This window comes from Tenrec ecaudatus, chromosome 8 (genome assembly GCF_050624435.1).
Source record: "Tenrec ecaudatus isolate mTenEca1 chromosome 8, mTenEca1.hap1, whole genome shotgun sequence".
NCBI lineage: Eukaryota > Metazoa > Chordata > Mammalia > Afrosoricida > Tenrecidae > Tenrec > Tenrec ecaudatus.
This window is the reverse complement of record NC_134537.1, coordinates 152964666-153036754: the sequence shown is the minus strand read 5'-3', so window position 1 is coordinate 153036754 and position 72089 is coordinate 152964666. Positions and strand designations below refer to the sequence as shown.

The 72089-nt window shown below is 42.2% G+C and overlaps 2 protein-coding genes across 2 annotated transcripts; both read right to left on the bottom strand.

The window, feature by feature from the left end:
• Positions 1-21172: 21172 nt before the first annotated feature.
• On the bottom strand, positions 21173-27607 carry RDH14 (retinol dehydrogenase 14). The gene is made up of 2 exons (XM_075557077.1): positions 27112-27607; positions 21173-22193 (listed from the first exon to the last, which is right to left on the bottom strand). The coding sequence occupies exons 1-2, from the start codon at positions 27496-27498 to the stop codon at positions 21576-21578; spliced, it is 1005 nt and encodes a 334-aa protein (XP_075413192.1). The 5' UTR covers positions 27499-27607; the 3' UTR covers positions 21173-21575.
• A 2298-nt stretch (positions 27608-29905) lies between these two features.
• NT5C1B (5'-nucleotidase, cytosolic IB) lies at positions 29906-49022 on the bottom strand. Its single transcript, XM_075557076.1, has 11 exons — positions 48990-49022; positions 43781-43873; positions 42875-43114; positions 42029-42160; positions 40155-40402; positions 39794-39995; positions 39413-39580; positions 38305-38434; positions 33975-34097; positions 33269-33453; positions 29906-30232 (listed from the first exon to the last, which is right to left on the bottom strand). The coding sequence occupies exons 1-11, from the start codon at positions 49020-49022 to the stop codon at positions 29909-29911; spliced, it is 1878 nt and encodes a 625-aa protein (XP_075413191.1). The 3' UTR covers positions 29906-29908.
• Between the last annotated feature and the right edge of the window lie 23067 nt (positions 49023-72089).

Below are 72089 nucleotides of genomic sequence, written 5' to 3'. Positions count from 1 at the left end.
AATATGGTGAGAGGATATAGTCAAACTGATCAAAGAAAGGAACTGTCACCCAATTTACCAAGATGCAAAATAAACCCCCCCACCCAAATTTCAATATATGAGCAATCTCAAAAGGAAACTAGAAAACAATGCGTCTTCAGTTGTATTGTAAAAGAATGATATTTAACAATAAATTTAACCAGTGAGGACAAAGAGATATACACTGAAAAGTGCAAAATATTGTTGAAAAATATAAAAGGCCTTCATCAATAGAAAGGCAACCCATGCCCACTGACTGAAAGGTTTCATGTTAAGATGAAAACGCTATCCAAAGTGATATGGAAATTCAATGCAATCTATCAGAATCTCTACTGTATTTTCCACAAAACTATAAAAATATATCCTAAAATTCATAGGCCAATTCAGGGATCTCTAAACAGGCAAAAGTAACTGTAAACATCAAGAACACAGCTGAAAGGAACAAAATTCCAGATTGTAAACAGCATGTTTCTACAGTCATGTAAACTGTGACACTGCACAAGAACACCAATATCAACCACCGGAACAGAATAGAGAGCCCCCAGAGAAATACTTCCACTTACTGATTGATTCTCAAAAGTTTTCCAAAGCAATTCTATGGGAAAAGACCAATATTTCTACCAACAGATTCTGGGTAAACAGAATATCTATGTGCAAAAGAATAAAGTTGAATCTAAGCCACACTTAAAAATAATCTATATACACTCCCATTCTCCCTCTTCAACCTATTCAGCCTGTATGTTGGAGTAGTGAAAGCATATTGAGGGCATTGTATGGATGAGCTGAAACAATATGTGGGAGGCAAAGCAATTATCTGCTCTATAAAACACTCCAATTCACAATTTAAAAATTGTTGAGTTATCATGGCTCTCATTTATTTTTCTTGTACTAACATGAGTTTTGTAGTGTACTATTTTGATTCCACTCTTTGGTTTTCTGTATATATTTTCAGTAGTCTTCTTACTCGTTACCTCAATGATTATAATCAACATCCTAAATATGTAACAACATATTCAGGATAGCACAAAGTTAGTTACAATAGTATGCATTTACTCTGCTATATAAATTTCTCTACCTTTATAGAGTTATTGTGACCAATTATGTTTTTATATATTAAATTCCTATGAACATAGTTTTAAAATCATTCCTTTAAATACATGAAAAAGAGAAAATAAAAACAATGCTATTTTTTTCTAATTACCATTGTGAATCCAGTGTAGTCACCTTTGCCAGTGTTTTTATTTTTCCCTTAGGGTTTTGGTTTGCCATCATGTTGGTGTAGTTGAGCTTAAATGCTTCCCTTTCCTGTTTGTTGTGGGGCTGACCTACTGGTCATGAACTCACTCGGCTTTGACTCTTCCTGGATGGCTTACTGTGTTCATTCTTCAAAACGAGCTCTCCATGACGGGGAATAGTTTACGGCAGTTGAGGAAACAACTCAGACAAATTTATAAGATTTAGAAGAGGTGAAAAGTAATATATTGGACATATTATATGAAACTGTTACTACCTCATTTAAGAAAGAAGCATAAACTACTAAGGTACAGATATACCTCAAGGACAGTGTTGAATGAAACCCTTGTAGTGAGCAGAACTTTGAACACCTGGTTATAGGACTTGAACAGAAATTATCTTCAAGGCAATACTATACACATATTATTGCATGAACTCAATGGCAGTAATAAATAGCTTGCTGTTTAGTCAGGGGCATGAAAGAAAAGACTATAATACAAAAAACAAGGACTGGGGAAGTTAACATGTAGATGAACCAGTTAAAGTGAGCAAAAGTATAAAGTTCTTTAAATGATATGTGAAATGATCAGTCATGGAAGGGCACTATACAATCAAGTACCTACAATGATGTAAGTTCATCTCTCATGGGACACCAGAGGGTAGGCTCAAGGGTTGGGACAGGATTGAAGTGGCCAGGATGACGATGATGGCGCTTATGGAGAGGGGTCTCTCTTATCAAGGCTGATGTGGCCCGCACTTGTCTGTCAGTCTGTCATACTGTGGTGGCGTCTTGTTAATTGTGATGCTGGCAACCGTGTCACTAGTATTTCAAATACTAGATGGCTCTCTAGCAGAAAAGGTTTTGGTGGGGCTTCCAGACTAAGAACCGACTTTGGAGAGGAACGCTTGGGCTTCTACTTCTAGAAGAGTAGCCAGTGAAAGCCTATGCGTAGTGGCAGAACATTGCAGATAGCGAGCCAGAAGAGGAGCTCCTCGGGTTGACAGGCACTCAAAATAAGTCAAGTGGACCATCATGACATAGATGACACAGTAAGGCTTTTAGGACCTTGGTTTGCGGAGGGGACCCAACTCAAAATGAGCAGAGTTTCAGACATCTATTAATTATCAGAATGTGAAACGTACAATGCATGAGGCTAGGTAAATTGGAAGACATGAAAAATTTAATAAAATGCATAAAAATCTATTAAATCTAGAAGTACTGTGTAATCTCACTTGGGGAAGTTACATAATCTCCTGTCAACTTGCAAAGGAGTGGAGTCTAGCCTTTCAATCAGGTTGCAGCTTGATGACCTCATTTGGAGGCTCAACGGAGATAAATAGTTCACTGGAGGCCAAACACACTCTCTCTGCTTGTCTCCCTGGGAGACATTCCTGTTGATAAGCCATATGGAGCTACACTGAAAGATTCAGAGCCCTGGAACTGGAAGAGCCACATGGAGACCCCTGCCAGTGCTGAGATCCACAAGACTTTCCAACCATTGGCCTGTGCTCTTCCATTGCATGTGTTTTGTGAGTCTGAAGAGGAATTTATAGATTGGTATCAACATGTGGGCTAATATCAGACTTATGGACTTGATCTGGATGGGGCTAGGATGTTTTCTTAATGTGAAATTACCCTTTTACAAAACTCTTCTACACATATGAGTTTCTATGGATTTGTTTCTCTAGTTTACCCAGACTAACACACCAGGAATACACAGAATTACTGTACCAAAAGGGACCGCTCCACATTCAACCATTCCAAGAGGTAATATGCCATCAATTGCCAATGACACTGAAGGAAGATGTTCAAAGAGCTCTCAATCATCTATGTCAAGGAATTTGAAAGGGAACTATCTGGTCAACTGATTGGAAGAAATCCATATTTGTACCCATTCAAAGACACGTGTTTTATTAACTATGCCAGGGCATTCAGCTGCATGGATCATTATAAACTATAGATAGCTTTGAGAGCAATGGAATTTCCAGAACACTTGTTTGTGCGCATGCTGAACCCGTAGGTGGGATCCAGAGGAAACTGTGTGAATAGAACTCAGGAATTCTGTATGATTTAAAACAAGGAAAGGTGTGAGTCAGGGGTGTATCCTCTCACCATACTTATTACCAACTCTGCGTGGTGAGAGAATAATATGAGAAATTGCATATATGAGGGAGAATGTGGTATCGGGATTGGAGGAAAGTTTATTGACAACCTGTGATCTGCAGATGATACAACCTTGCTTACTGAATAAGAGGATGACTTCAAGAACTTGCTGATGAAGATCAAAGATTGCAGTACAGATCATAGCTTAATATCAAGAAGACACATTTCCTCACAACTAGACCAACCGGTAACATCATGATACATGGATTAAAGATTGAAGTCCTCAGGGATTTTGTCTTGCTTGGATCCCCAATCAATACTCATGGAAGCAACAGTCAAGAGGTTAAGCAATGCATTGCATTGGGTGAATCTGCTGCACAAGATCTCTTTCAAGTGTTGAAAAACAGGAGTATTACTGTGAGCACTCAGGTGTGCCTTCCCCAAGCCTTGATACTTTCAATGACCTCCAGTGCATGTGAACGTTGGACGTGGAATAAGAAGGACTGAAGAATGGATGCATTTGAAACGTGAGGCTGGAGATACCGAAAGTACCACGGACTGCCTAAGGAACACACAAATCTGCCTTGGAAGAAGTACACCGGGATGTTCCTTGGAGACAAGGGTGGTCAGTCTTCATCTCGCATAGTTTGGACATGTGATCAAGGGAGCCCAGTTGCTGGAGAAGGTAAGCAAGTAGAGGGGCAACAAAAGAAAGGAAGGCCCTTGGCAAGATGGATTGCCACGATGGCTGCAACAATGGGCTCACACATACGAACACTTGTGTTGATGAGGCAGCACTGGGCAGTGGTTAACTCTGTTGCACATAGGGTCACCAGGACTCGGAAACAACTTGGACTTGATGGCACCTAACAACCAGCACCACCAGTACCACAAAGATGAGCAAACAGAATGTGGATATCATCAAACAATATCATTTAAAAACCCATGCAAATAAAACCTTTGTTGGAAATAATTTTAAAACAATGTCAGCAGCACATAGATAGAGAACAAATAGAAGTGGAAGCTGGGTTCAGAAGAGGAAATTGCATGAAGGATATCATTGCTGAAGTCGGATGATCATTGGCTGAAAGCAGAGAATACCAGAAAGATGTTTACTTGTGTTTTATTGAGCATAGAAAGACATTTGACTGTGTAGGTCATAACAGATGATGGATAACTTTAAGAATGGGAATGTCAGAGCACTGCACTGTGCTCTTACCGAATCCGTGCCCTGATGAAGAAGCCGATTTCATAAACAACAAGGGGCCACTGAGTGGTTAAAATGAGGTGGTGTTTGGTAGGGTTGCATGCATCCACACTTATTCAAACTGTATGCTGAGCAAATAATCTGAGAAGCCGGACCAGATGAAGAAGAATGTGGCATCAGGATTGGAGGAAGGCTTACTAACAACTTGTGATGTGCAGGTGACACCACCTTGCTGGCTGAAAGTGAGGACGTCCAGTACTTGCTGATGAAGATCGAGGATTGCAGCCTCCAGTCTGGCTTGGAACTTAAGAGAAATAAAACTAGAGGTCTCACACTGGACCACTAAGTAGCATCGCTATAAATGGAGAAAAGACCGAAATTGTCAGGGATTTCATCTTGTTTGGATCCATCATCAGTGCTCATGGAGGCAATAATTAAGAGATGTTGATACAAAAGACATATTTCGTTGGGAAATTTTGTGGTAGGAGACCTCTTTAAAGTTTTGAAGACCAAAAAGGTTGCTTTGAGGATTAAAGCGAGTCCAGTTCAAGCCATGGTATTTTCAGTGGCCGCATGTGCATGTACATGTGAAAGTTGGACTGAATAGGGAACACACACACAAATCAATGCATTTGAAATATAGTGTTGACAATGACGGTTGAGAGTACAAAGAAATCTGTCTTAGAAGAAGTGAAACCAGAATGTTCCTTGCTTGTGAGAAACTTTGTCACCCATAGTCTGGGCATAGTCTTAGGAGACTTGTCATTTGAAAAGGACAACAAACGAGAATGACGAGGGCAATGTGTGTACAAATGTGCTTTACACAATTGATGTATGTATGGATTGTGATAAGAGTTGTATGAGCCCCAAAGAAAATGATTTTTAAAAAAGAAAAGGAAGCACAAGTTTAAAAAAAAGAAAAATTCCATTGTTTTCAATTTTTCTACAAATATTTCGAGGCCCCTTATTAATCTGTCACATTAGCAACTACTCATCATCTATTTTTGCAATTCTGAAATAAATCTTTGACCTTTCATAAAAAGAGAAAAGGACAACATACTTGGTAAAGGGATCAGCAGGTCTGAGGGAAGATGCTTAACTACATTGTTTTACACGGTGGCTCCCACAGTGGACCCCAACATCACACCCATGAGGCTGGCACAGGGCTGGGCAGTGCTGCATTATGAGGTACATAAGATCCCTGAGTCAGAACCAGTTAGATAGTACCTAGCCTTAAACTAACAACACTGAAGAATTTTCAAATTAAAATAAAAAGCCGTGATCCTAAATATTGCACCATCAGTGTACTACCCAACCTCTTGATCTCTTGGTTGCAAGTTGTTAATATTGGAATCCTTCCACCCTAGAAGGGAATGATTCAACCTTACTAGAATTTACCAATATTAGCCTTCAGTACCATCCGAGAGATTCCAGAGTATCCACAGACATGAAAACATAACACATCTTGATACTACTTTAAAATAAAAAAATGCAGCAATGGACCCCATGTGTCTTATTACATACAGTATCCATAAGCTGCTGCTCTGACAGAGCAATAAAACAGCTTAAGGGGAAACTGAGGCACTTTCTTAGAGCTAATGCAGTATAAATCTTAAATCCACTGCTATTATATAAGTCTATATTTTAATAAGATCTGGGAAATGTGTACAAATAACAGTGAACTTATTTGGTTACTTAACAGAATTTGTAATGATTTTGCTAACAAAAATCCATTGTTACTGTTAGGGTGTACGAAGTCAGTTTTTGCATGTACAGAGCCGATGTCAATCCATGTGTCAATGTGTCAATCCAGCACATTGAGAAAGCCTTTTCTTCTTCACTGACTCCATTTAACGTTTGTTCTTCAGAAGAACAAACAAAATTCTTGGAAGTAGTACAGACAGGTGTTACGTAAAAGCGAGTAAGGAGACACCGTCTCACGTACTTTGGACATGTTGTCAGGGGAGACCGGTTCTTGGAAGAGGGCATCATGCTTGGTAAAGCAGAAGGTCAGTATAAAAGGAGCTGTACTGGCACAGTGGCCAAAAATGGACTCACACTTACCATTTGTGAGGGTTGTACAGGACTAGGCAGTCGCTCCCTCCGTTGTACACAGACAGCGTCACCATGATTTGGAAGCGAAGGACCAGGATCTAATCACATCTCACTTCTATCCTCCTTCTCGTGATCACCAAACTCAAACCCACTGCCATCAGGTCGATTATGATCCTAAAAGACCCTACAGGGCAGAGGTTAACAGTCTCTTTGGGTTTCTGAGACTGTACATGTCGAAGCAAACACTTCCCCCCACAGAGTGACTGGTGAGTTGGAACCACTGACCTTGTGGTGAGCAACTCAAAACCAAACTGTGTTCATGGTTGTTTCTTCGAGGTAGACACCTAGAAGTGGTTAGAAGTGGTCATGCATTCTCATTGACTCTGTAGTCTTTATCTTCATGTGGTCCTGATGTCAACCTAGGAACTCCTCACTGTCTTATCAGCACCTGGATGTTTGTTTGTTTGTTTTCAGACAATGCTTCATTTTAAATTTCCATGCAGAATTTTAGTTGTTTTTGTTGTTAGCTGCCTCTTAACAACTGACGTGCTGTGGTGGGAATGCTGACTGCTTATGAGATATAGTGACTGGGAATCAAACCCAAGTCTCCCACATAAAGAACAAGAATTTTACTACTATAGAGCATCCGTGCCCCATAGAATTTTAGTGGTTTCTCAGTAAGGATATGTCTAAGCAATCCAGTCTGTCCTTTATCAGAGCCAACGTTCTTTCAAAAAGATTTTTTTTTGAAGACAACCTCCACACCCACAAATTCTCTGTTACTTCTCACTTTCTTCAAAAATATTCCATGAAAAAAATATTGATATGTCAAGTCATGTTATTAGTTTCATAGTGGGGAAACTATTCTAAATATTTAGAGTCTTTAATTAGCAGGCTTTCACAAGTAGGTATGTCTAATTTCTTCCAATTCTTAGCAGATGTTGGAGAGTTAAAACTTGCACTTAAAAGAAATGGATGGATTTACAATGAAGTACTGTAATCCGCTTCTTTTGATCATTGTATTATGATTTAACTCAGGCATTTTCATTGTTTGTGCTATTTCTCCAAAGCCATGAAAGATAATATATAGCCCTCTGTCAGAGAACCAACACTCTAGTTTTGATCCTGTGTTATTTGACTACCCTAATAAATGATTCACTACTGAAGATATTATGCAGAAACCTTTTCAATGAACTTGTACTGATGTTTGTTTACTGTTGTTAGGGGCTGTGCAGTTGAACTTTGAATCATAGTGACCCTACGTACAAGAGAACAAAACCCTGCCAGTCCTAGGGCCCCCCTCGCAATTGTGAAATGTGAGCTCATGGTTGCAGCCACTGTGTCAGTCTGTCGCCCCCGCTGGAGGTCTTGCTGTTCTGCTGACCCTTTGCTTTACCCAGCATGCTGCCCTCCTTGGGCACACACCCAAGCACGTAACACACCCAAAGCACGTGCAGACAAAGTCGTGCAATCCTTGTTCCGAAGGACTATTCTTACTGTAATTTTTCCCAGACAAATTTGTTTGTTCTTGTTGTCCATGACATGTTGGATATTCTTCACCAGTACCATAATTCAAATGTATCAATTTTCCCATCTTCCTTATGAATTTTCCAGCTTTCACATGTGTGAGAGACCACTGAAAATACCATGGACTGAATCAGACATGACTCAGTTCTCAAAAGAACATGCTTGCGCTTTTACATTTTGTAGAGGATTTTTGTAGCGCATTTGTTCAAGCTTTTGTGTAGCCCATTTCTTTTCTTGACTCTTGCTTCTATGAGTCTTGATTGTGGATCCAAACAAAATGAAATCCTTGACAACTGTAGTCTCATTCATTTATCAGAATGACTATTACTTCATTTGTGAGGATATATGTTCTCTTTACATTTGAGTTGCAATTCATAATGAAAGGTGGCAGTCTTTTATCTTCATCAGCAAGTACCTCAAGTCATCCTCAATTTCAGCTTTTACTGATAAAGAAACAAAACATAGTTATTAGTAGGAATCTATTATTTCTAACATATTCTTTAGTAACATATTCATTTAATATATAGCATTCAGAAATAATTTTATTTCACTATCATCTATTCTAGAAAATAAATATGTCAAGGGCAATATTGGGAGTAATAATAATCATAAATACAATAATTTAAATGTTTTAATTATTGTGGATTTTATTTTTTAATAGCTTTTTCTGTGTAAATTATTTTTGTTAAATATATATATATGTTGGGAGGAGCCCAAAGCTTACAGCCTGAACAATTTTGGGAGTTCATTAGGTTAAAATCCTGGGAGAAGTAACTTAAACCTTCAGAAGTCTTGGGTTTCTTTTTTTAGATTAGGAATAACCTGGTAGCTGTTTACTAGATTCCATAAGTCTTGGAAGGAAGAAGAAACACTAGTCATTAATTTGAATTATACAGAAACTTCCAGTTTAATTGTGGAAGCATTTGATGTCTTCACTCTGTGAATTACCATTGTTAACATTCTAGATTCCCTCATATTATGTTCACATGAAGGTAGCTAGAATATTAATATTGCTTGTCGTTGTAAAAAATGACAACATGCTTATTCACACTCTTTCATATATATCTCACCATCCTTGCCTCTAAGGAGGATTCTGACTGTATTTCTCCCAACACAAATGTGCTTGTTCTTTTGGCAGCCATGGTGCTATCTGTATTCTCGGCTAACACCATCTTTCAAGCGCATCAATTCTTTTTCAGTCTTTTGAATTCAATGTCCAACTTTCAAATGCGTGTGAGGCAATTGAAAATACCCTGGTCTGGGCCAGGCACACCTTAGCCCTCAGAGTAAATCTTGCTTTGCAGCGTTTCAAAGAGTCTTGTGCAGTGGATTTACCCAATGCAAGGTGTCTTTTGATCATATTGCTTGTGTATTCAAGCAAGACAAAATCCTTGGCAACTTCAATCTTTTCTCTGTTTATCATTATGTTACCTACTAGATCAAAGCCAGAGCTTTGGACTCATTATTTAACTAGTATGTATATATTTTGCATAATTAACATATAATAGTTCGATGTCGGATGTAACTCAAGCCACCCAACTTCCATCAGATCCCATTCTGACACATAGCAAGCCCATACGAGAGAGTAGAACTGCTCCTGAGTGTTTCCAAGGCTGTCCATCTTTGTGGGAGCAGACAGCCTCATCTTTCCCCCACAGAATAGCTGGGGACTTTGAACTGCTGACCTTGCAGTTAGCAACTCAATGCATCACCCAGTACATCATCAGAACTCCCCAGATGTTGGCAGGATGCAAAAAAGAAACACCTTTTTTTGCTTTTAATGAGCTCATAGTCTGATTTTTGACAAGCACCTATGCCTTAGTTTTACTTTTATTTCTACTTCTCTGGTTTTATTTATGGCAGAAAAAATAGAAATAACTATTCTTAGAACAGCCATGATTCTGTTATGACTATCTTTCTAATCTAGTCAGCCTACAGAAAACACTTCTCTAGGATTATTTATCACAAGTCACCCTACAATTGTAACCACATTGTCTACTGAAGGATGCATAGTATTTATAACATTTCTCCTAAATGAACAACAGCTGTGGTAAAGTAACCCACTTATTGGGAAAGATGATCATATATATATATTCTACCATTCGTCTCAACCCACTAGGAATATTTCCTCTACCCTTACCTGTTTCTTTGAGTGAGGCTAGTTGAGTTGGCTCTATCTATGTCCATAAGTCACTTTAGAACAGTGGTTCTCAACCTGTGCGTCACAGCCCTTTTGGGGGTCAAACTACCCTTTCACAGGGGTCACCCGATTCTTAACAGCAGCAAAATTATAGTTATGAAGTAGCAACAAAACAATTTTATGGTTTGGGGGTCAGCACAACATGAGGAACTGTATTAAAAGGTTGAGGCATTAGGAAGGTTGAGAACCTGATTTAGATGGTCAACATTCTTTTTAAAGAATATGTCATTCATAACACAGCACAGTCAGCAGCTACGTAACACTGAATCACAAGGGCCATTTTATGAGCCATCGGTAAAGTGCACGTCTCCAGCTCATGGAACTAGCTCATGTAGACACCAATGCATGCCATCACATGTTCAATCAGAATTACCTTCCTCTGCTCTGCCTCCGTGATAACTAAGCAAGATTCTGACTGTAGTTTGGTTCTCCAAATAATGTTTTTCTTATTTGGATAGACTACAATGGAGCCCAAAGGAGAGGTGCTTCCAGTTCCTTTGGTGGTTTCTCGCTTTCATCTGGAGCGAATTCCATTGCTCCAGACTGCTTAGCTAGGGAACTGCTTAGCTTACACTGCTATGACTTCAACAAGAATTGAAAAAGATTATAGTGGTGGCCGGGTGGCTCACCCAACACTGCACCATCCCCACCCCCTTCCAGCCATAATAACCAGACATCTTTGTCTGATATCCTCTATGTCCATGGCTTGGTCATTTGTAATGTGGCTTATATTTGGCAATTTATGTTGTCAGTAATTATTATGGTCTATTTTCTGCATCGGAAAGAGAAAGCACACAGATATTCTAAGGAGTGACGAGTATATACAAAAAGCTAAGTGTCTAAAAAAAAAATCACAGGAAAAGCTAGAAGATTGGGACAAGTAACAGCAATGCCCCCCAATTGTACAAACCTGACCTGTGAGGGGAAGCTCCTGTCACAAGCAGCAAAGTGAGAAACCGGGAGATCGTTGGGGCAAATGTTGAGCTAAGACTCTTCCTGCATCGCAACTATGATCCGGGGACCCAAAAATGCCACCACTACTGCCGTCTCCCTCCAACTTTCTGTCAGAGGGACGTTCACATGGGGAACACGGTGCTGCTCCAACTGCCCACTGTGAGTCAAGAAATAAACCAAACCACACAAACATGCGGAGTAAGCTGTTTCCATGCTTGGTTTTCTTTCTAGAACACAATAGAAGAAGGCCTACTATTCATTTCTGCCTTCAAAACTTCACTCTAGAGATCACATGTTTGGTAGAAACTGTCATCAGATCATAGGCAATGTCGTCTTTTTGTTCACTTGTTTGTAACATTCCCACCTGTAGAAGATTTAAAAAGGCATTATCGAGATAGATGAAGTGTACCACATCCAACACGTCTCCCTACAAACTTAGCAGTAGTTGTATACACTGTATGCAATGGTGTACACATCCTACTGTGCAGGCACCCTCTTACTGCATGTCCATGGTGCCTGGATATGATCCAAACTGTGTGCTGGAATAGGTGAAAGCTAGTTTATTTAGTAGAACATACTGTATCAGACCCTGTAGAGACCATACCCTCGTATGTTACCAATAATGAGTCTTTAAAGAGGCGCAGCTGATGGAAAAGCCTTCATGTTATGGAGAGAGCTGAGAAATGGCAGGGCAAGTCCCAAGGCAAACAGTCTCCTCCGCCCTTGGTGCCATGCAAAAAGAGTCATTTGACTTCTGACCTCCCCACCTTCACTTAACTGAGACGTCAATCGTTGCAATCTGCTGTTCCTTCCCTTCTAACCCCCACATACTTTTCTCATTTGAGTTTAGTCACATTTATGGAGGAACAGTTCTTCCCAAATATCTAAATTCAGTTATCTGCCTGTTTTCCAGGTCACATGCAGAACCAGAGAGTAAAAAATGTGCATTCTTAGAAGAATGAAAACATACAGCCAAGCTTTCTCCACCTTCCTCTAAAAGGCTTCAATGCCTTGTGCTCACCACTGACTTCATTTGTCTATAGGATGCTCTTGATAGCTTTGGGTGAGCTTTGGAAAGTTCAGCCAAGCCAGCTGCAGGCTCACCACAGAGACAATAGCTCCCACACACGGGGTTACATGGATTAAAGGACCCGATCCATCAGTAAATATGCCAGATGGCAGTGGAAGAAAGCTTGTAACCCTCTAACTTTCATTTCAACAGCAGCAAACAATGTTCAATGTTTAAAATAAACTCTTCCAGATGAGCTGAAGATAAACTCTGAGGTGGGTGCGCTTGAGTTTGCAAGGCTGTGGCTCTGAAGTGTTTGATTACATTAACACAAACCCCCAGGGTAGAACCAGCTTCTGTCAACAAAATGCTTAGACTTGAACACCTACTACAGGAGGCCATTTCCTGTGCTTTCATGTACCGCAGAAACTTGCTTTTCACAAACGAATACTGATATATGTGAGGGTCCGTCAAAAAGTATTGCTACAAAATTGATGGCACCCTACCCCCATCCCTTTAATCAATCAAAATGTGAAGCTATTGTTTTCTGGCATATTCTCTAAGTCCACACCCTTCTGAAGGCAGGATTTCCATCTCTCTAACTCTTCTCCAAGGAATTCAGCACTCTTAGATTTCAGACCACCTCAAAATGGCAGTTTGCACAGCTGAGTCAAGGAACTCAGATCATGTTGCTCTTAAATGTTCTGAGGCTTTTGAGGATGGAAACATGTCTAAGGGGGAAGATGTGGGCTGGAGGTTGGATGGGGGTATGTTTCCCCATAAAATGCTCTAGTACAGTTCATGCCACTCTCAAAGAATAAGCGGGCACACTGTTATGATGGAAAACAAGAAATTAGTCGGTGCCGCTTTCTTGGTAATAAATCAAAGCCATTTTTCATTTCCTTTAAACCTTGCCATCATCAGCCCCCCGACTGCACTGTGTCCTTTGACAAGATACATCAGGATTATCCCTACAGTATTCCAATGATGCCACCATAGCCTCTGAGGTGACCTCTCCATCTTGAATTTCAAGTATCTGGTGGTACATCAGCCCAGAAGCTGCTGCTTTGTTTGGCCTTTTAAAAATCATTTTATTGGGGGCTCGTACAACTCTTATCACAATCCATTCATCCATCCATCCATCCATTGTGTCAAGCACATTTGTACATTTGTTGCCATCATCATTCTCAAAATATGTTCTTTCTACTTGAGCTTTTGGTATCAGCTCCTCACTTTTACCCCTCTCTCGCTGTTCCCCCCTCCCTCATGAACTCTTGATAATTTAGAAATTGTTATTAGTTTGTCATGTCTTACACTGTCTGACATCTCCCTTCGTCCGCTTTTGGACCTTTTTTATAAGACACACTCAGGCAAGGGTACTATAGGGGATATTGCCTGCGGCCATCTGCTGATCACAAAGACATGTTAAAACACAATGGCTTAGAATAAAACCTACGCATGTATGGGTGAATGGGAACCTTAGTAGTATTGCTTTTAAACTTGCCCTTGCATATTCCTCCAAGCGAAACATTCCCTCAAGTGAGACATACGATTTCAAGATATACGAGCATGTGCTTAAAGTCACAATACTGCAGGCTTGCACTGTAAACTCCTTTGAACCTATTTTAAACTTAAAATATGACTTACTCATTCACCTTATTGCTCCGTGTATGAGGAATCCTATCTGACAAAATTCAAATCATATATCTCCCATAGTAGCAACAAAAAAAAAGTGGGGGGAGTAAGTGAAGGAATTTAGAACCAATAGCTGAATAAGTACCTACATACATGGAGTATAAAGCAAACCAAAAATGAAAGTAAGCAGATACTGGGTACAAGTAATTTTTTAAAGTCAGAGTTTATAAAGGAAGTTAGGAAGTATTGAATTTTGCTTGTTTGAAGTTTAAAGACTCTCAAATCCACCATTCCGATGGACACGGGTTTGGCCGCGTGGCACACATGCGTTATGGCAACTACTCAAGATAACCTGATCCAACTACAGAAACCTCATGAACGCAACTATGAAGCACAGTAGAACATTCACTGAGGAAAAGAACTGCAAACCCCACACTGATCATTAAATTAGCCCTCTTAAACCTCAATACCGTACTCTAAAAAGACGTGATGGGGCAGTCATTTATTTTAGATGCTTTTTGTAGCTACAGTCTTCATTACTCCCACCAAGTGACTTTTTCTGGACGGATCTGGATAGCAGATGTCAGGCAAAGATGCTAATAGGATTCTATGATCCAGTTGTCATTGATTCCTCACAGAGATAATTGTGACTTACAAACTTAGAACTCTAATGCGGGGATTAGTCAGTTTGTCATCCTGCTGGATTTACAACTCAGAAGTACCAGGAGGATTTCACTACTATCAGGAAAAAGAGTCAGGAATGGAGCATGTCATTTGGACCCCGAGATTCTTGTGCATTGAACCTCTTTGATCCAGGCAGTGGGAAGTCAGACCCCAGGGAAGCATTAGAGGACTGATAACGGCAGAACAAAATCCAGAGTAAGAGATAGTGGTGTGCTTCCCAGCCCACAGAGCCAGTAAAACTGACTAGTCACACAGAAGGCTTCCTTTCAAAAAGAGGTATTTCAGACACGTAACTGGGGGACCTCAGTGGTATACTGACCCATGGAGCCTGAGCTGAGCACCTTCGGTGTTGGATTATGGTAGAGTGGTGTGCCATTTGGGCATTTATTGGTAGTCCTGAAAAGATATGTAATCCTGACTTAGCAGGATGGAGGCCAAAGGACCTTGTGGTGGAGTGACCAGGATACGAGGCAGAAATCTAGCAGCAGTGAATAGGCTATCCTGATTGGAGGAATTATATTAAGTGTTTTAGATCCTATCAATGTGAGTACGGTTTCTATGTTCTGTTGTGATCATTACAATGAACTATTAGACCAAGCTGAGGATAGAGAGTACTATGGTATCTGGATTAACAAAGGAGGGAAGAGGGTGGAGGCAGGTTGGACCTCAGCCTTGTAAGAATTAGCCTTGGGCTCATTAGTTTAATTCTCTTTCCCTATAATGAAGTAAGACATGATTAGAAATGTTATGGAAAAACAAGATCTAGTAAGAAAGCTGGTCAGATGTAGCCCACATGCTGTTTTTCAACTTAGAATCAATTATATCGAGTTATTAATATAATCTATTGGAACATTATATAAAATAAGACACATTGCCACATTTGGATTAGAATTCTATACAAAGCAGGACTCATTACCTACAGTACAGTCATTGCCAATCCCTCCAAACTGAAGTTCTTCTGGTATGTCAGAGATTAAAAACAAAACAGAAGAAGAAAACAAAAATAAAACCATTACCCACTGCCATCGGGGTGATTTTGACTCAGGAACCTTATGACCAAGTGGCAAATTAGAATCCTTATTCAGGGTTTGAGACTATCAATCTTTAGAGACAGCCTCAGACATCTAAGGCGTAGCTAGTGGACTTGAGTCACCAGCTTTTCAGTTAATTGTTGCTGAACCTACCATGCAACAATTGTCAGTGATAGCTCTATTTTATGGAATAGACAGCCTGTTATTTGGAATTTGTTATAGGAAAAAATGAATAAAGAAGTTATCCTAAAAATGAAATCAAACATTATTATTTGAATTTAAAACATATGACGTGCTTATTTGCCTGGCTTATAAGGGTCACCATGCATTACTATTTTTGTTGAGTTTTGAACTCATATCTATTTGACTATGTGCCCTGGTGGTGTAGTGGCTTACTTGTGGGGCTGCTAACCACAAGGTCAGCAGTTTGAATCCACCAGCATCTCTAAGGGAGAAAACTGTGGACTTGTACTCCCATAAACAGTTACTGTTTCAGAAACCCACAGGAGTAGCTTTGCCCTGTCCTGTATGGTTGCTCTGATACAGAATCAACTCAGTGGCAGTGAAGTTTGGTTTGGGGAGTATTTTTATCCACTTGGCTATTTCACCTTGGCCTTCTCAGATTATACTCATAAAGAAGTGTAGTCTATGAACCGCAGATTTTGTACCTTTAAAATGGAGTTAAAGTTAGTCACACGCAAACCATTAAATAAGACACCTTTTAGAGTTTACTTTTTAGTATGTCACACTATTTTAAGATTTTATAAGAGCAAATGTCTAGCTACTTACTTTAAAATTTTTAAAGTATCCCATTTGTATAGGAGTATTATTTGTGCTCACATTTCATTGGTTTGTATTATGATTAATAACTTGTATTACAATTATTGGAGCCCTGGTGGTACAGTAGTTACATGTTGGGATCTAAACGCAAGGCCAGCAGTTCAAAACCACCAGTCACTCCCTGGGAGAAAGATGAGGCCTTCTATTCCTGTAAACAGTTCACAGTCTCAGAAACCCAGAGGTGATTGTGCCTTGTCCTAGAGGGTCACTATGAGTGGGAAATGATTTGATGGCAGTGAAATTTCGATTAACAAGCACAGATAGTAATGTACACTTAGGTTTGGAGAGGTGTTTTTCTCTTCCCTCTTTTATTCCCAGTCTAGAGGATAATGCCTGGCACACAATAAGCGTGCAATAAATGTTGGTGAAATGGGTGAATGAATGGCACAGCACTCACTGGTTTTAAGTTTGTAATAGAGCTGGAGTGTGCAGAAGGGCTGGGAGTGTAGCAAAGGGGACCCTATCAGCCTTGAGCAAGCACATGGTGGATACATTGGTACGCATTACAAAAAGAATGGAGAGAACCAGTTATCACAGCAGGTCTGCTGGATGGTGGTTGGTGAAGAGGCTTTGACCGTGCTTTGTTCAGGTAACAGTCTTAGTGAAGCTCTTCCTTCTTATCTGTCTAAAACAGTCTTTCCTATGGGAATGTACCACCTTCTTCCATGTTAATGTGAAACTAATTTAACTCACCATGGCCCAAAGAGAGTTTGGAAGTCTGGACTTTGAACAAACTTCTTCTACATTTTTAGCCAGATAAGGGAAGGTTTAAAAAAAAAGGCAAGAATCTTGTTAAAATGTTCATCTGGCTCAGGATAGCTGGATCGGAAATGCAAATTCTCAGTAGGACGGAGAACCTGAATGAATTGGTTCCAAGCACTGTGGGAAACATTGGAAGCTGTCTGTGGGGTCCAAGCTCCTAAAGCGTGCTTCATAACATATTCCCTCTTAAGTGTGTCTTAGGACATTTGGAATCAATTAACTATTCAAATCTAGGTTCTTTCAGCTCTCTGGCCAGGCCCAGCAGGCTTGTTGGGGGGAAAGAGTTGAAGGCAGATAACTGGTTTTCCTCACACCAACATCTACAGTTGGAAAGAGATGAAAAAATAACACCCCAGAACCTCACTCTCTAGCTTCCAAACTCTATAGCAAATACAAACTCAGAACTGGTGTAGAAGAACCACAGGAGACTTCTTAAGAAATCGTAGATGATGCACACATGGGAATGACTACCATCAATGGTGTCTTAAGGACATGGTGAAGTATACTTCACCTTTGAAAAACACAAGTTTGAGCTGAGCCAAATACACTGAATCAAGCCCTACTGCTGGTGACCCTTTAAAAGGCTCCTGAACTGGGCTGAGCACTGGAATCGCCTGGGGTGCTGGTGAAAATAAAGATCCTTTGACCCAATTTGCAATGGAATAAATTAGAATCTCCAGGGGGAGGAGCCTAGGATTCTGTATGGTGGAACCTAGATTAGGAGTCTAGGCTATAAAGGGAGGGGCGGGCCAGGGTGATGGGGCGAGCGGACAAGATTTTAGAAATCTTCACAGACGCCCGCAGCCTCTTCTTTTTCCTCTTGGGTGCCTGGTGGGTTGGAATCAAGACCTGTTAGCAGCTCAGCACTTCAACCATGGCACCACCAAGATTCTTGTCCCTTAGCCCCTCCCTCAAAAAATGGCGACTCTGAGTGAAGTTAGGAGCAGAAACCCAGGAATCTCATCCCTTCTTGGAACACATTCCTTCAAATAGATGCCAGGTTCTCAGAAAATAAAAGTCAAGGGCCGGCATACAAAATGAGTTTCCAACACACATATCCCATGCATAAAGGTCCCTGGGGGCTTAGTGAGTTCAGCATGGACTCCACAGCAGAAGAATAGAGCTGCCTGCGCTGGGAGAGGTTTGCAGTCTCTGAAATCCTATATAGGGATGCTGACTATACTGCAGTGGGACTGTCAGCATGGACTGGGTGGCAGGGGGTCTTTTGGGGTGTGTTCCAGGTTTTGCCAGAGTTGCCATTGACTGACTGCTCAGTGGGATGGTTAGAGCCAGCAGGAGGGCGAATGAGCAGAGAGGAAGGGTTTAAACCATCTTTAGAATCCAATTGTCATTCTCCAGCTCTTAGTCCTGTCCTCGATTCTATAAAACACTCAGGTGGGAAGGACATCTTCCAAATGGCAGCTCGTTTTCCCATCATAGTAGGTGTTTCCAGATGAGTTTCGAGTTTTTCATAGTGATAAATTAATATATCCTATTTTATTAGGGTGCTACAAACAAGGACTTTGAAAGGCTCAACTCTTAAAAAAGATGAAAATTGCCAGAAAAGCATCAGGTATCAAAATGCAGCCAGAAAAGATGACGGTAAAGGAAAAAGGAAAAGGGGGGAAAGCAAGCTCCTTTTTTTAATGAAGCCAAGGTGTAGGACAGATTTATTAGCTTCCATTTTTCCAAGTTGCTTTCTGGTGTATTTCCTGCCCATATTTCTAAATTCACCTCGTCCCTGGGTAGAATTACTTAAAAAAAAAAAAACCCCAAAAATGAAAGAAAATGTTGCAGGTACACCTGTTCCACCTGCTGTGACTTACCTGTGATGTAGATTCTTTCGTGTATTCATGACCCAATACTCCAGTAGGAAGAGACCTGCTGTGTGGCCTTCCCCGTATGTTGCCATTTTAATAAACACTAATACTGGAACTAAACAAACTGGTCTTACATATCATTGTGGTGGTTACATAATCATTTGTCAATTTGAGGATTGAAAGTGTAGGGGTGGAGTGTAGCCTGTCAATTTGATCATAGCCAATAGATCTCTGTGGGGGCATGGACTTCTGAGAATTCTGGGAACTCTGGAATTTTTCTCCTTGGAGGCAAGAGACATCTCTCTCTCTCTCTCTCTCTGGGTTCACTTCCTGGGAGACACCGCAGCTAAGACACATGGAACTACACTAGTGCCCTGAGCTGGAGAAGCTACAGGGACCTACCCTGATGCAACCAGACCTCTGAAGCCAGAGAAGCCACGTAGAGACCCCTGCCAGCACTGCGATACTTTAAGATGCCAGTGGAGCCAAAGACTTTCTATCTACTGGCCTGTGACCATCGTGCATTCAAAGTCATTGCATTTGTTTCATGAGTCTGAAGAGGACTTCATAGATTGGTATTGGACATATGGATTAATATCGGACTTAGGGGCTTGGACTGAACTGGGTTGCAATGTTTAATGTACAGTTACCTTTTATATAAAACTCTCTCTTATACACCTGAGTCTCCTTGGATTTGTTTCTCGTCTACCCAGACTAAAACAATCATTAACCATGAGTACAATTGTCAGTAAAATCAATTTAGTCAGTCCCTTTGCCCCAAAGCACATGGCAGAAACAGGCAGTTTCGGTTATAGCAGGTCACTTTGATTCCATGATACAATGCCTACCATTAATAAAACCCTGGATATTTGCATGCACCTCATTCATATGGATCAAATATTTACTGTGTGGCAAGACTCTTGATTCTAAAAGGAAAATCAATGAAGAATTGATTTCCTTGAAGACTTCCAAGTGTAGGGTTGAAACTAAACTGATAAAGCTTTCAAGTTCAATAGCAACACAGCACACAGAACCATTGGTTCTGTCTCCTGGGAAGTCACTGGAGCTCTGGTGGTATAGCTGTTACACTTGTACTGCTAACGACAATTCAATGCCACCAGCTGCCCCACTCCCTTAAGGAGCTGCAGTCTAGGAAACTCACAGGGACAGTTGTACCCTGTCCTGTAGGGTCGACTCTATGGCAGGAACACTTGGGAAGTCACGTGAGGGGAACCTTGTAGTGTACGTGGTACTCCTAGTGAAGAGGGAAAAAGTATTCCCCACCGAAAGAACATAAGCAAAAGCCCAGAGTGGTGAGTGAGAGGGTCACCAGTCCATATTGAAGACTGAGTTCTAAGATGGAATGACTACTACCGTGTTGTCCAAAATACTGGCCATTAACCCCAGGGGCTATTTAAATTCAAATGAATATCAAATAGCCTTGGAAGCCCAGTTCTTCATTCACAGTAGCCACATTTCCAGATCTCAAGAACCACATGCCTAATATCTACCATACCGGTCAGTACAGATAAACTTCTGTCCACCACTGTAGAAAGTTCTACTGGATAAAGCTAAACAGGGGTGGCAAGCATTGCCTAGGCCAGTTTACCAGTGTGTATCAGAGTTTAAGTTTTAATTCAAAACAAAGTGATTTATTAGCTATTATGCAAATGTCCTTGGACAATAGCCTCAGGGGACACTAACAGTGGCAACACTATAGCCTGTTTTACCCACTCCGCTTCTACAGTGGAGTAAAAGTCTCCATTTGAAGAAGGGTTGTTTGAGGCAATTGGAAACAACCAATTTTTAGGCAGAGAAGTGACACAGATTTGAATTTCAGATATGAGGGGCTTCAAAAAATTGGTGGAAAGTGGAATTAAAAGTTGATAGGGAGGGGCATGAGGAAAGCAGATAATGTTAGTTCCCATCCACTTTTGGAAGCCCTGTTGTACTAGCCTTCAGAGCAGTGTTCACGATAGTATGAGACTGGAGATACGAAGATCAGTCAAGACTAATGATGATCAAACGATAAAAAGGCTGCGTCCAGTGAAGTGTACAAAGAAATACACAATAAGAACAGACACCAGGACATTTATTCCACAAAAGAATTGTGTACATAGTAGGATATTTCTACACATACGAAACATTATGCTAAGACTATTTACCACTTTGGCCATGAAACTCAAATGATATGTCAAGAACTTCTTTTTATTTTCCAATGACTGCATTTCCTAAATATATAATCCATACTTGCCCAATAATAATTAAAAAAATAAATTATAGGTATATTATTCATTATACCGTAAGACATTTTGGCTTACATCCACTATCCTGCAAAAGAACTGTTTAGTTAACTTGAAAATATCCACACGTACATGGAGCAATACTGTCTTACAAATGAAATTTCTTGTCAAGTAGCAGGTCATCACTCCACACTGTTCCTGGCTGTGAATACAACGGTTAGTTTTATGAACAGTTTTCTTCTACCTCTCAGCTCTATTTTAATATGCCAACCATCACTTCACTGATATCCCAGAGTTTTCTTGCCACCAACTCATCTACGGCTTTGGGCAAAAGTTCCTCCTCTTTACAATCCCCAAAGTATTTTCCTGACACCCCTTCTATCTCAGGTGAAGAGGCTAAAAAAATAGAAGTCTGGGCCCCTTCTGCTGGAGTTTTGAAAAAAGCCCAAGACACTAAGTTGAAAAGGGGTTTGACAAGCAACGGAATGTTTATGTGCCTCCCGAGATTGGTTCGGACAATACCAGGATGTAACACATTGACAGTAACGTTGGTGCCTTCTAAGCGGCGGGCTAGTTCTCTAGTGAAAAGAATATTAGCTAGTTTGCTCCGACTATAACAAAAACTTTTATTGTAGCTTTGTTCACTGTTCAAGTCTTCAAAGTTGATGTCGCCATACTTATAGAGTTTAGAAGAAACTACCACAATCCTGCTGGGAGCGGAATTTTTGAGCAGTCCAAGAAGGAGGTGGGTGAGCAGGAAGTGCCCGAGATGATTCACTCCAAACTGCATCTCAAATCCATCTTCCGTCTTTGCATAAGGGCACTGGAAGATCCCTGCGTTGTTGATCAAGACATCCAGCCTTGGCTCTTCCTTTAAATGTCAAAGAGAAAGGAGCAAAGTATGAACACACGCCTTGAACTTCGCCTCTGTGCAGGATTTGGTGGAGAGGGGGACCATAAACAGGAGACAGATGGTTTCCAATATCAGTTGCTAGCTCACGAGGGGGAGAACTATTCAGAACATAAGCAGTTTAGTTTTTAATTGGCGGGGATTCATTTGCAGGCTCTGCTTCATACAAGTAATATTCATGACCATTTATTAAACGGCCACTTTTTCTCAATCACTAAAAACCGTATACAGAAATACATTTGTCCACAGTACTCTACCAATGGCTTTAGATCCTGACTTTATACCTGATTTGTGCTTTTATAACTTGATAGTTACTAATACACACATGATTTCACTAAGAAGCTGACTCTGATCTGTACAAGGATCCTGCTTTGAAGAGGAGGAAGGGACACTCCGCTAATTTCACATTTATCCCTTAAATTCAGGTAACTTATAAGAATATCATTTTGGGAGTTATATAAATACTCAGATCACAATAAATGCATATCTGATCATTTAAAAAATTCTTACAAATTACTAAAAATAATATTTAATGTGTCTACGATGAGTTTTCAACAACTGAGAATGGGAGAGAGGAAAAAAGCCTGCCTTGTGCTAAGTACTTTTTGCAAGCTTGTGCACTGACTGCTCCCTCGCTCAACCCCCGGAGAGAGCCTGAAGCATGGAAGGCAGGCCAGGTGATTGGCCCAGCGGCACAGCAAAGGTCCAAGGATGAAACATGTGATACAAGTGCTTTCTGTCTGAAATAGCAGTCCGTCCACCCCAAGTCTCGAATGGGGGTTTTCAAACCACTGCTAGAGAATCCCCAGGAGATGGACTATGGCTATAATAGAGGTAGGTCGGTGGCACTGTTCATCTCCAGCATTGCCAAATATCCCTGCCCAGTCAATTTCATCTCACCATGACCCTACAGGACAGGGAAGACCTCCCTCTCATAGGCTGGTTTTGAACTAACGACCTTGTGGTTAGCCGCCAAATGCACAACCACTACTCCACCGGGGCTCCACGACTCTCCAAATTCTACTATGGCATCAACAGTAAGGACAAGGTCAATAATGCTTTATTCTATTCTTTGAGACTCAATGGCACCATGAGAACTTATTCAAGATATTTCCTTAAAACTGGGCCAACCACTAGAGGACCTCAGAGATGCAAACTGGAGACAGAGACAGCATCATGAATAATTTACAGAATGCTTTAAAGTACACACATGCACAATAAACATCAGAAACCACCTAAAACAAAATCCACTGTCATCCAGTAGATTCCAAACTCTGTTCTGGGAACAGCCCAGGAAGACAGAGTAGAATCACTCCATCATCGCTCCACGAGTTTCCAAGACTGACAGTTGTATGGGAGCTGCTGGTTTGAATAAGCCACTTTGAGTTTGTAGCCTCTCTAGGCTACAGAACCACAGGGGCTGCTTAGAAAGCCCACCGTTGATCATCAATACCTTTTCAAGTAACAGCAAAGGCTAGTAAGTAAAGAGGCAGGATCATCAACAAACATCTTTAACTTTTATCTCATCTCTGGAGTTCAAAGCCCGCAGCTGTCAGGGTCAGCAGGGGGCTGCCTACTGCAAGGGGGTGATTGACACCCACCAGTCAAGAAAGATGAGGCTGTCTCCTGTATAAAGATTTAAGGAGTCATAAACCTGTAGATGGTCACTGTGATGTGGGATGGAAGTAAGTCTCCCCCCCCCCCCCCCCCGCTCCATATGAAAACCACCTCTTTAAGCGAAGGGGTTGGTAGAGCAGAAATGGATACTCTGACCATATCCTCCTGCATCGTTCCAGATTACAGTGCTACAACTGAGGATGTCCTAAAGTCTTTTCTTTGCTAAATCATGTAAATTGTTCTTCTTTCGCCCTTTCCTGCTTCCTCTCTTGATGGACAGCGAAATAGAAATGCACAATGTGCTCCAGGTGTGAAGGCGGTGATGACCCGCAAATAAATTAATATGAGGTCAAATCTTACTGGCCTTTATGCCAAGTAGAAATGAAAAGAAAAATGTGTTACATCTCACAACTGTTATCAAAGCCTACCTGGCGGAGGAGGAACTATTTCTCTTTCTGTCTCCCTAAGCACCTGTGGCTTTTCCAATAGCCAACTTCAAAAAACAGGCAAGAGTTCAGCCGTGGGGGAAAGCGAGGAGTTGTTCTTTTCCACTAATCCTTTGGAAAGGTGTCCTAAATTAATCATTTCTGAACCATCATTCTTCGCTGGGCTTATGTTGTTTTAAGACTTTATCATTTACTCTTTTTTCAAGTTCTAGGAGATAAAGGGCAAACACATCCTAAGTGCCAGCCTGTGGGAAATCTCTATTTCATTCCCCTCCACCCCTCTCGTTCTGATCAGCCCCTGAACTTTAGAGGGCTTCACTCAACTTTAAAAAGAACACTTAGAAGCAAGGGCAACAACTGAGTTCTCTATGGAACAGGTTCTGTCCCAGTTAGAAGCTGCCAGGTGCTGTGGGGTTGCTTTGGATCCATAGGGGCCCCACGTGAGAGGGGGCTCCCCTGAGGGCTTCCCAGGTTGCTGTTTTATGGGAACTGCTGGCTAGGGCTTCCTCCCTTGGAGCCTCTGTGTGGGTTTCAGCTAACAACCTAGTGTGCAACTACTGCCCCCCCCCAGGAGTCCTAACAACCTAGTGTGTAAAACTGCCCCCCCCCCCGGAGTCCTAACAACCTAGTGTGTAACAACTGCCCCCCCCCCGAGTCCTTAAAGCAGTTTTGAACACAAAGCCACCCAAATCCATTCCTAGTGAGTCAATTGTTACAGCGACACTGGTTGGGTTTCCACGTCTGTGAATTCTTCTGGGAACAGCCAACTCTTTCTCCTGTGGCATGCTTGCAGGGTCTAAATCGTCTACCTTGCAGTTAGTAGCTCAACGCCTAACCTACAGCATCATCAGCTCTTTACTATAGAGATTAAGAAACAAGCAGTGCCATTTTGATAATAGGAAAACCTAGTCATTCAACACCCCCTATATTAGCACTTGTTGATTTCCTAACATATCTTCCATTATTAAATGCCAACAAACAGAAAAACCACTCTTGCAGTTCCCAACTGTGTACCAAAATGCCCACTCCCCCTGGCACTGTGGGATATTTTAGTTTTCAAGGGAAGCAAGGATTCGTCCAAGGACTTCACAGCTACACTAGCCTGTGCCATTATCCTTTCGGTGATGTCATCTTTGGGGAGGAGCCTGGTGGCACAGTGGTTAGGCGCTGGGCTGCTAATGGAAAGTTCAGCAGCTCGAAACCACCAGACCTTCTGTGTCCAATACAGAAGGCACTCTCTACTACTACAGAGCATTCCAATCTCAGGAATCCGGAGGCCTTTCTACCCTGCCCTACAGGGCTACTGTGAGTAGGAATTGACTTGATGGCAGTGAGTTTCTTTGTTGTTCTTAAGTTTGGTAACAAAAAGCAAGTGTTGTACTAAAAATAAATCGCTGGGGGCAGAAAACGAGTGTGGCAATGTGCCACCTGATTCCAAAGTTTGAGAAGTTGGCATAATGGCTAACAGGAACATGCTTCCTATCGGGAACGGTGGTTCTTTCAGAATGATGTCATTTTTCTTTCTAGTATATATCTAAGTTGAGAAGACATAAATACTTAATAGGTTGTTTGGATTGAGCTGGTAGCTATCTCTGGCCCTAAGGGCACCATGAAAGAATTACTAAGTGCACCCTTAAGAGTCCAGGTAATGTAGTGTTTACGTTCTTGGCTACTAGCAGCAAGGTCTACAGTTCACACTAGCTAGTTGATTGTAGCAGAGATGTGGCAGTCAGTTTCCTTACAGACAACCTTGAACCTCCATGAAGCAGTTCTATTCTGTCCTGTGAGGTCACTATGAGTCAGAGAGGACTCAATGGCAGTAGGTTCAGTGTGGTTTGCAAGAGTGCTCTAAATCAAGTTTGGGGACTCTAGAGTCAGGACTACCTTTCCTCTGCTAGCAAGTTTTATATCTCTCTGAAAGATCCCTTGCAAGTTCACTTGTACAAGAAGCCTTCCCACCGCTAAGGAAACAGGGCATGCTGGTCAGCGAACTGTGTACATCTGTATAAAGAAGAAGAATCCCACTTCACTGCCAGGCAGCAGGAATAAGGATTAACCCAAAGGCTTTGAAGACAGGGCAGTAGGCAGGTGATTTGGCCTGTCCATGCCTCAGTTTCCTCAGATTATCAAACAGGGATGTTAATTCCTACCTCAGAGGGTCACTGTGAAGATTTAATAATAATAGCCATGGATACTATAATTTCCTTTAAAATGCCTGAGTATTTGGTTTAGGGTCGGGCACATACTACACCTTCAATAAAGGAAAAAATGTTCTTTTCAGCCCTACCCAGTTTAAAACAGGTGCATTCTATTGGAAACCAGTACGGGATGGTTCAGGACGGTGCTAGTTGAGGGCACTAGCGGCACCCAGTTAAACTGTCTCAACAAGAACCACAAAATGGGCTGCTGCTTCCTCAATCTCCATGCTAGCAACTTCCCGCCAAATGCTCCCCGACTGAATTATCACTCCGATTCCGCCCCATAGAGACCCTATAGGATAGAGGAGAACAGCCTGGGTGCGTTTCAGAGATGCAAAATCCTGATGCGCACAGAAAGCCTCCTCGTTCTCCCTGGGGGCGGCTGGAGGCTGGGTAGCTCAACTCGGAAACCCTTAGCCCCATAGCCTCCTCAGTCATTTTACTTTATTATTATTTTATGCGGCAGGCTGCCTCACTTCCAAGGTCACACCCCTCCCTCCAAGGGCCGCCCCTTCTCCACAAAGCCCCGCGCGCAGCAGGCCCCACCCCGCGGCCCGCCACCTGCCCCTTCCGCCTGCCTGCGACCCTCGCGTGCCCCTGGGCTCCCGAGCCCCACACCTGGAGCAACTCCTGGCAGAAGGCGCGCACTGAGCGCAGGGAGGCCAGATCCAGCTCCTTGACGACCAGCTCCCCGGCCGCGCGGGCGTCGGGCCGCGGGCCTTCGGCCTGGTCGAGCTCCCGGCGGAGCTGCCCGGCCGCCGCCTCGGCGCGCGCGCGGTCCCGGCAGCCCATGATCACCCGCGCCCCCATGCGCAGCAGCTCGGCGGCGGTGGCGCGGCCCAGGCCGCTGTTGGCCCCTGTGATCAGCACGGTCTTCCCGCGCATCAGGCCGGAGTCCGCGCTGCCCTGAAGCCGCTGCGCCCTGGAGCCCACGAACCGCCTGGCCGCCAGCCACAGTCCCCCGCCCAGGGCGGCCAGCAGTGCCGCCACGGTAGCCACTGCCATCGCCACTCAGGCCCCGGGGGCCTACTGTCCCCAGTGCCCCAGTGCAGGGAAGGCCGACTTCCCTAGGCTGAGGCTGCAACCTGGACGCGATGAACTCTGGGGCGCGGCCGGTCGTCCCGCTGGTGCGACGTGGAGCATGCTGGGAGTTGTAGTTTCTCTTCCTGGCTCATCCTTTTGGATTGGTTGAGCTCGCGTGTAACCAACTGTAGGTGATAACCTTGCGCCTAGTACCTGCTTTGCTAGAAAAAGATGTGGCAGGCTGGTTCCGTAAAATTCATAGCCTAAGAAACGCAAATGGAGCAGTTTAGTCCCACGGGGTGAGTCAGAATCAACGGGAATTTCTTGGATTTAGTTTGGGTTGGGTTGTGGTTTTAAGTGTACAGACAGACCTCCAACTCCTGGCGACCTCAACCTAATGATGGAAGATGGACCTGAGCGGAAAGACCTGGGGTGCATCCTGGTGGAAGTCCCGCAGATACGGCATTCCTTTGTGACTAATTGGTACTTCAGATATATGAATTTCTTCAAAGGTCTGTTTTCAGATGCTACATCCGAGGGCTGGTGTTTTAAGAGTTCCTGGTACTTGTAAGTTGACAGTTGGATCTACTGTCACCCTCTTGAGAATGATCCCTGCCCAAATGAAGTCTAAAAGGACCCCCACCCCCTTATTCTGTTCGTGGATGAAGCTGTTACTCAAATTCACTGAGCTTTCACACATCTGCCTTTTCATGCCCTTTCAGTCTACCCACGACAGCCAGTCTTTCAATGCTCAATTCTGATCAGTCCATTTCCTGCTCACTTCTACTCCATACAGATCTCTGATTTCTCAACCTTATGCATGACTCTTATTTAGCACTAAGTAGAAGAGTCATTTATTAACTATTTGACTTAGTACATGTGACTTCCTGTATTGGTTTCTTAAGATTATTAATTTCCTTAAGGCCGGGGGTATACCTAAATTGCTCTTATGGTCCTTACATAGGCAAATGCCTAGAAAATAGTTATTCGCTAAAGCAAAATAGGAACACAGTGGGCATTCACAACTGATCAATTTTAGTTTGGCTTGCATTATATTAAGGGTATTGACCAAAGATGTAACCCACCTGGTTGTGATCTTTCAGCCAGAGGCAGGGTTGGACGATGTATGTGTGGATAAGGTAGAGAAGGAGGTGAGGTAAAGCATGCGGGGGTGTGGGAAAGAGGAAAGGAATATCTAGCCAGTAACTGCAGACTGGCTTGAATACCAAACATAATAGAGTGACTACTCTGTTCAGGGTAGTTTCCATGAATATGTATATTGATTTAGAAGTATCACAAAGAGACAAAATATAGCTTTTGAAGTTAAAAAAAATTTGAATCTTCACCTTACCTACCATTTTTATTAATTGTCCATCCTTCAATAAGATACCACGTATTTTGGAATCTCAGGTTCCTCATGGATAAAGTAATGAATCATGCTATGTCACAGAAGTTTGGCCTGATGACAAAATGGGGTTCATTGTGAAAATAACCAGTCCACTTATACCAAACATGATTGCCACCAAGTTAATTCCAACTTCTCCAGAGAAAACTGCCCTTCATGAGAGCAGAAAACCTCAACTTTCTGCTAAGGAGAAATTGCTGGTGGTTTCAAATTGCTGGCCTGGTGGTTGGCAGCCTACTGGTCCACACGGTAGATTCTGTTAATGACCTACCAGTATTTGTCAAAAGAAATAGCAAAACTGTATGACAACAATGTCATGCCACATACTTAAGGGATGGCCACTTGGGCCAGACTGACAGGCCTGAAGTCAGAGACTTCCAAGAGGATACTCTGTGGAGGAGTATGGAGAGTCTCCTCAGAAATCATCTTAGATGGAAAGCAATCTCTTGGAACAAACAGTTGCTTTCGATCTGAACATAGTGTCAACATCGGGATACAGGTAGAATGACATCCTCATTTGGCATGAGATAAAGATTTTGATCATGGGGATTACAAAGTAAAGCAGCTCTAAATTTTAAAAGAATCCTTTTCTCTTTGGAGAGGACTACTTTAGAATGATGATGGGTAATAATTCTCTCCAGTCTACCAAAATCCCCCCAAGGAACACTCTCAGGAAAGGTCCGCAGGCCTCCGGCACGATCCCTTAAGCATTCAGGCAACTTCTGAATCTCGTGCATGGAAGTCACTGTGACTTGTGCTCAGAGAGGTGCCATGGCGGCAGCCCTCACAGCCCAAAGAGAAGTTGCTGGAAGGCAAGTAAGAATTCAAACGATTTTTAAAAATCAAGAGAAAAATATTTCCAAAGGAGTTCGCTTCGGAGGCTCCAGTGTCTGAAATGCCCATCGAAAGATGCTTGCGGTACAAAAGGAAATGACTTCTGAGTACCAGACTGTCAGCGCTTTATTTCACCTCCTTCTCCCTAGGGGTTCATTTTTGACTCATGCCGTGAGGCACATGAGATGTGATGGTGCCGAATTTCTGTGCCCCTTCAATGTGGAACATCTGGTCATCAAAGAAGATGTGTGGTCGGATCTTCACCAAGATGGGACCTTTGGGAGCTCCAGCAAGGAAGAGAGCTTCGTCTATCTCTAGACCCCAGCGGCGAAGCGTTTTCAGCACACGAGCACCAGAACTCGCTGCACTCCTGGCCGTCACCAGATAGGTCCTGATAGGGCAAAGTAGCCGTTCGTCTTTGGCATAAAACTTCTTCTGCAGTCTGCCCAAGTCTTCCAGAAAGCCTTTCAGGGGACCCTGTGAAAGATACACATCTCACTGATGTTATCCAGGGAGCGAAAGCAAGGAACTAAATATTTTAAGGGGATCGATAGCACTATAGGAGATATGCAGGAGTATAATGAAGTTGACCGAAGGCTGAAATCACTAAATTTATGTTAATATATTTTTATGTGCCTCCTTGGATTCTGAAATAAGCTTTGTGCTTCTGTATAATTTACCAAGATATTTTAAGGGTAGTAGAAAGTTATTATAAATTACAACTGACAAAGTCTGTCATGAAAACCGATGGAGCAGCTGGGTCTGTCTGCTCCCATGAAAATGTACAGCATTGGAAACTCTGTACAGGGCTGCTGGTCGTTGGCTGAGACTGGATGGCAGAGGGTTGGTGTGTGTTTTTGTCCGTCTGTCTGTCCATAGGAAATTGGGCTAGAGGATCACTTTAAATAAGTTCTAACTGCTCAGCGAGTTATTTTATTGTGCTTTTGGTAAAATGTATATTTTAGCATAATAATATATCATTAATCTAGTTCCATTTTATATATATTTAGGTTGAATACAACATACAAGTGGTTGGTATAACAGCGTAGGCTTTTATTTTCAGTCTTTCTGAATATCTAGTTTTTAGGTTCATCTATATATAGTAGAGAATTGGATTTTGATATGTGATGCAATCCAAAAATCTTGTCTTCAAAAGACAATAATAGTTTATATTTGTACTTATTAATATGATGAGTATGAGTGATACTGGTTTCATGATATTAATTTGTTTAGCATTTTTTCATGTTGAATGCTCCTGAAGAATTACTCAGTAGGTGTGTTTTGCTGAATGTGCTTGTGTGTTCATGCATGCGCGTATATGTTTGTGTGTATGGCTTTTATGACAGGAATGTTTGTATCATATCCTTTTAGTGATTATTATATCAGTAACTTTTGTTTTTGTTGTTTTCCTCTAGGATCTATTATTTTTTTTAATGAAAACAAGTTAGTATATTTCTTCAACTTTTCCTTATCTATTTTTTTTCTCCAGGATTCAATTTTAGTCACCTTTTTAACTTCCTTAGGAATTATATTTGTTATTAAATAGTTTAGCATTTATGTTTATCAGCTTAACATCTTTTGTTTTGACAAGCAAATTATAATGGAAGAGACCAGCCTACTTGCTCTTACTTAGCTCTTGTTCCCCTCAGATTTGTCTCAGATTTCATCAGCTACATAATGTCATTTTAGAGCATGTAAAACTTCCTTTTCTATCATTCCAGTGTCCACCAGTGTATTTTAGTTTTAATTCTATGACTAAATATATTCTACATCCATTTGTGCCCTGGTGCTTCTAATCAATACATGTTGGACAAAATCTGTTGTCTACTCCATCACTCCTCACTTATCCACATAATTGGGCTCCAGCAACGAGGTGGTGATGCCAACTTGGTGCTATTAGAGAAGAGTCGCGGGCCGTGCCTTGTCTTCAGCGCTGGTGTCCTCCCTGCCCCACAGCTCACTGCGCCTCGGGCTGTCCAGCGTACACTGGAGCCTACTAGAATGACTAATGTAGAGGAACGTTTACCTGTGTTTAGTTGATTTCACAAGGGCATTTGACTGTGTGGATCCTACCAAATTATGGATAACACTGTGAAGATTGAGACTTCCAGAGCACCTAACTGTGCTCACATGAAACTGGTCTATAGACCAAGAAGCAATGGTTTAAACAGAGCAAGAGGGTTTGCTTGGCTTAAAATCAGAAAGGGTGTGTGCCAGGGTAATATCCTTTAATAATTTGTATTCAGTCTGTATGCACAGACTGGACTAGATGAAGGACAGCTATCAGTAAGGTGGGGGAGGCGCATTTGATGGCCTGAGCTATGCACATCAAACCACCTTGCTGGCTAATTGCGAAAAGGACTTGAAGCACTTACTAAGGAAGATCAAAGACTGCAGCCTTCATGGTGAATTATATCTTAATGTAAAGAAAATAAATATCCTCACAACTGGACCAATAACCAACATCGTGATAAATGGAGAAAAGATAGACGTCAAACATTTCATTTTACTTGGATCCATGATCGGAGCCCACGGATGCAGCCAGCAAAAAATCAAACTGTGTATCGCTCTGGGCAAATTTGCTGCAAAAACCCGTACATTAACACACAGTGAAAGTGTCAGGAACCAAAGATGCCGTGGTGCCCTGAATTGCCTCATCTGCCTGCCAAAGCCGGGCAGTGAATGCGGACAGTCAAAGAAGAACTGATGTATTCAAAGCCTGCCTGCTGTTGGTGACGAATATTGAATATACCAGGTACTCCATTTGTTTAGGCAAAAATGGCAATAATTAAATTTTAAAAAGGCTAACAAAAAAGAGCAATTTGGATTAAAATCCTTAAGAAGAGCCACAATAAAAAATAAGCTATGTAATTCAGATTCAGTTGGGAGAATAGTTTGCCGTTTCAAATTTCCTTTTACTTAGAAGTTGTAGGCCTTGTTCATTTCAGACTGTGATTTTGTCACTCAGGTTCATGAATTGATTCCGAAATACCTACATAATTTTTTTGCACTTACTTTAGGCACATTGTTCTACTCAATCCAAGCTCTTGGTTTTACATATTTTCCCAATTAGGTGCCACCTAAGAGCATTTACTGAATTTGAGGTCATGGACAGAGGGGTTCAACAAATGCTCGCTGAATTACTGGAAATGACCTGAGCAGTTTGAGGGCCTATTACACAGAACTGGCTTATTGCTAATCTGTATTAACACTGTTCATTTTGAGGTGGTGAACTCATTATTGTGGAATGAGTATTCGGTATAGAATGAGAATCCTTTCAGAAAGGACAAAGAATACTTTTAAATAGCAGCAGCAGCAGATTCTTCAACATGAGAAATTAAAAACGTGCACACAGAAAGACCAAAGAAAGGGTTTTGTTTCAGGGTAAAATTACTAAGGATAAGATAGTAAGAAGGACTGGCCTGCCTGTAATCATTTTTTAAACTTATACAAGTAACAAATAATATCTTGGAAAAGGATAGCTCTAAATTAAACAAAGGCCACTGTACTTACCTGAGCAAGAGGCTTATTCTCAAATAATGTTTCATGCTGATAGAACTTGTCCAGTCCGTGCTCCCTGGCAAGATGGTCAGACTCATCGGAGAAGAGGACCGCATCCCCGTCAAAGGCCACTCGGAGCTGGGTGTCGCAGTAAGCCATGTCCTTGGTGCCATCAAACATTGTGGCAGAGGCAATCCCTGACAGACCACGGGGGGTTGTTAAAACTCTTCTCAGGGCCATGAGTCTTAGTTTTCTTAATAATCCTCCCAGATCCTGTGATTCCTTTTTCTGTTTTATCTGATGACTCAAAACCACACTGTTATCTAAACAATATCTACATTTTTGTGAGGAATAACCAAAACTCCAAACTCACTGCCATTGAGTCGATCCGACTCACAGCACCCTAGAGACAAGATAAGCCTGCCTCAGTGGGTTTCCTAGACCGTACTTCCCCTTGGAAGTGTAAAGCCTTGTCTTTAGTTCATATAAGGAAGAGGACCATGTAAAATGGGTTTCATAACTATAAAGAGGATTTCCCTTTCCAGGAAGTTCAAAACTCCAAAGAACACATTGAAGGCCTGCTACCGTGGAAAATACCTTAGAAAGCCAACCTGGAAGCGGGTCACCGAGTTACAGGTGACGTCCTACCTAAGTAACCACTAAAATAAACCTGGAGGAGCTAGGTGAACCACAGGTATACAGCTATAGGGGTAAATACCTTCTTGTATTGCTTCTTGTACTTTCTCAGAATCCGCAGAGAGATATAGGTTAGTAAGATATGCCTTCAAATACCCAATGGGGCTTTTTCCACCCGTCAGACAGAAGCGGTCAATTAATAAGCCTGTTGTCGGGTAAGAAAGACTTTGTTATGGCAGGAACTAAAGAGAACATACTAAAAATCTATGGGGCCGATGAGAGTTCCCTTAGGGATAGATAATACCAATTAGGGTTTCAGAATTACCTTCACAGAGCCAACATTGACACCCCCCCAAAAAAGCTTCCATTTTACATGAGATGATACGTAATGTACATTTTAATTTGAATATAGCCACATCAACAATGCCAAAACAACCGGGACAAGTATTATCCCCATTACTATAAAGGAAACTGACAATGTGTCCACAGCTACTGGTTTACTGCCCTGATGGGTAGACTGGAAACCGAGGTCTTGACTCTCGTCTAGATTAGATCAGTGATATGGTCTAATCTGCTGATCTAATTCCACTATAGCCTCTTCTCTAGTTTATTGGGCCAATGAAGGGGTGGCTCTATTTTAAGTATCATTTTTTGGGGGGGCATCTCCGGAATCATTCTCACTTAGTGCTACTATTTAAATAAATAACGTTCTAAGATTAGTGTTACTATTTAAATAAATGATTTTCTAAACAACTGTTTTAAATTACCACCCATTCCTGACTTGAAATTTTAACTGCAGTCATTATCAGACTGTACAGTAATACACTGATCCATAGGTTCCAAAGAAAAACAGTAAAGAGTCTCGGTGATGAGAGGTTTGTAAAGCAGGCGCCCACCTAGCTACACTATCGATGAAAGTATAACAGCAAAACATTAACCAACAATATGAGAATGGTTAAATAAAGGATAGTAAGATAACACAATAGATATGATAAAATATTACATAATTATTTATTCAGAGTGGTTTTTTAAGATACAAGATAAAACAGGCAAATGATATAAAGCTAAACACAGAATCTAGCCAGTCTAGTCAATGGTATCATCTGTATGTACTGAGAGTGTATATTCAGGGTCTAATTGCTTTCTTTTCAACAAAATAATCTCTCTTTTTTTAACTTAGGCCAAAATAATAATCAATAATTTAATGATCCAGCAAGTATATGGTGACTGTGGAACTTCAGAAATAATCAAAACACATCTCTCTCCTCTCAGAGATCAGTTTTCTATAGAGGCAGGCATGTACATAGACAACTATAATATCACATGGCAAGAACAGAGCAGACAGATACCTATTACCTTCAGTGCCCAGAGAGGAGTCAACCGTGTGCAGGATGATCAATTGCTATTCAAAAATAAATGTGTATGAGCACACTGGCTTTAACCATTTCATCAGCAGAATTCAGAGTGCTACCACCTTTGCGTGCCGAGTGTGCTGAGGGCCGAATCTGTCATGCTGATTCTGATGCCTGGTGGCACCATTTAATACAGAGTAGAACTGAGTTCATAGGGTTTGCTTTGCTGTGATGTTTATGGCAGTAGATCACCAGGTTGTTCTCCCATGGGATCACTGGGTGGGTTCTGAACTGCGAACCTTTCTATTAGTTAAGTGCAAACTGTTTGTACCTCTTGTGGTGAGGGACAGATATACCCAAGGCACCTTAGACAAGAATCACTCTCACCCTAAGTAAGTGCTTTAGAGACATCATCAATACCGTGAAGATTGTATTGTTTAAATACAAAACTTTTTTGAAAGCATGTATTCGTAAGACACTTGCTGTTGTTCTTAGCTGCCATTAAATTAGCCTAAGCCTTTCATCCTAGTCTCTCAGTGGTTCTCCTAATGCCGCCACCCTTTCATACAGTTCCTCATGTGGTGGTGACACACAACCATAACATTATTTTCGTTGCTACCTCATAACTGTATTTTTGCTACTGTTCTGAATGTGGCAACCCCAGTGAAAGGGTCGTTTAACCCCCAAAAGGGCCACGACCCACAGGTTGAAAACCATTGGTAGAAGCTCTGCTGAAACCTGTTGGGCATCATAGCAACACACAAGTCACCATTCATCGATGGGTATTTCTTAAATGCGTGGTCTAACCTGGGTCCCCTGGATAATTCCAACCACTAGCTAGATCACCAGTTCCCTCCTCTTGATAATTTTGGTTAAAAAAAATCATATAACCAAACATTTTGAACAATATCATTAGTAGCCCACATAAGTTCATGTTTTAAATTATTATAATAGTTTTATTGACATAGCTTACACAATCCAATCTATCCATTCGCATACAACTCTGTTGTCCAGTCCCATCAACGGAGTTATACAAGTTCACTTTTGCCAAAGATAATTTTAAAAGTTTCATTCGTAGATTGACAGGAAATCCAGACAGATTCAGAACAGGATATGAAATGAGAGATACCACTGTTGATGTCAGATGGCATTTGACCAAAAATAGAACACCAGAAAGCTGCTTGCTTGTGCTTTATTGACTAGTCAAAGACATTCAATTTATGGATCATAACAAATTATAGATAACATTTTGAAGAATACAAATTATTTATGAAACCTGTTCATAGATCAAAAGGTAGTCTTTCAAATAGGACAAAGTGTATGATGGTTTAAAATCAGGAGCAGTGTGACTAATGTATGTAGCCTTTATCCTACTGATTCACTCTTCATGCTGAACAAATAAGAGAGAAAATAGATGATATGAAGCAGAACACAGTATCAGGATTGGCATCTCATTAACACTCATGATATGCAGATGAACCAGCTTGCTTACTGAAAGTGTACAGAACTGGAAGTCCTCGCTGATGAAGATCAAAGACTACAGCCTTCAGTATGAATTACACCTCAATGCAAAGAAAGCAAAAACAGCCTCAGACCTGGACCAGTAAGTGAGATCATGAGAAAAGATTGAGATCGTCAAATGTCTCCTTTGACTTGGATCCACAATCAACACTCATAGCAGCAGCAGCAGTGAGGAGACGGAGCACATCTACTGCTAAAGAACTCTAAAGTGTTAACAAGCACAGAGGTCACCTTGAGGACTAAGGCACCCTTAACCTTGCCGTGATGTTTTTAATTGCTTCATATATTCATATATATTCATATATTCAAATGTACACCGAAGCTGGACCAAAGGAGGAGGAGGACCAAAGAAGACTTATTATCTTTGAATTAAAGGTGTTGATGAAGAATACTGAAGGCAACATGGACTGCCAGAAGATTGAACAGGTGGGTCTTGGAAGATAGACAGTCCAAATACGCCTTTGAAGTGAGAACAGAGACTTCATCTCAGGGAATGCTGACTTAGCGTATATACTCATGTGTAAGCTGAGTTTTTCAGCTCATTTCTTGTGCAGTTTTTGTGGTACAGTTAGGTGCCTCGACTGATATTCGGGTCGACTTATACTGGAGTGTATATGGCATGACTAGGTGTGACAAGGTCCTAGAGCAGGGCTTCGTGACTAGCAGAGAGACACATTGCCAAAGAAGACCTGAGGGATGGAGAGACACAGTGACACATGGAGCAGAGGTTACGAGGACGGGGCAAAACTAGTCAGTATTTTGGCCTATTTTACGTAGGATCTCCGAGTCAGCACTGACTCGAGAGCCCCTAACAACAAGATAGATCTCTTCATGTAGAATAGGTACTAATTATTTATATATCCCAGAGCAACAAAATGAGGATACAGTGACTAGTCTCCAGAAGACTGGGTGTGCAATTTACAAAAGAAGATTAAAATTTCCCAAATAAGATGTGAAGTTACTGCATAAGTGGGAAAATGGGGTCCTCTCTTGCTTAGTGCCCCCAATATAACTGGTAAAATCCTATCAAGACATTTTAGTTAATAAAATTACTATGTAAGGGAATGTACACACACATTATATATATCATATATATATATATATATCTTCTTATAAGCATAGACTCATGTGATGAGAGAGAGCAGCAGAAGAAAATCCAATTGTTGACGGGAAAGGAGAGGTGGAAAACCTTCAAACCTTTAACATTTATCTGTGTTGAGGCTTTGGGTTGATGGCTCCTTGAAGTCAAGTTCAGAAGTGAAAAACATAAAACAGAGAAATGTATTGCAGGACCTAGGATTAAGACTTTGAAATTCACACTTGACAAGTTAAATCCAGAGCTTTGGACCCAGCTCTGTGCCGGAGTTACAATGAACATGGCCTCTCTTGTTCTGACATAGGCAAATAAACATTCCTCGCGCCGAAGGGGGTGTCAGTATCAAAGGCACTGCATTAGTTAGGCCCCAGTTAGCAAAATAATGTGGCTTCTCTCCTCCAGAGCAGCAGGCAAGTCTTCCACACGGTATTTATTTTACTTACCATAGTGATTGACGCTGTTTATAAGCCGCACTCCCACTTGGGCATGGTTATTAGTCATCAGCACAATATCAAATAAGTCCTGTTCATCAGGGTACAGCTCTCGGAGTCTGGCATTGACGTGCTGGAGTGCCTGCAGGTTACAAACACGATTGCTTGCAAATAGAGGCAGCCAAGGTGGGTAGACGGAAACTGAAGGCAAATGATCCCAGTAGTATCAAATTCAAGTTCCGAAGCCTTCACTGAAAGATTATGGCTCTTTTAAGGCAGAGTTATGCTATTTGTTTCTTTATTTTCAGCTTCTCAGATGAAAACCTCAAATGTCTACTGAACAATGCTTGTGGAAAATTGGTCGACATTTTGTTCGTTAAAGTTTACCTCAGGGGATTTAGTACATCAAAGGAGTAGGCTAACCTTTCTACAGTGTGTCAAATTTTCAAGTATGGATAAGTAGGAATATGTTTGTGGTTTCTTCCCATACTCCCAGGATGCCCTACATGGAAGTCATGTACACCTGCAATTTGTAGAGGCACCATTTTTTATTTTGGATAATCGGGCAAAAGTTATTGTGCAACATCTATATAGATGATGGGTGGGATTGGAACTAGACATGTGATACACTTCTGTCTAGCTTTGTGTGCAAAACCTTACTCTGAGTATAAAACCCATACCTCTAAGGCCTAAGAGACTCTTGGCTACCTGCATATGCTATGCTTGGGGATCAGAACCACTGAAAATTAATTTCATCTTATTTTAACAAAGGATCATACTCCTGTTTATTAATATCAAATTCATGACTACTTATTACATATATATATATATATATATATATATATATATATATATATATATATATATATGAGAGAGAGAGAAAGAGAGAGACTTCTATTGTAGGCCCATAGTTCTGACAGTAGTCAGGGAAGTTCAGAACCCCGAATCCAGGGCTGGGGGTGGGTCTAGGGGTCCAGGAACCTCTATCATGACACCTGGAATCAACTGGAAGGGGGCAGAAGGACTAGGATGGGCTAGGACTCTAGGAAAATGGAACAAGCTGCCAGTGGCAGGCCTGGAGTCTTTCCTCCAGAAGGGTCAACCACTTCCCTAAGGGTACCTTCACAAAACGGAATGCGGGCCCTGGGGTCAGGACGACGTTCTCATTGTTGAGCTGATACTCCATGTATTTTTCCAGGCCTTCTTCCTCGTAGATTCTCCTGCCGTCCACCATGTTGAAGAGTGCCCGGGACGAGACAGCGATAGTGATGGCGTGCTTGGGTTTGGGCTGCAAAGAGAGGTACCCAGGTGTGGCTAGCCGGGCAGGCAGGCAGGTAGGGATTCTGCAAGCGTCAGGTGAGGGGTGGGGGCAGGCAGCTGCTCAAGCTTGCTTGGAGAATTGGAATTCTGGAGACAGCAGGGACTTCCAGGAGGCAGGATTCAGGGGCAGAAATGGGGTGGCTTCGGGGGGCTGCCAGGCTGTGAGGAGGGTCTCACTCACCGGCCGGGGACGCGCTGCACTCGGAGTCTTCTCGTAGAGCATCTTCACGGATGCCCAGTAGGCCTCCTCATCTTCCTGGTCCGGGTCCTGCGGCTGCTGCAGCTCGGAAAAGCAGTCGTAGTCCTGCGACTTGGAGTAGGTCCCTTTGCGCTGAGGGTAGGACCTCCATTCGGTGGGTGGTGTGCGTGGGCGTGAGTGCGGGTTATCCCAGGAGGGGTGTGGATCCCGGGACTCGCGGGCGTCCCGGGACTCGCGGGCGTCCCGGGGTTCGCGGGCGTCCCGGGGTTCGCGGGCGTCCCGGGGTTCGCGGGCGTCCCGGGGTTCGCGGGCGTCCCGGGATTCGCGGGCGTCCCGGGGTTCGCGGGCGTCCCGGGATTCGCGGGTTTCCCGACTTATGCCACGAGTCCAATTCTCTGGACTCTCTTGCGCTCCCTTGCTGCTGCGTTTGGAGCCTGGCTCTGGTTCCGGGGGTGTGGGGGGCCGTGATTCCGGAGGCATGGGCTGTTTGGGCTGGGTGGAAGGTGACGGCTGCTCAGACACCGGTTGGGACAGCTCATGCTGGCTAGGGGAGGTGGATGGAGTCCTGGAGGTAGTGGAGCTGTTCGGGAGCTGAAGCCAGAAAAGAAGAAGCTAAATTGGAGGCGCCCCCGGGGAGCCCTTGCCCCAGCTGGCGTCCAGGACTCCAGCCGGAGACCTGCCACCTTCTGTCTACCAGTCCCTGTTCTAGACTAGGTCATTATCAACCCCTTGACCCCAAACCCCACCACAGAGGAGTTCTAGTGACCCTGTAGGACAGAGAAGTGCTGTTCCATCGGGTTTCCCATGGGATAATCGGTGAGAGAACAAGACTGCTGGGTCATTCTCAGCCAGAGCTACCGGTGATCTATTTGTAGCCCAGTGCTTAATCTACTACACCATCTAGGCTCCTTCAAGGTTCCTTCAGCCACTTTTAAAGTGCTGTTTTAATGACTTGAGATATTTTAGTGATGCAAGCATATAGTATATCTGTCAGATATGGACATGGGGTCAATTAAAAAAAAAGTTTATAATTTGTTTCCCCCTCCTCAGCAGTCAGTACTTCACAAGAAGGGTCAAAGGTCCCTTTCTTTGTTCTTCCCCCAAACCTCACAACCATCAAGTCAATACTGACTCAGAGTGACCCCATAGGACACGGTAGAATTGCCCTTGTGAGTTTCTGAGCTGTAACTGCTTAGGGAATAAAAACCCGGGTCTTTCTCTCGCAGCGGGAGAGGTGATTGAAACTGCCAACCCTGCAGATCACAGCCCCACGTGTAACCACTATGCCACCAGGATGGAAACACTGTTCTGTAGTTTGCAGTTCTGTTCCCTGTCTCCCCTATGCATGCTTCTGTGTAGAGCAGAGCGGGCCCCTTTCTGCTCCTGCAAACATGCATGACCTGGGTTAACTGGTTGAGGGAACTGCAGGGGGTGTCTCCACCAGAAGATTCCATACGGAACTCATGTGTCTCTCTCTGGAGGTGTGTCATGGAATAATGCGATGCTTTTCTGAAAGGCTGAGTGAGAATCTGGAGAGGGCTGGGCTCGCCCACTGCCTTGAGTGATCAACCGGAAATAATGATTTTCCTCAAGAGGAAAGGTCCTTCACTGTGAGCATCCTTATCTTATTTTCCTTTCTATGACGGCTACACATGTGCCTTTTCAGTTACACTCTCAACTAGATTATGAAGGCAGACCTGACAGAGAGGGAAAGAGGGGACAGATTAGGCAGGGCTCGGGGTTCTCCCAGTGGTTGGGTCCGGGTTGCTCATTCTACGTCCCTCCCCCTCCTCAACAACTTCATCTCAAAGCTAACTTTCTGGTTTTTATGACCGGCTATTGTTCAGAGCTTACAGTGTTTCACAGTGTAAGACATTTCAATATTTATCTCCTACCGTGCCTTGTGCATCCCTTCTCATTGAGAGTCCAACTGACGTGTGTGTCGAATTTATGAAACAATGACTGAGAGACCATAGAGAATGGTTACCCGTGCAGCCTCCGCATTTACGGAGACCCCGAGTTTTCCATCTTAGCTCTCCTATTTATGAATGGGAAATCTTAGGCAAGCTAGTCTGTGCTTTGAAAGTGGGGGGAAGGGGTGCCGAGCTTCCATGAGCGCTAACTCCCTAAAGCGTGCCTGTAGAACAAGGCATAAGAGCTGTCACTAGATGTTAATCCTTATCTTGTCTACTCTTTCCTTTCCATCTCCATTTCTACCTTAACACTGGCATTCCTGCTTCTGGGCTCGTCGATGGACGGGGGCCTGGTGGATGGGCTCCGTGACGTTCGGGACCATTCATTTTTCACGACATACCCTCGGGAGTCTGTCTTCGATAATTCTTGTGATCCCTGTCAAGGAGAGATTAGACCTAGAGGAATTCCACTCCTTCCACCAGTTTGCCTGCAGAATAACCACATCAGGCTTCCAATGGCACGGTCTTGCCTTCTATGACCCTTTACTTAACCTTGACCTAATCTTAACGTCCAGGTGGTGAACAATATGAGGATCCGCTGGGAAGCATATCCAAACATCATGAAATAAATCTAGTACTCGTGTATCTTTTCCCCCCCTTGATTCCTTTTGTTGAAAATCTGACAGTATTGGCCCTTTCCCCACCCTTTTCCCCAATCCCTCCCCTTAAAGATAAGTCTGCTCACAGCTGTTAAAGTGACATATCCAACATTTTAACCAGATGACAAATATGAAGGTCATTGGTATATGTAGGAGTCCGTGGGTGGCAAAAATGGTTAAGTGCTCCATGAGTTAATGGAAAAGATGGCAGTTTGAACCCACCCACAGGTATTTGAGAAGTGGTGCCTGGTGACCTGCTTCTGGAAGGCCGCAGCCTGGAAATCCTTGGGCAGTAGTTCCGCTCCGCATGTGGGGGGTCACTCAGAGTTGGAATTGACTTGATGGTAACTGGGTTCGTTTTTTTTGGTTTTTTTTTTTTGGCTTCGGTACATCCAGGTGGCTTTAGAGCCCACTAGCATTCCCCTCAGGAGATGCACGGTTGGAGGAGACCTTGAAGAAGCAAGTGGTGTACCTGGTATCCTTCCCCTCACCCAGGTGGCCTGCAGGTACCCTCCAGCATCAGCCGTGCGCTCCGTGCTCACCCTGATCATGGTCATCTGCTGGCCCTGCGCCCACAACAGGCACATGTGAATGTAAATGCGTAATGGGCGGCAGGGGCCGAGAAGCATTGTTCCCGTCCCCTCAGCTGCACAAAGGCAGCGGCTACAGGATGAGTGGCCTCGCATGGAGTAGCATCTCAGTGCGTGATTCGCATGGGCTGCTCGCCTCATCTGAAAGATGTGCAGAAAACGGTCAATGTGCAGAAAATGGCCCAACTCCCCTGCCCTCCCTTCAGCTGAGCAGAGGCAAAATAAAATGAAAAACAAAAACCTGCTGAGGCAATTCCGATTCACGGTACCTATAGGACAGAGTAGAGCTGTCCTATCTGGTCACCCAGGCTGTCATCTGTAGGCAAGCAGACTGCCACGTCTTTCTCCAGGGAGTGGTTGTGGATTCAAACTGCCAACCTTAGGGTAGCAGCTGAGCACTTAACCACTGCATTCCCAGCGCATCTCTGAGCAGACGGAACACCTATATTTCTGTGCCACACCTTCTACGTAAGCAAGCATTGGGAATGTGGACCAGCTTCTCCCAGTTTGCCTGTGTGACTCCATGAAAGCGGTACTCAATGCCATCGAGTCAATTCTGACTTATAGCGACCCCATAGGGCAGAGTAGAGCTGCCCTGTGGGTTTCCTGGACGATAAATCTTCACGGGAGTAGAAATCCACATCTCTCTCCCACGGATCGGATAGTGACCTTGAACTGTTAGCCTTGTGGTTTAGCAGCCCAACATGTAATGCAATACACCGCCAGGGCTTCTCTTGAGGACATGCAGTAGCCCTTCATCCCAATTTTCACATTTCCATATAAATTTACCAACAGAGGTCATCTTACCTGGGTGGACATACGAACTCCTCCTGGCTTTTCAGACTCCCTTCTTTTCTCTGATTCTAGACTTTCTTTTGAGTACCTCATCCCGGCCTCATTCTTAATATGGAAATAGAGAATTTGAAAACAGTTTTTAAATATTAGAGATATTGGGGTCTTGGGGTTCGAAAAGAAAAAAAAACAGATCAAAATGTGTTTGTCAAAATCTGAATACCACTCTCGCTATATACATGTACAAAATCTGCGTTTGTGTGTTGTATAGATAGTCTTTAATCAGTTTGTAGACAATTTACCATACTTACACTTTAAGCAGTGGTTGAAATGCCCAACTGCTAAGAGCAAAGGTGGTGGTCCTAACCCAGCAGCTGCTCCCAGGAAGAAAAGGCCGGCAATCTGTCCCCCTCAAGATCTCCCCGCAGGCTACGGGGCAGGGGCATTCTATGCTGTCCAGGAGGCTTTGCCATGGGGTAATTTAACTTGAGGGCTCCCCACCAAGAGCCTATAGGAGGGAGTTTCTAGACATTCATGACAATGTAATTAAAGCTATGGAAAGTTTTCTATGAATTTGTGAAATATGTAGTCACTGCTGTTGAGTCCACTCTGAACAGTTTCTGTGGGTTTCTCAGGCTGTAAATCTTTACTGGAGCAGAAAGCCTCACCTTTCTCTCATGGAGCAGCTGGTGGGTTTGAACTGCTGACACTGATTAGTAGCCTGACGTATAACCCACAACACCACCAGGGCTCCTTTCTGATAGATAAAGATTGACATAGATAGTGATACATAGTGAATATGTACTTTTAAATTTCTCTGTATAGCTATATACACCTATATATAGCAGTAGTTATATATATATATATATATATATATATATATATATATATATATATATATATATATATGTATTTCTCTCTCTCTCTCTCTCTCTCTCTCTTTCTCCACTTCTGCCAGTCCCCTGTCAGTATTCTATTGCAACTGTTGTTGGATGATCTTCAGGAAACGTTTAGTTGCATGCAATATCAGTGATACTGTTCTATAGTTTGGACATTCTGTTGGGTCAGCTTTCTTTTGAATGGGCACAAATATATATTTCTTCCAGTTGGTTGGCAAAGTAACTGTTTTCCAAACTTCCAGGCATCCAAGAGTGACTGCTTCTAGCGCTTCATCAGCTTGTTTAAACATTTCAATTGATAATCCATCAATTCCTGGAGCTTCCTTTGTGGTGAATGCTTTCAATGAAGCTTAAACGTCTTCCTTTAGCACCATTGGTTCTTGCTCATAACCTACCTCCTGAAATGGTGAGACATTGACTGGTTTTTTACAGTGTTGTGTTTTGTACAGCGACTCTGTGTATTCTTTCCATCTTCTGATGCTTCCTGCATCATTCAATTTTTCCTGAATTCTTTCAGTTTCACGCGTGCTGAACATGTTCTTCCCTTTGAGTTTTCTAATTCTAATTTACACATTTTATTACAATATTTGACTTTGTCTTTTTTAGATACCCTTTAATATTTTCTGTTCAGCTCTTTACTTCATTCGTTCTTCCATTTGCGTTAGCTACTCTACAAAGAAGAGCAGTTTTCAGAGTCTCTTCTGACACCCACTTTGATCCTCTCTTCCGTGTTCTGGGAACGACCTCTTGCTCTCTTTGTGAGTGATGATGTTTTGTCCTCCCACAGCTCATCAGGTTTTTAGCATGGGCGCTCAATGCATCAAATCTCTTCTTGAGAAGTCTCAACATTCAGCTGGGACAGACTCAAGGTTGTATTTTGGCCCTCACGGACTTGTTTTAGTTTTCTTCAGCTTTATCCCGAGTTTGCCTAAGATTGATGCATAGTCTCTTCCACAGTCAGGCCCTGGCCTGATTTTAGCTGCTTATGTGGAGCATCTCCACTCTCCTTTCCCAAAAATATACTCAATTGAATTTCTATGTGCTCTATCTGGAGAAGTTCATGTGTATAGTCACTTTTGAGTTGTTGAAAACAGGTATTTGCTATGAACAAGTCTTGGTCTTGCAAGATTCTATCATGTGATTTCCTGCATCATGTCTCTCAACAAGCCCATATTTTCTAACTCGTATTCCTTTTTCTTTGTTTCAATCTTTTGCGTTCAATGCATCTTTATTGCATGTTTGATCAATTTAAGACTGAAGCTACTGACAGAATTCTTCAATTTCTTGTGAACTAGCTTTTTTTTGGTTTGTGTATAAATTTGAAAAAGTTGTATTGTTTGTATTTCCTTGAAACATATATATATATATATATATATATATATATATATATATATACATAATCCTATCAAAGACAGCATTGTACTTAGTGATCAATTTTGCAGTGTCCTTTTTTGACAGTGAATGCTGTTCTGTTCCTCTAGTTTTATGTCCTGCATAGGAAATCATAATTTTTTATGCTTCAGAATGGCCAAATGCCAGTCCATTTCAGCCCACTAATGCCTAGAACATCTGCTTATGAGTTCCCTTTCAATTTTGACCACTTCCAATTTTCCCAGAGTCATACTTTGCACATTCATCTATATATTTTTGCATCTGTTTTTCTGTTCCTTGGGTCATGCCCCCTTAGCAAATAAAGATCCTAAAGACTCCACTCCCACAAGTTTAGCCAGACTCGTGTCACCATGTTGAGAAATCAGATCCTTCGCAGTCACATATCAAGTGTCCTCTGACATGAGGGGCCCATCCTCTAGCACTATCTCTGACAATGTTCTGCTTCCATTCAGTAGTCCATCAGTGTCTGACAATGTTTCAAATCTATTCTGGAGGTTGCCAGTGGCTTCTTCCTCTGAAGCAGGATGCCACCTCCTTCTTCCTTGTCTTAGTCTGGAAGCCGTGTTCTTAGTCTGGAAGCGCCACTGAAACAGGCTCACTTTGGGTGACCCTGATAGTATTTGAAACACCAGTGACAAAGATCCCAACATCACAAGCCTCATATAGTATGACAAACTGACCAAGTAGAGGTTTCAAGAAATAAGGAAGAAGAATCTGAAGGACATGGGCTTTCGTAGGAAGCCGTCTCTTAGACCCCACACTATGAATTTGGATTCCTAGCTACCTCAAACTAAAACCAAACTCATGGCCACCAAGTCATTTGTGACTCCTACTGACCCAACAAATCAAAGTAAGGCTGCCCCGGTGGTTTTCTGAGGCTAAAAATATATTTTTCAGGGCATAAATTTTTATGGCAACAAAAAGCCCCATTATTCTTAGTTGGGGAAAACTTGAGTTCCACTCACTGGTTAGCAGCGTTGCGCGTAACCCTCTACCTACCTGGGTTCTTAACCTCATCTGCCTAGCCTATGTGAACATTAACTTATTAGAGACATGCAATTATTTCTGTCATCAAAGTATTAGATAATGAAGACTCTATCTAATTGCTCACAGCAGCCAGTATAACGTGTCACATGTTACCAGAAGGAGAGTGTAGAAGAGTCCCAGGAAATTGCAGTGGACCTTATGGAAGCCTTCACCAATCCGATGCATTTGGATTGTGGTGCTGAAGGACACCAGGCTTGGTGACGTGAAGGGGAAGTGAACAACAGGAAGGCCTTCCAGGTGATGGATTGACATGGTGGCTGCAACCATGAGCCCAGTCTTGGGAATGCTTGTGGGAATGGTGCAGGTCCATGAGATGTTTCTCCTTGTTGTGTATCGGCTCCTATGAGTTAGCATCAACTCCCTGGTATGTAACAACAACATGTAAATAAACATGTAGGTCTTCGCTCTCATTTGGAACAGTGCTTATCCTCTGTCATGTTACTTCAGTAGTTGCAACCTGGCATTATTGATCCACGTGTAGAGCTCAACTTCTACATTAGTTCAAGATACCATGCAAAGGTTGATTCCTCTCTTTATATTCAACTGACTGCCCAAATTGGCATGGCTGTGTGGTCCTTAGACTGATCCTGTAATTCTTCCACCATATTCTCTCACACTTGTACTACAAACCCCTTTCAAAATCATTGCTGTCAGCCCAGTCCTCTACTTGGTGACCTTGTAGCACATTCCTAGGAGGTAAATGATCTATTTTGTGTGGGGGGAGGGGAAGGGAGGAGGTGGAGTGTGGGAGGGTGTAATTGATTGTCTAAGGTTCTATGTTTTCACAGGAGTAAACTGCCTTTTCTTTCATACACAAAGCAGCTGATGGATTAGGAGCGCCAGGCTTTTGGTTCGCCCCTCAATGATCAACCCACCGTGCCACCAGGGTGTCGTCACACACCCCTTCCAGTCACTGACAAATCCTAACAGTAAATGATCTAAATTCAATCTCATTTTCCCATTCCGAGGAGCATCGCTGCGTTTCAGGCCTTAGATCATCATCAATCTATATTCTAAGACAGCCAATAACCTTTTGAACAGACTTCACATTCTCCAACCAATAGAGTGATATTTAAAATATGTAAACTAGTTATGTTTTCTTCTGGGATAAGCATTTCAGGGTTTTTGTTTTGTTTTGTTTTAAGCAGACAAGGCACTGCATGGCATCCTTCTTTAACTTGTGTTCACTGCAGCTTGTACCTTATCTCCATGCTCTACTATAACCAATGACTTTTATTTCCCTAAATACCACCCTCGAGGAGGCCTGCTGGGGTAATGGGTTACACATTGGCCATCAACTGAAAACCTCCAGCTGCCCCATGGAAGAAAGATGAGGTTTTCTATGACCAAAGAGGTTTACAGCCTCAGAAACCTCCACGTACGGTTCTACTCTGTCCTGTAGAGTCGCTAGGACTCAGGATAAACTGGATGGCCGGGAGCTGAGCTGCTATGGAAATACTGCTCTTGTGGCCTGGCAGCCTTCTCGTCTCTCGACTATTCCTCCCAACACAAAGTTATATACTCTCCTCTGCTCCCTGCGCCTTTTCCTTACGGTTTTATAAACACGGACGTGTACTGCATTGATGTATTTATTCTTTTTCAGATAACACTGTGTTCTTCAAAGACAGCCATTATACTTTCACCATTTACCAAGATCATATGTGTGTACGCTCAGTAAAGGCTTACTTATTGGAGAGAATTATGCTGGATGTTTGAATCCTTTCTCTTCATTCCCCTTTCTTCTCCTTCTTCCTTTTTTCTCCATCGGTCACTATGATATAAATCACTTATGTGGGAGCAGAGAAGGCCCCGAGGTGAACGGTGGACCAACACCCAATATTTCTTCATCTCTGTGGCAAGGTTCTAAGACATTCAGATTCACTCACCTTCTTTTTCTGTTTCAGGGATGTTTGACTCATTTCCAGCACTATTGAAAACCTGTAGTTGTTATGCAGGTTTTACTCTTCCCAGCTCCATTTCCTGTTACTTCTCCTGCTCAGTCTAGCTCTGCACTTAGAATGTCAAATTCATGACATCATGTATGGTCCCATAGTAACTGATTCTGAATACACAATTATGCTTTTTTTAAAGCAATAGTATTTCTTCATATTTGAGTCCATCCCACATGTAATCATTGCCTGTGTTTTTACAAAATGATGTCTAAATCAGGTTCAATTGTATAATGTGTACCAATATCAATACTGCTACTTCCTTCTTTTGTTGCAACCAAGCATTACTGTAGCGCTCCTGTCGCTGTACATTTTCTGGTATTGACAAAATGAACAGCAAACTCGTTTGTGAGTCCTGCCACTTAACCTTATTCTTCCCGGTGGGCTTTGAATGGGTTTCCCCAGATCTAGGAACATTTTGACAGCTCAGATTTTTTTGTTCTAATCTTTGAGTGGTGCTTGACAGCAGACGTGTGGCACAACAGAAAGGCTTTCCAAGCAATGGCACTTGCCTCTTTCGCTGTAGCACGGCCCGGTGAGAAAGCCACTGTCAACGCTCAAGGTGTCGGAATGACCAGTCGGTCATCCTTGATGCTAGCCCAGTCATTTGGCCTTCCTGTGACACACAGAGAAAACAGCTAGATGGCAGGTCCCACCGAACCTTGGGTGTCATTGTCCGGATTGCCTTCGCACGTGCTTCAGTCCACAGGCGTGTGTTGTCAGTGATGACAGACTGAGCCAGGTTCCTGGTCTCTCCGTGGAAGGAGATTACTAATTTTGAATATTAGTTGTTTTTTTTAATAATGTAACAAAGTTCACCATGGAATGTGTAGAGAGTAAAACATGGAGGTTTGGATCTGACTTCTTGGGTTTCCATCCTTTTACCTTAGACCTGATCGTGATCCTGGATAAGATGGTAATTTTCCTACTTCTTCATTTTTTTAGAGAGCGCATGTTTATTTCTGACCAAGGTCTATATATACTTAGGGGCGTGCAAGCCTCCCTGATTATAGGTCACCCCATACGTCACAGGAAGGGGCTGTACAATAGGCATATACCTGACAGGAAGGGGATGAACCAGGGGCATACACGCAAATTGGGGATGCTATATTATCAATTATTAGTTGCCATCCTGATGATTAAGATATTATATAAAGTACTTAAAACAGTAAGGAGCCCTTGTGTTAAAAATTTGACTGCTAACCCAACAGTTGAAGGTTTGACCCCAGGAACTGCTCTGTAGGAGAGCGACATGGGAGTCTGCTTCCATAGAGATTTACAGCCTTCAGAACCATACGGGTCAGTCCTCCTCTGTCTCAAAGCATCTCAGGGAGTGCCAAAATCTGGCATATCCTAAGTAATGAATAAATGTTCACTGTTTATTTCACTAGTCATTTTTGCTACAAATATGGCATGTAACCCAAAGAGAAAATATTTGATTTATTTAAACCCTACTGCAGTGTAATATATGGGGACATAAGCTTTAAAACTACTTGTCATTCGCTTTATAAACAATCAAATGTCACTTTGAGAATTTTTTTGCACCTTCTAAAGTACAGTTTCAGTGGTACAGATAGAGAACAATTCAACACTCATTCGCTCAATTAGTTCCTTGATTATTGGTCTAGCATAGAAAGAGAAGCTAATTTAGTGCTATGAACTTTATTATTTTACAGATTATGATATAAAAATGTAATTAATTATACTCAGGGTGCATTGTGGCATTGATGAAACTCACAACTTTCCTCTACTTTGTAAATGCTTCCCTCCCCCCCCCCCCACTATCATGATCCCTGTCCTAACTTGCAAACCTGGTAAGACCAAAGGATGCACAGCGGTGCAGATAGAAACTGGAAACACAGGGAATCCAGAACAGATGAACCCCTCAGGACCAGTGGTGAGAGTGGTGATACCAGGAAGGAGGAGAGAAGGGGGGAATGAAATGGGGGAACCGATTACAGGGATCTACATATAACCTCCTCCCTGGGGGAAGGACAACCAAAATGTGGGTGAAGGAAGGGAGAAGTCAGGTGGTGTAAGATATGATAAAATAATAATTTATAAATTATCAAGGGCTCATGATGGGGAGGGAGTGCAGAGGGAGGGGGGAGGCAAGAAATATGAGGAGCTGATTCCAGGAGCCCATGTGGAAAACAAGTGTTTTGAGAAAGATGAGGGCAACAAATGTATGTGTGCTTTACAAAATTGATGTGTGTGTATTGTGATGAGTTATATTGAGCCCCATTAAAATGATTTTAAAAATAATTAAAAATGTAATTATACAAGAGGACATCAAATGTTCATGGAAAAATGGAAAAGAAAGATAATAGAATTTTTCCATGATGTTTGAAGCTCCTTCTTACATGCTCTTATCTGAATGCTAAGGGTGAATTTAAAGAAACATTTCCATTTTGTCTCAGATTTCTTTTTCCCCCATTATAATTTATTTTTTGTTATTGGGAATGAACATCTACACATATACATATGCACATATATTTTCTTTGACTTTGATTCATCTTTCTTCACCTTAAATCAGGATTAATAGTGAGGCCACGGTGTTATTTTACTATGATTTGGTCCTATAGCCATGATTAGGTCCTATAGCCTTCCTAGATTATTCAGAATTAATATTGATAATGCAATTATTATTGTCAGTTCTTGTGGGTGATAAAATTTCAAAATATATAAATATATTTCTATTTTATATATTATATGGAAATATCTACATATATTTAGACGTAGATAAAATATATTAAAAAGGGCATCAAAGCTATTTTAGAAAACAACTCAAACTCAAAACTCACTGCCATCAAGTGGATTCCAACTCATAGTGACCTCACTGGGCAGGGAAGAGCTGCCCCTGTGGGTGGTCAAGAATGGGAATAGAAAGTCCCATGTTCTGCGGAGCAGCTGGTGGTTTCTAACTGCTGATCTGGTTGGTGCTTAACAACCCATCTCATAACCACGCCGCCACCACAGGCATGATAAAATCAAAGTAAGCATCCGCTGCCTATTTTTGTCAAGTCCTTTCGGTTGTTGCCAGCGTCTTTGAGAAGGCCATGTTCATTTCGTTGACACAGAAGAAGAGCTTGCAGCGTGGCTTTTGACACATGGATCACACTGGACCTTTTCTGCAATGTCTGGCGTGGTGCTGTGATCTAGTTCAAACTTTCTGGAGAGACTTATGGCCTCGCTTTTAACCATGTAATTTTCATAAGGAAGGATAATGGTTAAGTTATACAACTATGTATTTGTATACTCTGGGAGAACTGCAAAGAATATTCCTTTTTTACCCCAGCTGCCTTGCTTCAACCTACTCTGTAGAATTAAAAGTTGCAGAAAATGACTCTATTACCCTCACCACTTCTCTTCCCTGGATATAAAGCCATAAAAAAATCATTGAACTGTCAAGAACAGTATTGATATTTAAAGTATTTACAGATGTGTGGCTGGATCAATACATAACAAAACAGTGAAACATAGCTAGAAAAAGAAGGTGTCTATGCAACAGGTGTGATGTCCTATCCCACAACCCTAGCTTTATTTGGCTGATGCTATTGGGCAGGCGTCCTCTAACTGTGGCCCGCGGGCCACACGCGGCCCACTGAGGACATTTATCCGGCCCGCCGGGTGTTTTTGCCCCGTTTTATTTTACTTCAAAATATGTGCAGTGTGTGTAGGAATTTGGTCATAGTTTTCTTTTTAAGTATAGTCCTGCCCTCCAACGGGTCTGAGGGACCGTGAACTGGCCCCCTGTTTAAAAAGTTTGAGGACCCCTGATATTGGGCCTTCCCATCATCTCTTCCCACTCACATATGGCCATCGAGTCATTTCTACCTGACAGCGACCCTGTAGAACAGGGTAGAATGTCCTGTGGGTGTCTGAGACTGCAACTCTTTACAGGAGTAGGAAGCCTCACCTTGCTCTTGTGAAGCACCTGGAGGTGTCAAACTGCTGAACTTCAGCCCAAAGCACAACCACTCAGACACCACGGCTCCTGTTCTCGTTCCAAAGATGTTATCAACTTAATACCTGTGTATTCCTTACGGCTAGATTCCCGAGCGTACTCCCCAGTTACGTTGTTATAAAATGGTATTTGCAATGAAGTTGGTCTTCCAAAATTCTATCATTTGATCTCCAGCATTGTTTGTATCACCAGCGCCTGCTTTTCCACCTAATGAATTGGCAATGGGATCAACGGCAGGGAGTTTTGGTTGGTTTGTTTTTCATCCTTCCTTGCTGGCCTGTGAACTATGCTTTGGGCTGCTAATCACAAGGTGAGCAGTTCCAATCCCCTAGTTGATTTACAGCCTCAGAAACACAACTGGGTCGCTATGAATCAGATTGGACTCGATGGCATCATTATTGTTTTGAATGTTTCCTTTTTGTTTCCAACTTTAGAACTTTCATTGCCAATTATTATCTTGGCCAACACACATTTTGGTGTTTCCAAAGTTATTAAATTTGAATCTGGATATATTTGATCTGCTGTTGCTGTTTTTGTTATTGTTGGGCTGTGGTAGGAGTGCTTCTTGATTGAGTATTTTAATCCATTGCAGACTGAAGAATTTCTTCATTATTGGCTTGAGTGTTTGGTGTATAACTTTGAGTAAGAGAGGCATTAGATGGTCTTACTGTTATGTGTGTGGATGTTATCCTATCACATGTAGCACTGTACTTCAGATAGCTCTGCATTGGTTCTTTCTGATGATGGGCATGAAGCCATTTCTCTTTATTTTCTCATTCCAGGCATAGCTAACCAGATGACTGCCCGATTGTAAATGGCCAATACCAGTTCCCATCATCTCACTGATGTGTCTTGAAAGAAGTCCAGCCATAATGCTCCCTTCAGGCAAGGATGGTGAGGCTTTGTCATATCGAGAGACCTGTGCCTGGAAAAGAAGCTCCTGCTTGGTAAGTGGACGAGCAGCGGAAAGGAGGAAGGTTCTCACCGAGACGGATTGGCACAGGGTCTCAAACATAATACGATGTCACAGGAGTGGGCAGCACTTTGCTCTGTTGTGTATAGGGTCTTAGGTGACTAGGAGTTGGAACAGACTGGACAACACCTAACAACAACAACGCCTAGGATATGAATCTTTATGCATTCCATTGCATTTTTGCTGGATTGTAATTTTACTCAGTTCAAACTTGGCGCATTTTCATGTTCTGATTCTTCTTCATCTCAGTTCTTCCTTATCCACTGCCCGGCTTTTACATGCAAACCAGGTGACTGGAAACATTATGGGTTAAGTTCAATGCATCTTAGTCCTCCGTGTGCTATCTTTTTGTTTGATATTTTAAAGAGATTTTTTGCAGCAGATTTACCCCATCCTTTATTTCTTGATTGCTACATTCATGAAGACCAAATGTGGGTCCCAGGAAAAGAAAATAATTGACAATTTCAACTTTTTCTTCATTTACCTTCCCACGGTGTTGTTTATTTTTTCCAGTTGTTAGAATATTTGTAACCCATAGTTAAGTAAATAGTTTTTTTATCTCAATAAATAAGTTCTTCAAGTCCAAGCACATAAACAAATTTAATTAGAATCTCTGGGAATAGAATAGATATATTAGTATCATTATGTCTGATTAAAGGACTAAGCCCCAGCTCCAAGCAGGATCGCCAGCTTCTCGGGCATTGGTTGTTCTGTCTGGTAAGTGCTGGGCTGCTAGCCTCAATGTCAGTGTCTAAACCCAACAGCAGCTTCTTCAGAGAAAGCCTACACTGTCTTCTCCTGGAAAGATTGACAGACTTAGAAACCCCATGAGTCATAATTTATTCAATGGCAGTGTGATTGTGGTCTCCTTTATCTAAGGTCCTTAAAGAAAAAGTCACCTCTCTGTCTCTCTCTGTCCCCAATCCATCCCTGCAGCATTTCTTCAAATATTTTAAATTCTATTCCATCACAACCTAAATCAAGATTTAATCTTTGTTCTAGCAAGTATGATAGACTGCATTGACTAAAACAAGTCTAGAGACACTCCTACTGGTGTTAGAAAGAGCTTTAAATCAAGAAGTAATTACTCATGTATAAGCCGAGTTTTTCAGCACAAAACATGTGCTGAAAAACTGGGGTTCGGCTTATACAGGAGTCAGTGGTACCCCAGTGAGGTGTAACATCTCGCGGGTGATTGCCGTTCCTCCACTGTTCATTCAAAGCCCCACTGACACTGCAGGGCTTTGAATGTTTGTTTACCCACATCTAACCAATCAGAGCCATCCTATGACGTGGACGACTTCAATTCGCAGAGGCACCCGTAGTGATTCACTTAGCCGGCAGCTGAACTGGTAAGGATGTGTCTGTGGCTGCGCTCCGTCTCTGCCCTCTGGTCTCTGTGTTAATTCACATCCTGCATTTCCCACCCTAGGCTTATACTTGAGTCAGTCAGCTTTTCTGGTTTCCCAGGTAATAATTAGGTACCTCGGCTTATACTCGGGTCAGCTTATATTCAAGCCCAGTCCCAAGTCAGATACCAGTTCGTAAGTCCCTCTTCAGACTCACGCAGCCACATGCCAGGATGCAGAATGCAGGATGATCACAGGCTGGTGGGCGCAAAGTCAGATGGGTCGAATAAGAAGGCCACCTCCACAAGGAGACACCATCAGGCTGTGACCTGATTGACAGGTTGCATGCCACTCTTACACTTCTGTAGTTGTAAAGTTGACTACTGCAGACCACCCTTTGTGAAACTTGACTCCTAACACAGCTCTTTAGCCATACATAATTTTACAAACAATGGCAGTAGAAAAACAATGTTTTCTGCCTAAAAGGGTAAAGCTAAAATGCAAACAACTCAAAATGTGCCAGTCTCATTTAAGCATAAGAATTTGTAAGTGAGAAAAACAAAAGTATTCTATGCCTAACAACTGCAGTTATGTGAACACCTAGACCATAATCCTGTAATCCCATCAACATAGTCCCCCACCCATGAAAGTTTGTAAGCTAGCCACTTTATGCCTTTATCCCCCACTCCCCACCCCCATTTTGGCTATCCAATTTCTATACTTCCCATTTCATATCAACCCACTGCTATGAGGAGACAAGCATGTTCTTTGATGTGAACAATCTTCATTCCAATTGGAGCCTTGTGAGTCTGCATGCATAAGCAAAGTCACATCAGGGTAGGCTGTCTATAAAGTCAGCAACAATAGACACCAATTCACAGACTCAAAGGTCTTCTCTTCATCTGGTCGAGTTCTGGTCAACTCAGTGTAGGTTGCCTCGCTGAGTTGTACCAGAGTTCCCACTGGCCACCTTGCCTTTCAACCACAGGCCTCTACAAATGCTCAACAACCCGAGCCCCCTCGGACTAAGTCATGCCACAGGCGCAGAGTCCACACAGCTCTTTAATATCATACCAGCCAGCCTGCTCTTGTCTCTCCTCTAGTCCCTATGAACCAGGTCCACAGGTGTTAGTGGCCAGACTCAACCTGTCTTTTTATTGCTGCTTTGCTCCCAATACAAGTGGACCCAGGTGGTCACCTAGCAAGCATTTCAGACTTCCCACAGTTCCCTTTAATGTTCAGTCCTAGAGAGCAGAGTTTTTCATGGCTCCAAATTTTTCCAGCTTCAGAAACAAATCTCCAGTTAAAACTCCTAAAAGGCCAAATGGCTCCTTTTTGTTGTTGTTGTTTAACTTGTCAACAGCTCTCAAGGCAAGGCTTTTCAAATGCAAATGTACTGAACACTCAAGGCATTGGTTGGGGCTTGCCATTGCTAAGCCTTCTTTCCAGGTAATTCCTACTAACCCATTTAACAGATCCAACTTAATGGGCGAAGGCAATAGGTTTACAAACGCTCTATATTCATACTGCCTGATAATCATTTCAATCACACATTCTATCAATAAAAATAGGTAGAACAAAATAGTATAATCTTAGTACAGACTGATCCTAAACATGACTATTAAAACAGTCGAATTCAACTTGTTCTTATCTAAATTATCCCAAGCATATGCAATATGGCCTTAGGTATCTGGCTGTATCAAGACAGGCCCTGTCTTTTGTTTAGACATTTTGACTAAGCAGCATGGCCTCAGAGAAGTTTAAGGGAGAGATTTTGTCTTGCTCAAAATTTACATTTATCACATTTGTTTTCACCATTTCAGATAGGAATTATCAAAGACAACTTCTAGGAATCAAAACCTTCACATCCAAAGCCCTTTTCAGAAAACAACCCAGTAAACAGTATGGCCGCACCTGACCTACAGCCATACAAAGAAGAACAACTGATAAATCAGAGGTCAGACAAGCATCCACTCTTCATCTTCAAGATTTGTTTCTGCAGTATTCCACCCCATAGTACCATATATGTAAGGCCAGGTTGACTAGAGAAACAAATCCAGAGACACTCATATGTGTAAGAAAGTGTTTTCTGTTAAAAAGTATGTATCAAGAAAACATTCTAGGCCAGTCCAACTCAAGTCTACCAGTCAGATACCAGTCTATAAATCCCTCTTCAGACTCACACAGCCACATGAAATGATGCAGAATGCCAGAAGATCACAGGCTGGTGGGCGCAAAGTCATATGGCTCCAATGGCATTGGTAACATCTCCAATGGTCTGGCAGCAACCAGGGTCTGCCAGCAGGAAGCTGAAGGCAGAGAGAGAAGGGGAGGTTGCCAGGACCCTTCTTATGAGAAGGCCACGCCCACAAAGAGGCACCGTCAGGCTGTGACCTGATGGGCAGGTTGAAGGCCACCCGTACAGCTTTGTATGTTCTCAAGTTGATATGAAATTGTGTAGCTACCACAGGAAGACCCTGCCATCAACCTCCCAGTCCATATTAAAGGGTGCCATCTTTTCATCACCCCTAGAAGGATTTTTTATGAATTGAATGCCCAAGAAGCTATTTTGGAGTCCTCAGTCGTCCCTGCAAACGTGACTGTTTTAAAGTAGAATTTTTCTTTGATGAGGTTATCAATTAGATTTTTATTCAATCAGAGTAGACTAAGTGGGGGTGGGGGTGGGGGGCGGATCTTATTTAAGTGGTACCTTATTAAATAGATAAACAGAAATTTATGCTTCACTAAGTCAAAGGATGCCAAGAATTTCTAGAAGCCACCAGAAAGTGGGAGAAAGCTATGAAGAAGTTCCTTTTTTGAAGCCCTCAAAAGGAAAAAGCAAACCCAATGAGCAAATTCTGACGTTTAGCCTACAAACCTGTGAGACAATAATGTTTGGTCCTTTAAGGCCACCTGGTATTTTGCTTTGGCAACTCTAGGACAATATGACAGGACATTTCTAAAACTCCAACAGAATATTTCACCCTCTTACTTAAAACCCTTCATAGGAAATTATTATTTTTCAGGGAACAAATTCCAAACAAATTAAACTCACATCCAAGGCTCTTTTGGACTTAGCTCCCCTCTTCCCTAGCTCACTTGCACAGCCCCATATGTTTGCCTCCATTTACCCTTAACACTCTGCTCATAAGCCATTTTTCACATCTGTTCACCACCCCTCATGGTGTTCAGAATTTTGGAGTCAGATGGACCTGAGTTCAAATCCTGCATTTTCTGTTCAATGTCTTAGGACCATTTGCCCTATGCAAACATCACTTGCATTTCCCTCAAAATTGAATAATAAGACCTATACTCATGGTTGTTGTGAGGAGAGTTGTAGTCTCAGAGACTCACACCAGCAGTTCTACCCTGACCTATAGGCTCCCTGTGAGTCAGAAGCAACTGTATGGCAGTGAGAGAGATAAAATTGGACATCTGAGGACATCAAGAACATCATTCATGAAGAAAGCCAGAGGTCATTAAACAGAGATGAAAGATCAAAGTGGCTGTCAGAAGAAACTCTGACACCTACTTTTGATCATATAATGACACTTACTTTTGATCATAGAATGGAAGAAATGATGAAGTCAATGAGCTGAACAAAAACTTTCAAAGGACTGCTCAAGAAGACAAAGTGAAATATTATCATGAACTAGACGAAGACTTAGAATTAGAAAACCAAAAAGAAAGAAAATACTCAGCGGATCGTAAAGCGAAAGAACTAAATAAAAATTTTAAGCCTCATGTGCAAATATTGAATGATTCCATGGAAAAAATACTGAATGATGGAGGACCTTGAGATGAAGATAGAAAAAATACACAGTCACGGCACTAAAAAGAAACCTAATAGGGGACAGAGCTTTCTACTTCCATAAAGAGTTATAGTCTCAGAAACCCACAGGGGTCGCTCCACCCTGTCCTACGGGTCTCTCTGAGTACATGGACTCAATGACAGAGTTTGGTTTGGTATCAACAAGAACTAGTCAACATTCATCCATTTCAAGAAGTAGCATATGAACAAGAACCATCGGTCCTCAAGGAAGAAGTCCAAGTTTCACTGAAAACATTACTCAAAAACAAGGGCCCAGGAATTGATGGAATGCCAATTAAAATATTTCAACAAACCAATGAAGCACTAGAAGAACTCATCTCATCTATGCCAGGACATTTGCAAGAGAGGTACTTGGCCAATTGACTAGAAAGATCCATATTTGTACCCATCTCAAAGAAAAGTGACCAGGACCATGTCTAAATTATAGAATATCATTGATGTTACATGCAAGTATCAGTTTGCTTAAGACCATCCAACAAGGGCAGTCCTAGTACACACCAGAGGTGAGGTAGATTCAAAAGAGCAAGTGGAACAAGGGATATGATCCATTCTGGTGTCATATGGATCTTGGCTGAAGTAGAGCATATCTCAGTGCTGTTTACTTGTGTTTTATTGGCTATGCAAAGGAATCTGTGTGCATCATAATAAACTGTGGACAGCCTTGAGAGCAATGGGAATTCCAGAGCTATGCATTGTGCTCATGCAGAACCCGAGCAAGTAGCAAGGGGCAGTTCTCTGAACCAAAAAAGGACATACTGCATGGTATTTTCAATTGCAAGTGAAAATTGGACATTGAATAAGGATGGCCAAAGAATAATTGATGCATTTGAACGATGTGTAGGCTGAGAGTATTTAAAGGGCCATGGACCACCAAAAGAACAAGCAGATCTGTTTTGGAGGCAGTACTGCCAGAATGCTCCTTAGAGGCCGGGATTATAAGATTTCGTCCCACTTCTCATGCATGTTGGAAACGTTATCAGAAGAGACCAGTCCCTGGAGGAGGAACTAATGCTTGATAACGGGAAGGGGCCAAATTAAGAGGGAGGCTCTGGATGAGATGGACTGTCACGGCGGCTACAGCAACGGGCTCAAATATAAGAACGCTTGGTAGGATGGGCAGTGTTTCCTTCCATTCTACAGAGGGCTGCTGTTAGTCTTGGTTGACTGGAGAAACAAATTCATAGACGTTCACATGAGTATAAGAACGAGCTGGATAGAAAGAGTAATTGTATATGAAGAAAACATCCCAGCCCCGTCCAGATCAAGTGCATAAGTCCAATATTAGCCCACATGTCTGATACCAGTGTATGGATTCCTCTTTAGATTCATGCAGTACATGCAATGATGCCAAACTCGAGAACAACAAATCAACAAAATATCTCCAGGCCTCTGATATCACTCAGGACTTCATCGACTTGCTTAGAGAACCCTTCATCTGAGAGGGAATTACAGACTAAGAGGATCCCTCTATGATTGAACACCTAAGCCAAACATAAGAGAGGCTAGAAGTGTTTATACATCCACAAGTGCATCTCATTGTCCCTGTAACCTCACTAAATTAGCTCTTAAATTCAGCTGGCAGTTTTAGGTGCTATGGCCACGAAGCGACAGCTTCCTAGTCTGCGAGTTCCTCTTTAAATACCAGTGCCTCTTCCAGGTGCTTAATGGCCAATTCTTGCGTTCACAAATGTAAAATGGGAGTGGTGCTGGCATCAGCCGCACAGAGGGCAATGTTACACATCAGGTTCAATACCTGGCACAAAAGGGACACTTAGGTTCCCAGGTTCCCCGCCTTCTAATTCACCTGCATAAACATAGTTCAGGGTTTTATGTTTAAAATCAGCCTCTGGGTCGGGTTTTATCTAGACCCAGTGACCGCCCAGGGAGAGCCCTGCCCTGAACTCCAGTGCGCCACGGGCAGGGAACTAGGAGTCTTGTCTCTTTGTTTTCCTTTGGTTTCGGGGTCTGTGTGATCTCCTGGCAACAGCCCCACTGGTGGTGAGAAAATATGTCTGTTTGCTATTTGATGAACATGCAGCTTAATCCAAGAGGTGCCCCTCCCCCAATAATGTTGCACAATGCAGGTCAGCTTTGAACATTCCTGGCTGTAGCATCGCTTACATGAGGGTCTCAAATCTGGCCCAGCTTGGATTCTGTGTTCTCCCTGATGCATATACATTATATTAAGTAAACTTTTCTGGTTTTGAAGTCTGGTACCCAGGTCAATAGTTTTTCATTGCTTTTCCAGTTAGTCTTCTCTCCTGTTTACCTTCTCCACCGCAATAAAAAAGATGTGTTTTATTCCACCCATTTCCTGGTAGCTCAGGAAAAACCCTGGGATTCATTTTAGACTCCTACATCTTCCCTCTTGTTACATTCTGGCTCTGACCGAAATGCAATCTGTTGACTCAACCTCCTTAATACTCTTTAATATTCTTAATATTCCTTACTGAGCTGTGTCCTTCCTCCTAAACCATCTCTGTGCTAAGCACTAAACATGCCAGATTATAATTATTTGCTTGCATTATTTTCTTCTCCCATCAGTGCCTGAAAACTCTCAGTAACTAGTATGGTGTTAGAAGTAACCACTCCCTTGACATATCTTAAATATGAATTTGAACCATTCCAGGCTGTATAGAAAGATTTTGTGTGTCAGAAGGCTGAGGAAATTTGAAAGTGAGATTTTAGGATTTTTGTCTCCATCTTCCTGGGGACTGACTGAGATATTGCCTATTTGAGTTCCACCTTTCCTCTTCAGGGCATTGAATTGCTCACTCTCCCTGGGGGCACAGGGGTTAAGTGCCCTGAGATGGTTTGGTTGCCAACTCAGGTCTTGCTAAAAAACAAAGACCCCAGGGTGAAAGGTAAAGGGGAAAAATCTACTTTAGTTGCTCAAGCAATGAACTTACCTCCCCTAAGCCTAAGAGAGATTCTCTCGGGGTATTGAAATGCAGTAGAACCCCAGTCCTGGGGATTTCAAAGTGAAACATGGAGAAAATTTTGCATCGGAGCTCAAACAAAACATTGGAATTCGACCTGACGCACGCATGTGATTTTTGTAAGCCAAACCAGTTCGTGATTCGGTCACCTGGTGTGAGTTGGCGTTGTTTGTAGGTGTTGTTTAAACCTTTTGCAGCTGTGTTCCAAGCATTTTGCTATAATTTTCTTCGTTTTGGTGGCTTTTTAAAAAATGTTTTTAGATTTTAAAACTTGGATCTGAAGAAAGTTTTTTGAAAAGAATCATGATAAGAAACTGGTTAACCGTGTTACAGATATTATTGATGATAATTTAGTAACCCCTTTTAGAAAACAGTTAAGGAAACGCCACCAGCAGGCCACATTAGATGGGTTTTCTCTTTTAGAGAAAGTCAGCCAGGTCCTAGTGAAAAAAGGCAAAGAAGGGGAAAACTCCTGAGAAGCAGCTCCCAGTTGATTTTAAAGGAAGGGGATTCTCCTTCCAAACAGTGACTCTCTCTCCACACCTCCTCTCCACATCCGCGTCCATGGATCCAGATCCTCATCAATATCAAGGTATGGGCCATACTGTAGTTGTTAAAATGTTGTTTATTATTGTTGTGTTTCTTATTTAAAATATATTATTTAACTTTGAACGTATTTACTTTGAGATTTCTGCGTGATGTTTTGTATAAAAAGGGAAAGGTTAGGGTAAAAACTTGGTGGGCGAGAACTGATTTATCCGTTTTCAGTTATTTTTTTACGGGAAAAATTGATTTGGAACTCGACTGCATTGCTTCTTGACGCTCCTTCTAGAGCAGATTAGCGTCGAGGCCCGGAGTTCCACTCTACGTATACTGCATATGCACATACACTGCACATATATACCTCATTAAACAAGCCAGACACTTGATGGCTATCCAGTCCATTCCATCTCCTAGCGACTCTCTAAGGCAAGGTAGAACTGGCCCTGTGGGCTGCTGAGACTGGAATTTTACGGGAGTGGAAAACCCCCTCTTTGTCTTCATGGAGCCCCTGGTGGTTGGAAACTACTGGCTTTGTGTTTTGTAGCCCAACATAGAACCACTGTGCGACCATAGTCCCTATAGGTCACGTGGGGCCCTTAATTAACCTGCCTTTGCCTTCTTGATCACTTGTTTCCTTTGAGTGCTCTCTTCCTGGGAGAGTCTTCCCCTGCAATAAGCAGGTGTCAGTTCTAACCAGATCTGGCCCACGGAACATGTACAGGAAGGGCAGCCAAAGCCCACAGTTCACCCTTGAACTAAAGAACTATCTTCAAGGAACCAAAGTTGCGGGAACCAACTTGGACAGCATTTTAAATCAAGAGGTATGACAAGTCACTTCCTGGTCAGGAATCACAACTCTATCTGAATGCATATTAATGGCCATTTCACAAAAATCTGTTCCATATTCAAAACCCCCCAATTTACGTCCTTCTGTACATGTAGAAGATAGAAAAATCCCCTTTCTTCTAACACCTTGCCTTGACAAATTTAGTATCCTCTCACATCATCCATTCCTTTGTCTTTTAATGGGGCTCAGGCTGAACTGAGCCCCAAAGAAAAGGGGCAGAAGTTATTCTTTAGTAATTACTGCCACCTGGATGGAGATGTTGGTCTGAAATTTGGTCCTGATGTCACAAAACTGGGAAGGAGGAGGAATGAGCTGATATCCCTGTAGGAGCATAAATTAAATTTCTATTGTCTGGAAGATACAAATTTAACAAGTGTACTGAAAAATCAGGGTCCCAAAAGTAAAGTACTAGTACGATGATGATTTCCTGAGGGAGGAGCCCTCCCTCTTATCCAGGGAGGACCCAGGCATACATAGGTCAGATTGATTAAATGGCCCTGAACATCCTCAGTTAATTTTATTAGCTGAACTTGTGTAGCCATGCATTTGACTCTGCCATTTGTTTCAGAGGAGAAAAGACCACAAACTCAAATGCAACTAAGAGAACACATTATTTTTAAAGAGGACAAAAACAAGACAAGCGAAAGGTCAATCATCCAGATGAGGGAGTCCATTAGCATGAAGCCATAGAGGGGTCCAAAGATTTTCAAAATGTGACTGCGTAAACGGGTGAACAAAGGAGACCGTTGAAGAACCATGGCTGGTAGCAAATCAATCCATCCCAGTTGAGTCAAGACTGTGAAAGTGGGAAAGGTTCTGTGATGGGGACATGGTATACCATTGCAGAGAGAAAAGCTTACAAGACTGGTTCACCTCCCTTTCCCCAATACCCCCTAAGGCAGCCAGGTTATGTATGATTCAGGACCATTCTGACCTTGTACTCCATATTCCATCAAGGGCACACCCAGGCAAGTCTCTAAAGGACTAACCTGGCTGTGAGCATGGTAGCAATCCATCTTTTTCTCTGATCATAGATTTTCATCTTTAATCCTTTCATCACAATGAGACTGATGTGCTTCTTCTGGATGGACTATCTAACATGTTCCTTAGATGGTCACTTGTCTGAAGGCAAGACTTTAAGACACCAGACACTATTGTTCCAACAGCTAAACACCATCTAATTCCTGCATTATACTTTGCTTTGCTAGAATACCTGTATCTTCCATGATTACCTCATGCAAGTAAGTATGTAGTAGGACCACTTCATAAGAGCTCATTGTTCTTCAGTTAGGGCTTACTGTTTAAGGCAGTGGTTCTCAACCTGTGGGCCGTGGCCCCTTTGGGGGTCAAATGACCCTTTACGGGGGTTGCCTGATTCATAACAGTAGCAAAATTACAGTTATGAAGTAGCAACAAGAATAATTTTGTGGTTGGGGGTTCACCACAACATGAGGAACTGTATGAAAGGGTTGTGGCACGAGGAAGGTTGAGAACCACTGGTTTAAGGTAAGACCTTAACAACTTGTTCATCATATAGACTTTGTTGATACATGCATGATCCTCTTCAAATGCAGCACATAGCGCTCCTAAGACGTCATGTAGGTAACTTCCAAGCAAAGTTTGATCATTCTAATAACAATAGCATCATGAACATAGCCCATAGTATAGATCTAGTGAGAACAAGAAGTATATGTGTGTATGTCATTTTCAGCTAAAATACAAGGGAATTTTCATTTATACAAATGAACAAAATTGAAGTGACAGAATAAAACGACTTGAGAAAACAATTAAGGTTAGACAAAAAGTAAAACTTTCTAAAACACTCGGTCACTAAGGCCAAACAATTAGCAGAACCTACGGCCTGTAATAAAAGAAAAATGAATATCAACCATACAATCAACCTAAGTTGCCAATGTTTGGCAACCTCAAAATCAACAAACATTTGAACAAGGTCCAGTGACATCAAACTCCATAATCGTGGCGTAGTCATTCTCTGCTTCAGCCCACTAAGTGTACCCCAGCTTCAACTCTAAGGAGGGTTTCACTTCCTTTAATCTGCACTAAGTATGTTTAAAGTTAAACAAAGCAAAGCTGGGCTTATTTTCATGGGGTTCCAATTGATATTTTCTTATGACCTAAGAAGATGCTGTGCATCTTGCAAAGATAAAATCTTGAATGCAGGTGGCTAAAGTATGAAGCCTGGATGACCAAAGGTAGAGAGGAAACTCAGGCAACAAGACATGATTACCAAGACAATTCCTTGCTGATACTTCCATTCAGGGCATACATAAAAACTGTTATATTTTCCCCCCACGTACAAACTTCTCTTTGTTAGCTGCCCCACTAATAAAATATATGAAGTCACCTTCTCTGAGACTGACAACATGAAGGGATGCTCTCACACATTTCCTTGAAATTCACTGATCACCATTATAGAATTGTTTGATCATCTGCAGGCGCCGCTAGATTCTGAGAATCACTTGGTTCCCCTCTACTCCTTGTAAAAATAAAAGCAGCTCAACTGGGTGTGGCTTCTGCAGAGCTAGTCTTCAGAGGTCTCTTACTAAGGAATGAAAGTGTGGTTCCTAGCATTAAACAGGCACATTGTAATGTTGACTTGGAGACCAAATGAAATGATTTCTGACCTGACTCTAATCCCAGATTGAGTCTCATTTTCTACTTTGGGGTTGTTTCCTAAAACCTGCTGATTTTTTTCAACAGAGTATAAAACTCAGAGCAAAATGGTTTACTAGTTTCTTTAGACTGTTTAATTCAAAATGACTTTTAGGAACCAGATTTTTGTTTGTTTGTTTGTTTGTTTTCCAAGACTCAGGATGAAAAAGATAATACGGGGCAATGGTCTTCATGGTTCACTTGGGTTTTCTTGAAAGAAAACAGTAGCAATGTTAGGCCAAATGCCTGAAAACAACACATGACACCCAAATCTGAACATCTCTATTCCAAGAATAACCATGGGGCATTCGTTCTATACCCAGGGAGCCCTGGTGGTACAGTGATTCTGCAATGGGTTGCTAACTTCAAGGTCAGGAGTTTGAATCCACTAGCAGCTCTGAAAGACAAAGCTTTCCACTCTTGTAGAGTTCCAGTCTCAGAAATGCACAGGGGCAGGTCTGCCCTGACCCGTGGGGTCACTGAGTCAGAATCAATTCAATGGCAGTGAGTTTGGTGTTTATGAAGCAGCATCAGTAGCAGCTGCATCCTGTAAACGCTCAAGCTATATATGGACCTGGACACAGAAACATTTGTCTATTCAAATGCAACCCTGCTCCTCTGACATCTTGGAAGAATGTCTCCTTGCCATTCTGCTTTGTAAATAGCATTAAACCACCACGAGAAACTTAATGTTTTTTTTAAAATTTCAGATTGAATACCAGTCAAGTCACTAGATATCTGAATTAAACTTATAGCTGAAGTTAACTGGATAATGCACTGAGAAATGACATGAGAACCAGCCCTTTAAAGATCATATGGTTTGGCAAACACAATCCTGGAGGCCAGATTATCCAAAACATGAATTAAACCTTGAATCTTGTGATCAAGGGGAATTTAATTACTTCAGTGATGAGAAATCCTTTTCTTCTCATTTTAACATTGAAACTCCCTTGCAAAAACCTTAAACTATTAAACTTTGACATAATAGACTAATCATTTAAGGTTTTATTTTGAAACTTGTACTTAATCTAAATTTAGCTTTTCAAGATTACTGAAGAATGGCTGTGTTTATAGAAAAACTCACTGTCCTCACTTGATGGTATACATAGGAACTCCTGGTGATGGAAGGGACCAGTTGATGTAGAGATACAACCCATGTGTGAATAGATCGAAGGCTCCGGCCACAGGGTGTAAATATTATATATGAAACAATACCCTTTGCGCCAGAACGGAATTGACGCTTACATTTTCTGCAATGTTAGTATTTTTGTTTTTCAATCCAGAAACAGTCTATAATTACATAACAGGAGTATTTTTTTTAATCCCTTGTCTCAAAAAGACTCGCTAGGAGACTTACTTTAAGTTCATTTTTAGGAGCAATTCAGCTTCTGAACAGAGCCCAACGGAGGACTGTTGTCCATCCGAGCTTGGTTTCTTGGCATGGTTTGCTATGTGCATTTTTAGGGTCTTAGTCCTGGGCTCAGCTTTTCCTCTGGACGGAGGCCTCTGGACACAATGCACATGCTACCAGTGCTTGAGTTGTGCCATCAGTTAGGTGACAGTAGTCACAAAGTGAGTTCTGTAGTCATCCTGGAGGGGTAGAGGCAAGTCAAGCTGCATAAGACGTCTTCTTATTCAGGGTCTCTAGTGGCATCCTAAGTATACATTGCATGGCTAACTACCAGATCAGCAATTCGAAACCACTACCTGCTGAGAAGGATGAGACTTTCTACTCCTGTAGAATTCTCACTGCCACTGAGTCAATGCTGACTCAGAGATCCTGTGGGTGTTTCTGAGACTGTAACTGTTTGACAGGAGTAGGGACTCAGACTCAGTCTTTCATCTGAGGAGCTGCTCGTGGTTCCGAACTCATGATCCTGCGCAGCTCAACGCATAACCACTACACCCCCCTGGTTGGTCAAGTTAGAGTCTCAGAAACCCATGGGGGCAGTTCTACCCTGTCCCAGAGAGTTACTATGAGTAGGCATTGATTTAATTGCCGTGAATTATTGGTGAGCATAATCTTTTGCCATTGCCATAGTTTCCTTGTCAAGGAAATGTGGTTACAACCAGTATTTGTACCCTACAGGGCACAGAAGCATTACTGTAAAGTCTGTACTTCCCACTATTGAGAATAGGGTCCCTGTCTTGAGGTGGATCTTTGTAAATAAGCAATTGCTGTATTACACTATGAATAGTCCATTGTATGCTGGGTTTTCTGCTTAGCCTGGACAACCAAGCAGTGCGTCTTTCCCATCGTGGACATCCTGACGTGTTGCCTTAATGAGACTTTCAGGAAGAAGACCCTCAGGGTTGCATAGCTAACTCTCAATTCTATTTTCGGTACCAAATCTCTGTGCGTCTGCACAGCTTAAAATTGGATTGGAACACATTGACTGGAGGCCAAGCAATGGAAGTCAAGGATCGACTAGATAAGTCACAGGGTTTTTGACTTCAGCTACCTGTTTGTTCAGCTAGCAAAATGGTTGCTTTTAACTATTCCCACTTATTTTTCCCCTTATAATGCTTACTAATGCAACATCCGCAAGTTGGCTCACAGCTACTAGGAAGGCTAGAATTGCCTTAGTGTATTTTATATCTTTAAACTGCAGAATAACACTTTCCAGCAGTAGTAGGTCAGAGCCCACTCAAAGACAAAAATATCTGTGAGTCTCTCTCCAAGAGGGCTCAATAAAAACCATCATTTAAATCCAGCACCATGAACAGTATACCATCTCCTGAGAAGACTGTCTCAGGGTTTGGGACTTGGCATTTTGGTGAGCATTTTGCTTGGATAGGTCCTGGGGCTTTTCAGTCTTACCAGGAACTCCAGTGGTCATTTCTTTCAGCCTTACATTGTCCTCCGTGTTCTCTAGGAAAGGTGACACCTAGCCAGTCCCTTGTCCAAAGTTATTTCATTGTGGTGAACTACCGGTTCTGACGGTTCTTTCTGTACTTGCCTGAGGCCAAATCTGTTTATAACTTATAATCATTGCTGTGGCGACTTGTCTTCCGAGGAGGAAAGGGCTCAGAAGAAACAGACTATCATGAAGGAAAGAACAAGCTAATTATGAGCCATATGTACTACACGTATCAAAATCCCGTAACAATAGCTGTTATATACCGGAGGTAGGTGACTTGGACAAGGTGTGGAATTTAAAGCATTACTCAGGGCTAAGTAGGTTGCCGAGTGGCCCCTATTTGAAACCACGATCCACTTCAACAGAGAAAGTTGTGGCAGTCAGCTTCCCGAAAGTTCTGTAGAGGAAATCATTGGAGGGTTGGAAGCCCTCTGGAGTAGTTCTGTCCTGTCCTGGAGGCTTCTTATGAGTTGGAATACATTCAATGGCAAAAGTTTGTTTTAAAATTGACTACTTAATTAATTAATATTAATCATTCTATTGGGGGGCTCTTACAAACCCTATAACAATCCATCATTCAAGTGCATTAAGCACAGAGGATGGCAAAGGTTTTGTTACACTTTGTTTTAAAGCTCGACAGGGGCTATTTTGAGTAAACACGGGCATCCGTACTGCGCTGAATGCCTCAGAGACATCATCACTTAACATGTCCAATTGAACTACTGCCTCATGCAAACTCTCTCCCTTGCTCCGTGTTTCTGATCGCAGTGAGCTCAGTCCTCTGAGCCCGCAATGTAAAAGTCCTGGCAAGCCTCCCCTACCTGCACCACCTAGTTGTTCATTGAGCTCCATCGATTCTGTACACTGTTGAACTGGCCTCTGCCCCCATTGCCTCATTCTCTTCTGATGCGAACTGCCCTAGATTCATGGACTTTTCCCAGCAGAGATAACCTCTTCTTATCCAGTAACCACCGTGGCAAGTAAATGTGTCTACCAACACAAAGTATTTCCTCTGTTTGTTTAAACATCATCCCCCTTTGGGACTAAGCTGGTTGAAAGCAGGAGTCAAGCTCATTGAGTAAATATATGAGGTGGTTGATTTTTAATAAACTCTGAAATTGACAATTAAAAAGTAAAAGGAACTCTTATATACCCATTTTTCAGATTCCCCCAATTGTTAATACTTTACTACATTCAGTTCTCAATTTCTGTCTCTGCTTCCTTCTCTTTATATCTCACTCTCTGTTTTCTATATATCTATATCTATAACAATAAAACATTTTCTGTCAATTTGACAGTAAATTGGAGATACTGTACTCCGTTATCCACAAATATTTCATTTTATTTAAGAATAAGAACCTTCTCTTGTGCAACCATAGTGCAGTTATCTCAATCAGGAAATGTAAGATGAATACATTAGTACTCAATCTACCATGTACATCCATATTTGACGATTGTCTCCATAATGTTTCTTTCTAGCTATTGTTTCTCATTCAGGATCAAATACAGGATTACATATACAATTGTCATATATCTTAGCCCTTGTCTCTAGTACAGTACCTAAGTGTTTCTCCGAACTTAAAAAATGTTTTTTAAAAGTAAAAGCCAGTAATTTTGTAGAATAGAGCTCAATGTGAATTTGTCTGAAATGATCTCATCATTCATTTTATTCCAGTTACGAGGAGCCTGGTCATGTAGTGGTGACACCTTGGGTTGCGATCCACATGGGTGGTGGTTTGAAACCATCAGCAGCTCATGGGGAAAGGCTGGGCGTTCCTCTCCTGTAAACTGTTGCAGTATCAGGTGCATTTCATTGGGTAAATCTGCTGCACAAAGCCTTTTTAGAGTGTTGAAAAGCAGGGAGGTTACTCTGAGGAATAAGGTGTGTCTGACCCAAGCCTTGATCTTTTAATCGCCTCATCTGCTTGTGAAAGCTAGACACTGAATAAGGAAGACTGAAGAAGAATGGGTGCTTTTGAAGTATGGTGCTGGAGAAGAATGTTGAAGGCATCATGGTCTTCCCAAGAACCAACAATTCTGTCTTGTAAGAAGTACGGCCAATGTGCTCCTCAGAGGCTCGGATGGCAAGACTTTGTCTCATATGCTTTGGATATGTCGTCAAGAGAGCCCAGTCCCGAAAAGAGGACCTGATGCTTGGTAAAGTGACACAAAAAACTCTCTGCCATTGAGTCGATTCTGACTCAGATCAGTCTTGGAGACCCACTGGGGCAGGTCTACTCTGTCCTGTAGTGTTGCTAGGTGCGGGAAAGTGGAGAGGCAGCGAAAAAGAGGAACACTTTCGGCAAGCTGGATGGACACTGACTGCAACAATGGGCTTCAACAGAAGTTGTGACGAGGAAGGTGCCGTGCACATGGGGCCATGTCGCCTGCTAGGAGACACGACTGACTGGGTGGCACCTAACAACGTCACCAACTTAGACATCAGATTGAACCAGCTATTTCCTGTCCCTTGATGCTCCTCTAACGTTATGTCCATTCCTCTATTACCAAATGTATTATAAAACGTCGGAAACATTCACTGGCTTTCAGCTGATTCAGACGCATACCCGACAGAGACCCTATAGGACTATGGGTTTCCAAGACGAATTCTTTCTCCAAAACACCAAACTCGTTGCTATCAGGAGTTGTTGCCGACTCACAGTGACACTTTAGGACAATGTAGAATTATCCCTGAGAATTTGCAAGGCTGGAAGTAACACTTTCAGTGATTCAAAAACCTCATCTTTCTCCTTGGAGGGACAAGCTGACTCCTAACCACTACAAAACCAGGGCTTTAAACAGGGTATTAATTGTCGCTTTTTAAAATTAAATAATTTTATTGGGGGCTTGTACAAGAGTCAAGTGCTTTTTGTGTCAAGTGCTTTTGTACATTTGTCTCCCTCATCCTCAAAACATTTGCTTTCTGCCTGAGCCCCTGGTATTCGCTCCTCATTTTAAGTGTCTGTTGAACTTGATATACTTTAAGCACCTGGAGTGTGTGGGCTTCTCAGGTGCACGATGCTGTCTGCGCTGCACCGTGGAGCCCCCAGAGA

Bases quoted from the DNA above. Each gene is read 5' to 3' on its own strand.
- RDH14 (XM_075557077.1), bottom strand. From the start codon at position 27,498: ATGGCAGTGGCTACCGTGGCGGCACTGCTGGCCGCCCTGGGCGGGGGA. The intron at 22,194-27,111 runs GTGTGGGGCTCG...TGACATTTAAAG, and splicing joins TCTGCCAGGAGTTGCTCCAG to GAAGAGCCAAGGCTGGATGT.
- NT5C1B (XM_075557076.1), bottom strand. From the start codon at position 49,022: ATGAGTCAAACATCCCTGAAACAGAAAAAGAAG. The intron at 40,403-42,028 runs GTAGAAATGGAG...TTCTGGCTTCAG, and splicing joins GCAGGAATGCCAGTGTTAAG to CTCCCGAACAGCTCCACTAC. The intron at 34,098-38,304 runs GTAAGTAAAATA...ACCCGACAACAG, and splicing joins AAACAGCGTCAATCACTATG to GCTTATTAATTGACCGCTTC.